The 72,089-nt window shown below is 45.8% G+C and overlaps 1 protein-coding gene across 1 annotated transcript; it reads left to right on the top strand.

Moving 5' to 3' along the window:
• The first annotated feature begins 17,818 nt into the window (after positions 1–17,818).
• On the top strand, positions 17,819–71,871 carry RBBP8NL (RBBP8 N-terminal like). The gene is made up of 14 exons (XM_066624725.1): positions 17,819–17,885; positions 19,800–19,842; positions 24,449–24,544; positions 26,199–26,311; positions 32,073–32,145; positions 34,991–35,139; positions 37,563–37,645; positions 39,314–39,477; positions 41,260–42,040; positions 45,825–45,936; positions 50,755–50,816; positions 51,841–51,967; positions 71,579–71,683; positions 71,768–71,871. The coding sequence occupies exons 1-14, from the start codon at positions 17,819–17,821 to the stop codon at positions 71,869–71,871; spliced, it is 2,079 nt and encodes a 692-aa protein (XP_066480822.1).
• Positions 71,872–72,089: the final 218 nt, after the last annotated feature.

Below are 72,089 nucleotides of genomic sequence, written 5' to 3'. Positions count from 1 at the left end.
TCAAAGGTTCATCCATGTTATAATTCTGCTTACAAGAGGAACCAATCAAAAGTTTCCAGGAAGTCCACGATCGGAGCATGAAAGCAGCTGCCCTCTCTCATGGTCTGGCCCCCAGCAACTGCTGGTAGTCAGGAGTATGCCTCTGGATGCAGAATGTCTATACCAGTGCTTGGCCTGCCTCCTTGTTTGTCTGATCTCCTTTTAAAGCTACTGAAGCTTTATCATCATATCTTGGGAGAGCAAATTCCATAGATTAATTATGCACTGTGGGAAGAAGACCTTTCCTTTGTCTGACCTGAGTCTACTGTCAATCAAGTTCAGTTAAAGCTCCTTACTTATTTGGCTTTTCTGTTGTGCCTTGCACTGCCCTGGTTCTCTCTAACTCTATCCTGAATACCTCCTGGTTGACGTCTCTGTGCCCTGCTTGTATGCCCTTTGCTTTCCTCGTCCAAAGACGTTTAATCAGATCACGGGTTTACCTAGTGATAGTCCAACAGGTTACCAAGACTAGCCAGCCAGATGCCACAAAGTAAAGCATCTGCTTTGTCCTGTCTCTCACTGTTTGTCCCACGACAACAGATGTTTGGAGTTAACACTTCCTAGGAACATGGACGTTCCATTTAGCCAGCATGGCCATCAAACTCCAGTAATTTGGAGCAAGACATGTGTGCAGCTATTGACATGAGCTTCTGTCCAAATGAAGTCTGATCTGGTTCTTTGAGTTTGGGGACTGGTGAGCTCCTAATTTAGTTTAGGCAAGTCAGTTAAGGAGAAAAACAGCCTGGAAATTTTTGGTTGTTTTTTTAATATCAGAAGTTACTACTGGATGAGAATGTTCATTCAAAAGTTATATTGAAAAATGGACAACATCTTAAAATTGGTCTGGAAGGGGCAGCAATGCGCAAGGTGCTGACAAGAACAGAGAAGCAGTGGGGTCCCTTGCCTACCTTGAGCTGCACATATGAGCTGAATAGCAGGAGTCATTAGTAAATCTGAAAAAAGCTAATGAACATGGGAGCTTGTGTGCAGGATGGGTGGTGGGCAGGCAGGAGAAAGCTGCCTGGACTGCATGACTTGAGGCCTTGTTCTAGGACCGGGGTGTCCAAGGTTTTCAGCAGGAGGGCCACATCATCTCTCTGACACTTTGTTGGGGGCCGGGGACAAAAATAATTAATTTATATTTAAAATTTGAATAAATTTACATAAGTTTACATGAATTAAAATACTAGAGGTGGAACTTATATGAATGAATGGTTGGTTGGCAACCTTCAGTCTTGAAAGACTATGGTATAAGCCTACAGTAACCGGTATTCCCAAGCGGTCTCCCATCCAAGTACTAACCAGGCCTGACCCTGCTTAGCTTCTAAGATCAGACAGAAGGTCTTGCAATAGCTCAAGGCCTATAAAAGGCCTTACACAAAGCAAGGCTGGCCTTTTCTTTGCTGCCACTACTGCATCACAGATGTGAAACAGCAAGCAGTGGAGGTAGCCCTCATCCTGGGTCAAACAGCCCTCATTCGTGAGAGGTCAAACAGTCGCCCTCACGCTGAGAGCAGTTGCGTCGGGCCAGTGTGGGCTCCAGCAAGTTTCCTGAGGGTAAGAGGCTCATTGGAAACTGGGGTGTCCCTGAGGGCCACGTTGGGAGTCCTCGAGGGCCACAAGTGGCCCCAGGACTGGGGTTTGGGTACCCCTGTTCTAAGAAATGGGCTGTTTTCTCCCACCGTCATAGTACAATTCCCAAGAGACACTCTGATGGAGAATACAAATGCACAAAACATGTGCATGTGCATCAGAAGCCAATTTAAGAAGCTCAAGAAAAGCAAACATTTTTCTCCAGCACTTGACAATGACGCTCAGATTCTGTGAGCCAATTGTGAGTTTGCAGAGTTTTGCCAGGGCTTGCTCTCAGAAGTGACTGGTCATTCCACATTGCATGCTGACATGGAATGAGGAGGTGGTGGCTTTCATTGGAACTCTTCTGCTTACTCTGGATTTAAGACTTGTCACACCACTTTTCTCTGGCTTGCTTTCCTAGGTATCACTAAGGCAAGAGATTGCCCTAACGCTATAGGCAGTGCCGAGCAATAGCAAATACAGAGGGTGGAGACCTTAGGAGCAAGGCTGCAGTCTCTGCTTTACCTGCTTGGTGACTTGGTGCAAGCTATCTCTATCAACTGCCTGTGTCATGCATGGCCAGCAAGCTGTGTGAGTGTAACTAGTCCCAAATGAGGTGCAAAATTGGAGGCCTCTAATGTGCACATCTAACTGCAAGCAGTTGGCCTTATGTGCATATCTTTTTAATAAACATGATGGGCACCAAGACCCAGTTGGTAGGCATCACTTATGCCATTGACATGCATATCCCAGTATTGTTTGCTGCAAAATGTGTGAATGGAGACTTTCCACAAACACTGGATCATGTTGGACCACAGAATGCTGGGTCCCCCGTTAGCTCTGAAAACTCACTGCATGGCCTTGAGCAAATCACTTTCTCTCCAGCCAAAATTCCATACCATTAAAAAAGGATAAGTGTGCAGCATTTCCCTCATAAGATGCTGTAAGCAAGGATGAACACAATGAGATTTAAAGCTCCTTGTCCACAACAAGATGCTGTGATGTTAGAAATCAGTTAGGGATAGCTGTTGAAACAGCAGTAGAGACAAACAAACCCAGGTTAAGTACTGAGTTCCCCAAATGTCTGCAAAGTCCTTGTATTTGTCAGGCACGGTTACTGCATGGTTCAATCCCTGGAGAGGGAGTGCATCCATTCCTTGCAGGGTAGCATCTGTGTTCTTTTCTTGCAGCTCTTTGGCTGTGGCTTCTGTTCAGATAGCCAACTGCAAGGCCTAAGGCCAAAGTCTTGGCAATTGAGAGGCTGAAAGCACAAGATACGTGACTGTTCCAGGAAATGGTAGCTTCCTGGGCACTTATCCAGGTGATGCCCAACATGACAGGAAAGTGCAGGAGAAGAGCTAGATGAAAGTGTGGTTTTTCTGTGTGCCAGTGGGAGGGCTAATACCAGGGCTGCCCCGTACAGTTCTGCACTGCATAAGGGCACCACATCTAAAGGCACTACATCATTACTCCACTGATCTCCCAGGATTTTCTCTACTCAGAAATGAGGGATGGGGGTGCCCTAATGCTATGCTGTATTATAAATCAGCATGAAACAACAAGAACCAAATACTAGTAATCGGACAATGTGTAACATATGAAATATGTTTAATTTGAAAACAGAATCATAGAGTTGGAAGGGACCCTCAAGATCATTGAGCCCAATCCACTGCCAATGCAGACTGTCCTCAACTAGAACATCCCTGATAGATGCCTATCCAGACTCTGTTTAAAGACCTCCAACAATAGTCTACCACCTTCTATGACTATGCCACTGCTGAATAGTTGTACCGCCAGGAAGTTCTTTCTAACTTTCAATCAAAATCTTCCTTGCTATAGTTTAAATCCATTTAACCCATTTGTCCTGGTCCACTCCACCTTCACATCAGATACAGCTCCTCAGATACAGTCACTTCTCATTATTCACTGGGATTAGGTTCCTGGAACCAGAGAAGATACTGACTTAACGGATACCGAATGAATGATCCTATGAGATCAATGGGGTTAAGCACATAAGAACATAAGAACAGCCCCACTGGATCAGGCCATAGGCCCATCTAGTCCAGCTTCCTGTATCTCACAGCAGTCCACCAAATGCCCCAGGGAGCACACCAGATAACAAGAGACCTGCATCCTGGTGCCCTCCCTTGCATCTGGCATTCTGACATAACCCATTTCTAAAATCACGAGGTTGCGCATACACATCATGGCTTGTAACCCGTAACGGATTTTTCTTCCAGAAACTTGAACAATCCCCTTTTAAAGGCGTCCAGGCCAGATGCCTTCACCACATCCTGTGGCAAGGCGTTCCACAGACCAACCACATGCTGAGTAAAGAAATATTTTCTTTTGTCTGTCCTAACTCTCCCAACACTCAATTTTAGTAGATGTCCCCTGATTCTGGTATTATGTGAGAGTGTAAAGAGCATCTCCCTATCCACTCTGTCCATCCCCTGCATAATTTTGTATGTCTCAATCATGTCCCCCCTCAGGCGTCTCTTTTCTAGGCTGAAGAGGCCCAAACGCCGAGGCTTTCCTCCTAAGGAAGGTGCCCCAGCCCTGCAATCATCTTAATCGTTCTCTTTTGCACCTTTCCAATTTCCACTATGTCCTTTTTGAGATGTGGCAACCAGAACTGGACATAATACTCCAGGTGTGGCCTTACCATCGATTTGTACAACAGCATTACAATATTAGCTCTTTTGTTCTCAATACCTTTTCTAATGATCCCAAGCATAGAATTGGCCTTCTTCACTGCCGCCACACATTGGGTCAACACTTTCATCGACCTGTCCACCACCACCCCAAGATCTCTCTCCTGATCTGTCACAGACAGCTCAGAACCCATCAGCCTATATGTGAAGTTTTGATTTTTTGCCCCAATGTGCATGACTTTACACTTACTGACATTGAAACACATCTGCCATTTTGCTGCCTATTCTGCCAGTTTGGAGAGATCCTTCTGGAGCTCCTCACAATCACTTCTGGTCTTCACCACTCGGAAAAGTTTGGTGTCGTCTGCAAACTTAGCCACCTCACTGCTCAACCCTGTCACAAGGTCATTTATGAAGAGGTTGAAAAGCACTGGTCCGAAGACAGATCCTTGGGGCACACCGATTTTCACCTCTTTCCATTATGAAAATTGCCCATTGACACCCACTCTCTGTTTTCTGGTCTTCAACCAGTTCTCAATCCATGAGAGGACCTGCCCTCTAATTCCCTGACTGTGGAGTTTTTTCAGCAGCCTTTGGTGAGCGACCGTGTCAAACACCTTCTGAAAGTCCAGATATATAATGTCCATGGGTTCTCTCACATCCACTTGCCTGTTGACCTTTTCAAAGAATTCTATAAAGTTCGTGAGGCAAGACTTACCCTTACAGAAGCCATGCTGATTCTCCCTCAGCAAGGCCTGTTCGTCTATGTGTTTTGAGATTCTATCTTTGATGAGGCATTCCACCATCTTACCCAGTATAGATGTTAGGCTGACCAGCCTATAGTTTCCCAGGTCCCCCCTCTTTCCCTTTTTAAAGATTGGTATGACATTTGCTATCCTCCAATCCTCTGGCACATTGGCCGTTTTGAGGGAAAAGTTGCATATTTTAGTCAAGAGATCAGCAACTTCATTCTTCAATTCCTTAATAACTCTTGGGTGGATGCCATCAGGGCCTGGTGACTTATTGATCTTTAACTTATCAATGAGGTCTGAAACATCTTCTCTTTCAACCTATATCTGACTTAATTCCTTGGTCAGGAGGGGCCGTTCGGGCAGCGGTATCTGCCCAAGGTCTTCTGCCATGAAGGCAGATGCAAAGAACTCATTTAATTTCTTTGGGGGGTTAGAGGGAGGGGTAGCTAACCTGGTCAGGAATGCTAGCAGCAGATAGCTTCAGAATGGCCACCATGGATAGCTTCAGGAGGGCTGTGGATAACTTCAGAATGGCCATATGGATGGATATATTCAAATTGGCCTCAGATAGCTTCAGAATGGCCAAGAACAGGCAACAGATGGGGCAACTTAAGTTACAATTTTGTTCCTGCTGATAAGCAAATCCTGATAAGCAAACAGAATGTGCGATTGAGGATTTACTATATTTATAGATCGTTATCGTGTCCCCTCTTAACCATCTCTTCTCCAATTAGACACGTCCAACTCCTTCAACCAGTCTTCACAGGTCATAGTCTCCAGCCCCTTCACTATCCTAGTCACCCTTCTCTGGGACCCACTCCAGTTTGCCAATATCCCTCTTAAACTGTGGCACCTGCAACTGAAGGGACAAGAGTATAGCAGCACCGTATTTTTTTTCCCCTCCGTGGTCAACTGGCAAGCTTAACTAGCCTGCACATTTAAAATGCACCCTTTATTTGTCTGGAGTAATAAGGAGATCTGACGTCAAAACTGGAATTCTCAGTTCTGGGTTCATTTGATTAAACCACACCTCAGCCTATGGCCTCCAGGCACCCTGCGGTAGAGCAAGGATAATGGTGTAGCAAGGAACCGTTTAGCTTCGCTTACCCTGAGCTGTCACTGCATGCAAGACACACCAGAGCATCTGCACCTGCATCTCTGTACATGCCTGGCAAGCAGAAACTTTCATACTGATATTTGGGGAGCATGTTTATCAGAGAAAAGAGCTCTGCATCAAGACCTAGCTCTGGGGTGTATTTGAGGTGCCAGGACTCAACCTGGTGAACATGGAAGGAGTAACTGAAGATGAGTGTGCCCTTGAGCATGTGCAGAGCTCTTTAAAAAAAGTCTTCTTATAATAGTAAAGAAAGTACAATTCATTATACAGAATAGTAGGCCAAAAAGCATATGCAGAGTGGGAACCTATTCATGTGCTTAAAATCAGACATGTCATAAGAAGAGCCCTTCTGGATCAGGCCAAAGGCCCATCTAGTCCAGCTTGAGGGATCTTTAGGGATGTCTTTAGGGATTGCCCCCTTGCAAGAAGGGAGAGATGCCAGAAGAGCTCGATTCTCAGCCTCAAAGGAATAGAGGCAATTTCCCTGTATAGAATGAGCGCATTGCTCTATTTAAACCAGTATTTCTTCCTCCAATCTGTAGCATCTCTCCAAGATTCTGGGCAGTCTGTCCCTGTCTTGCAATTCTGCCTACTACGCCAATTTGTCCCGTCCAAATATTCCAACTCCCTTCTAATGCCCACTTTTTGGCTAATTAACACCCCCTCTAGAAACAATAGCTGTGGTGTACAAAGGAATGAACACAGAACTCCTTATCTGTAACAATTAACCAAACTTATTGCTATAAACACAGACACTCTCTGCAATCCCTCTTGTCCAGGGGCTTCCCCTCCCCAAAACTCCACTTAGTGAGTAAAGGTCCAAAACCTCCAGTCCAAGTCCAGTCCAGTCCAATCTCCCAAAGCATAGTCCAGTCTTCCCAGTCCAGTCTTCTGCAGCAGAGTCCCTCCTCTCCAACAGCGTCCTCTCCAGCAGAGTGTCTCCTCCATCAGGGTCCTGGCAGTCCTCTCTTCTGTGTCCTCCAGCAAAGTCCTGGCAGTCTTCTTCTCCTGTAGGTCTGGGTCAGGTAGCTCTGTCTGGTCAGGTAGCCTCTGGGTCAGGGTAGCTTTGCTCCTTCTGAAGCTGCCTTTTATCCTGCAGCCCCTTGTTAAGTCCAAATGCAGCTCAACTGTGAGCTACCTCATTAGCTCATTCAAAGTCCCATCGAATGAAGCTCAGGTGTCCATCCAGGTCTCCATTGGCCTTGACTGATTACAGCTGTGGAGCCAGCCCTGCCCTTCCCAGAGCTGTCAAACAGCTATCAAAACATGGAATCGCTGTCAACACCACATCATCCACCTGGTGGTCTTCTGATCTTCCATAACAGTCTCCTGAAGTCAAAGACTGAAAATGGCACATCTGCCTCCTAGAGCTATGACCCCTTTTTAAGACACATTCCTCCTGCAAAAGAAGACAGGAGCTAAATAGGCAAGACCCCCCCCCTCCATATATCAGAGGATCCCACATGAATCGGGCTCAGCCCATCACCCCTCCTATTTACCCTACAGCAGAAGAGAGGACCTGCAGAGTAGAAACACCATCTTTGGGGGCAGAGGTAGGATAATAAATGTTGCGTGTGGGAACTCTTTGTGACACTCCCATAGCAATTAGCAAAATATGATGCTTAGTTCCATACCATGGAGAGCTTCACCTGCCAATTTCTGCATTACAACCTCCTGCTAAAAGTATAGCGATATACTGAAATAAAACAAATCCTGAGGGAATGGATGTTTAAACTGAGGGAATGGATGTTTAAACTGGATAATGATCAGGACTTAGATACAGTAAGTTCTTCAAATTTTTCTCAGCTGTACTGTTTCCTGAAACCAAGTCACTCAAGAGCGCAATATTTATATTCACTTATGGTACCTTTGCCTCTTTGAGAAAGGCGTTTACTGAACTGCGTTTCCAAACCATGCCAACGGCAGTTCTAGATGGCAGATATCTGTCCATTCCCAGGCATTTGAGTTTTTGTATTTGTGGAGCAGGACAGATTGAGGATATTGTACATTACCTGCTTCATTGCCAGCTTTATCAAAACCCTAGGGTAAGATTTTTGGAGCCTATTTTGGCTACCCTTCAAGGGGAGAACACACAAATGAAATTGTGCTGGTTACTTTCCGATTGTGACCCATCAGTCACTTATAGCATAGCATTGTTTGCCAAAGCTGCCAGAACTATTCGTGCCAACTACTTGGGGGAAATAGCGATAGATTGTAAAGGAGATTCCCTAATATAATGGGTACTATAGGTGCCTTTGTGCTTAATTTTGACCTAATTTTATCATTTTATCAATGTTGCATTTGATGTATACCTGGATCCATATATTTTTTCTTATCTTATCCTATTGTGATGGCTTTTAGCTAATACAATAAACAATTTTTGACATTTTGGCTAAAAGTATAGGAACAGGCCAGGTCAGTTGATGTCAGTTGACCTGTCAACACAGATGGTGATGGGGGTTGATCACATCTGGCACTACCATGTCAGACTGACCCCTGAATCCTCACTGCCAATGACTGCTCTCAGGGAGGAGCAGAGGGTCCTTTGCCCCACGGCCTTCAGCAGTCTGGAGCCAACACTACCTGTCAAAGCTGAAGCTTGGCCAGTATGGAGTCAGCTGTTTCTTAGGCAAAATCCTGGCCTAAACAGGAAGCATTTGATAGCACTCCATGCCTTGGGGGGACTACTGGTCAGCCGGGTGGGTGGGGCCAATCCAGGGCCTGAGAGTCTTTTGCCACCCATGAGAAGAACTCCACCAATTATGACTGAAGTTGGTCCTGGAGATTTTTTCCCCCCAAATGATGTAATGTGGGAAATTCTGGGAGACCCTGTGAAAATATCAACCTGGCTTTCAGTTGTCAGCTAGAGACTGATGATGACTATTGAGCTTCCGTGCCAGTCCTGGAGAGTTGACAGCCCCAGCCCAGGAAGATGTTCCAAGGTGGTTCATCAACAAGCCAGTGGCAGCCACACCTAGAGTTGGTTCTCCAGTGGTGCTTAAACAGGCGTGACCAAAGGCACTAAACATCTCCAGTGATCTCTTGTCCAAAAGACAATGAAACCCCACAGTGCTAACTCTAGAACAGCAATTTTTCAACCAGTGCACTGATGCACATTGGCATGCCATGAAAAGTCCGCAAGTGTGCTGTGGGAGTTTGGAGCACAGTGACTGAAACTCACTGAAAAAGTCTTCCAGGTTCTGCGGCTCTGTTTCTAGAGCAACTGTCTATAGTTATGAACTGTCTGTCCCTCTTCCTCCGCCAGCCGGAGGAAGGGCTGCAGAACCTGGACAAATCTCCTGGAAGCTGGAACTGACATTACAAGGGACAAAGACCATAGAGAAGACCACAGAGGTCAGTCTGACCTGAGAGAAAAAACACTGAAAATCGCTGCTCTTGAACTCTCACCATGTAGGGAGTGCATTTCAAGAGAGTGTAGGGCAGCCATTTTCAACCACTGTGCCATGGCACACTGGTGTGCCGCAAATGCTCTGCAGGTGTGCCACAGGAGTTTGGGGGAGGGCCACTTATTAGCAGGGCTATTGGGGGATGTGAGCCCCCCACCAACAGCATGGTGTGCCTTGTCAATGGTAAAAAACTGATGGTGCACCTTGACAATTTGGGTACCTTGTTAGTGTGCCATGAGACGAAAAAGATTGAAAATCTCTGGTGTAAGGGAATGAAGGCACTCTCAAATAATTGCAACATGATGTACCTTGGAGGCTTTCTCTAGAGCAACTGTTTTCAACCGCTGTGATGCAGCACACTGGTGTGCTGCGAGGCTGCCTCAGGTGTGCCGTAGGATCAGAGGACGCAGGCAGCAGCTGCGTGTGAAAGAAGTGGCTGCTTTGAGCCTCCAGTGGCAGGCAGCACAAGCAAGGGAGCAGCCAGGGAAGGGGCTGGTTGTGGCTGCTTTGCATCCCACGCAGCAGCTGAAGAGTCGCTTGGAGCTTGCTCCTGCTACTGAGCACGACTCAGGCTGCAACCTGATCCTCACTTTCCTGGGAGTAAGCCCCATTGGCTACTATGGGGCTTACTTCTGAGTAGATATGCATAAGGTTGGGCACGAAGGTGGTTGTTGCCTGCCTGTGTGCTGATTGCCCAACCAGAGAAGCCCGGAGGAGCCAGGAGGTGGGAGCTGTGGAGTGAGAGAGAAGAGGAGTCAGAAGCAGGCAAGCAGGTACACAGCGAGCAAGTCTGCTGAGACCCCCAACCTAAGGACTGGCTGGCTGAAAAGGGTCCCTGAAAGTCCCTTTTCCTTGCCAGTTTGCCTGCAACTCCCCAAAGTGACCCTCCCTGCACTTTGGGGCTTTTAGAGGAAGGGCGCTGGGCCACAGTCCTATCCACACTTTCCTGGGAGTAAGTCCCATTGACTATAATGGGGCTTACTTCTGAGCAGGCATGCATAGGAGTGGGCTCTGGGGGTGCTCTGGGGGTGCTATCCCACCCACACTCACCTGGATGTAAGCCCATCGACTATAATGGGGCTTGCTTCTGAGCAAGCACGCATAGGATTGGGCTCTGGGGGGTGCTATTCCATCCACACTTACCTGGGAGTAAGCCCCATTGACTATAATAGGGCTTACTTCTGAGCAGGCATGCATAGGATTGGGCTTTTGGTTGCACTCTTTTTTTCTCAAATACACAAGCAGGCAGTTGGCATTTCTCTCCTCTTCTCCCCCACCAAACCCCCTTCCCCAGGCATATCTTCTCCCCCCCCCCCAAATCTCACAATTACAGTTAGCAACTCTCTTACTGTCCCTCCCCTCACTTGTCCACACCTTCCAAAGATACAGAATCAACAGTAGAGAATGGCTATCGTGGAAGAAGGAATAAATTTGTTCTCAACTGCCTCTGAGAGTAGAACTAGATCCAATGAGTAAAAACGACAAGAGAAGAGATTCCGAATGGACATCAGGAAAAAATTCCTGATGGTAAGAGCAGTTCAGCAGTGGAACAGATTGCCAAGGGAGGTAGTGGAATCTCCCTCACTGGAGATGAAAGCAGAAGCTCAACAAGCTCCTGTTGGAGATACTCTAGGAGGATTTCCTGCTAGATGACCTTGTGGGTACCTGCCCAAGGCTGTGTGCTGAGCCCCTTCCTCTATTCCCTGTATACACATAATTGTACCCCATCACATACCACCAATGAAATTATAAAATTTGCAGAGGATACTACAGTAGTGGGGCTTGTTAACGGGAATGATGAGTCTGCTTATAGGAAGGAGGTACAGGAGTTGTTATTGTGGTACAAAGAAAATAATCTCTCACTTAACATCAAAAAAACTAAAGAACTTATAATTGACTTCTGGAAAAAGAGGGATGTACACACACCATTATACATAAATGGTGAGGAGGCGGAGAGGGTTGCTAGTTTCAAATTCCTAGGTATTTACATCACAGAGGACCTCTCATGGACTATTAACACCACCATGTTGATTGTAAAAAAGGCACAAAAGCGGTTATATTTTCTGAGGAAGCTTGGGAGGTTAAATTTGTCACAGCAGCTGCTTGTGTCTTACTATTGTTGCACCATTGAGAGTGTCCTAACCTATGATATCTTGGTGTGGTACAGAAATTGCTCTGCAGCTCTGCAGAGAATTATTAAGATCACGCAGCACATCATCAACCTTTATCTACCAGCTTTGGAGGACATCTATACATCTCACTGTCTGCAGAAGTCACATAGTATTCTGAGAGACCCCTTCCATCCAGCTCATAAGTTCTTTGAACTGTTGCCTTCGGGTAGACGTTACAGAACTATTGGAGCAGCACCACATGATTCCTGAACAGTTTTTATCCCACAGCCATAATTACATTGAATAAGGTGATATAGTTGTTACCATGCTCCTGGGCATTATGGTCTGTTATACTGTTTTATATTATGATGCATGTTTTATAGAATGTGTGGGTGAGTGTGTAGAGTGTGATTGTTGGAATTGTAGTATTTATTTATGCTTGTATCTCAAAGGTGCGTAAATTTCATTGTGCTGTAGCACAATGACAATAAAGTTACTACTACTACTACTACCTTCCAACTCTATGATTCTATGAAAAATACTGGAAATGGAGCTTAATTTCCATGTATGACAAAAAATGTAGTGATATATTTTCATTATTTCCTGCAGAAATGGTAGTTGGAATAAAAAGAAGCTTTACATTTTATATTCTCTACTATAGTGGTTCTCACATATTTAGCACTGTGGCCCACTTTTTAGAATGAGAATCTGTCAGGACCCACTGAAAGTGATGTCATGACCAGAAGTGACATCATCAAACAGGAACATTTTAACAGTCCTAGGCTGCAATCCTACCCATACTTACTATCATTGTTAAAAGAACGTACATAGTAGCTTGTTAAAAGTATAGGTCTGTAAGATTTCTCCATATGCAGTCACATACCAGGTAGCATCAAGCCTAACATATTAAAAATAAAATATTGAAGTGAGTGGGGACCCACCTGAAATTGGCTCATGACCCACCTAGTGGGTCCCAACCCACAGTTTGAGAAACACTTCTCTACTAGGCAAAGTCTTTCTGGGTGTCAATCTTTAGCAAACTGTTTGGCATTGTTTTTCTAAAGTAACATACCGCACCAATTTGAGGCCAGCCTGATAAATAATGCTTAAGACACAGGCCAACTCAATTAAGGACCTTGTTATTTGCTTCATGCCCAGAAGTCATAAATAAATTCTCTTTATTTGCATGATCATTATATAAAATGGAGGAGCATTGACCCATCATTTGCTCAGGTTGTAAATTTATGGTGATATCATTGCAATTGGTTTCCAGAGATAATTTGTTCCCCTTCATTATACAATCCTGTAATCTCGGTTCTTTAGAATGGATTGTGTGCTCGGCAAAACAGAAAGGACGCATAAAGGCAACTGAATTGTGGAATTCATGAACTGATATTTTGAAAGGAAAGACTCAGCCGTGAATGTGCTGACATGTATCCATGTGGACAGATATCCATCCCCATGCTTTGCAGGCTTAAGAGATGTTTGTCATCCGTTGCAAGGTGCAATTTGTGACTTATCCTCATCTGTCTTGAAAGAGAGATTTATGTCTCGTCTTATCTTTTTTATAAATATGTGTGTGCGCGCATGTGGGTTTGATAATTTTCTGGAAGCTGCTTTGAGTGTCCAGCAGGGAGAGAAATTGGGGTAAAAATTTTGCAAGTAAGTAAGTAGGTTGTTGTTGGCAACCTTCAGTCTTGAAAGACTATGGTATCGCGCTCTGAAAGGTGGTTCTGGAACAGCGTCTAGTGTGGCTGAAAAGGCCGATTCGGGAGTGACAATCCCTTCCACACTGGGAGCAAGTGCAGTCTGTCCCTGGTCTGTCTCCTTGGCTATGGGCCTTCCTTCTTTGCCTCTTTGCCTCAGACTGTTGGCCAAGTGTCTCTTCAAACTGGGAAAGGCCATGCTGCACAGCCTGCCTCCAAGCGGGCCGCTCAGAGGCCAGGGTTTCCCACTTGTTGAGACCCAATCCTAAGGCCTTCAGATCCCTCTTGCAGATGTCCTTGTATCACAGCTGTGGTCTACCTGTAGGGCGCTTTCCTTGCACGAGTTCTCCATAGAGGAGATCCTTTGGGATAAGTAAGTAAGTAACTAAATAAATAAATAAAACTGTTACTTCCTCACCCTCTTCCTCTGGTCCAGAGAGGAAAAGTGGGTGAGCCAGAGTGAGCAGGGAGCAGTGATGCTGCAGCCATGCATTCCATTCAAGATGAAAGAGAAAATGGGTCAGATTGGTCTCCTTGAGTTTGGTCAAATACTATTTTACAATATTGCACAAACATCTATCGCACATGCTGTGATCCATTTAATCCTGTTGGGTCTCATTTTTTCCTTTTGGTTTCCTTTCCCTTAGGAGGGAGGAGTGCAGGGAAGAGATATATAGCACCAGTAGCATAGTAAGTATTGCAGGTGCTGCAACACAACGTGTAAGTGGCCCCTTCCACTCGCCATCAGGGGAGGGCACCAGGACGCAGGTTGTGCCTGTTGTCTTGTGTGCTCCCTGGGGCATTTGGTGGGCCACTGTGAGATACAAGAGGCTGGACTAGATGGGCCTTTGGCCTGATCCAGCGGGGCTCTTCTTATGTTCTTATATTCATCTTCTCCCAGTCTGACCCCACCTGTCTTCTTTATACTCTCATATTATTCTACATTTAGGAGATTGCTTTCATATTCATGTGCTTGCATCTGGGGAGTTGTCTTGACTTAGGTGGAGCAGTTCAATTGAAATCCAATACGCTGGTTCAACACCCCATCTCATTTATCCTTTGCTGTCTCTGCATATTATTCAGAATGTCCATTATTTGCGGGAACTGGTGGGGTCCATGCGGCAAGAGCAGTTTGCTCACTTGAAATCCACTTTCCATTATTAGTCCCATCTATCCTAGTAGTACATTCCTTGCTTTCTCTGAAATTTTTTTCCTATTAAGTCATTTTCCTATTTTCCAGTCATAAGAACATAAGAACAGCCCCACTGGATCAGGCCATAGGCCCATCTAGTCCAGCTTCCTGTATCTCACAGCGGCTCACCAAATGCCCCAGGGAGCACACCAGATAACAAGAGACTTCATTCTGGCGACCTCCCTTGCACCTGGCATTCTGACATAGCCCATTTCTAAAATCAGGAGGTTGCACATACACATCATGGCTTGTAACCCGTAATGTATTTTTCCTCCAGAAACCTGTCCAATTCCCTTTTAAAGGCATCCAGACCAGACGCCATCATCACATCCTGTGGCAAGGAGTTCCACAGACCAACCACATGCTGAGTAAAGAAATATTTTCTTTTGTCTGTCCTAACCCTCCCAACACTCAACTTTAGTGGCTGTCCCCTGGTTCTGGTATTATGTGAGAGTGTGAAGAGCATCTCTCTATCCACTTTATCCTTCCCATGCATAATTTTGTATGTCTCAATCATGTCCCCCCTCAGGCGCCTCTTTTCTAGGCTGAAGAGGCCCAAACGCTGCAGCCTTTCCTCATAAGGAAGGTGCCCCAGCCCAGTCCAACTAAAGAAAAAAGTCCTAGTCACTGCCTTGCCAAACTCTGGTGCTGACTTTTATATTTAAGCCTGTTACCAAAATCCCCATTCAACTCTCCAACTGCCTCCCCACTGCCCGGCACAGGACTTGCCCTAGTCAATGGGCACTGCTCCAAAGAGCACTATCATCATCATCACTTCACAGCCCCTCTGATGGTGGCTGGTATTTTCTAAATATCCTTCCCAAGGACTTAGGATAGCTAGAAGTTGTTTATCATTATCATCATCATCATCAACAATATTACAACTACTAATTTTGAATCATTTTTTTAAATATAGACCAAATATTTAGAGCAATTTAAAGCCATTTAAACATATGGACACTGACACGAATTACATTTTTAGCATCATAAACAAAAGGAGAAACAAATTGTTTTTCAAGAATTATAAATGCTTGAACTTGCAGAGTTCAAGGTGTTTTGTCTCTTTTTTTTTTTTAAAGAAAGAAAAGATGTCATCATTTCAGCTCACTGAGCCCACGGATGCAGAAACCCAGTGGCATTGTGAGGCTGAACCCCAGCCAGAGGCACTCCTGCAATTTGAGCTGAACGGTTTGTCCTTGTAAAGCCTTTCCCACCAGGCACTGCCACTGGTCCTGAATGGACCTGGCAAGGCAGCTCAAACTAATGACACCTTTGGAAATACAACACCACTTGCAGAGTGGGGCAGAGTCAAGGCAGGTTCCAAAGGACCTCTGCAAATGTGATAATTCCCTGTGACAAGTGGGCAGCTGAGAATAGAATTCCTCTTTCCCCAGGAGCTGCACGCAGTTGACTTTGCCCTAGTCAATTGCCCACAGTGTGTGAAATTTGTCTCTGGGAAGAGAGCCCAACGAGCATCATTTCTCTGAGTTTGGTACAAACTTGTAACCCTGGCCCACTCCCCAACAAAAGGCCTTGTCGGTCTTGAAAAACTGGAAGATTCATTGGTGTCCTTTGGCTTGTTTCGAATCCTGTATTTAAGCTGCTTTCCTTTTTGCTTCCCTGATTGTACTGATAACTAAACATGGCACGATGGCTTATTTATATATGTAAATATATACATGATAAATGTCCTTTAGACACTGTTTGCAGACCCTGAGATCTAGTGTCAGTTTTTCTATGCACACTGGAAACCAGATGCCAAATTTACTGACTCTCGTATGGGTGGGGGAGGGGGCGGGACAAAATAAAACAAGCCATGACAAAATAAAACAAGCTATACTGTACAAAACAAATTTAGGAAGGATTGCAATCAGGCATCTTGCCCCGGCCCAGTGCCAGCTCTCAGCAGCCTTGCAATCCTAGGGTTTCAGGCCTGTAAGTTCTATGAGCAGCACTGCCTCTCACTATCCCCAGGATCAAATGGTCCCTGATGGCTATGGTTTCTCACTCCCTCCTACTATTAAGCAGATGCACACCCTGTTCTTCTCCTGCCTAGGAAATACCAAATGAACTTTAGGACTTGCAGTTCTTAAAAGAGCATATCACTTAGAATGGCGCTCTCGCTCTCTCTCTCCCCTTGTACAAGCACCCTCTTTATCTCATAGGAGTTTCCTAGATCTGGACAACCTGTATCAATACATAGTACAAGGAAATACATTTGCATAAACATCTTAACGAATGATCTACAATTTAGCTGCAATTTTTTCTTCCTGAAAAGGTCATTGAAAGGTCTAGGATAGTGTTTCCCAAACTGTGGGTCGGGACCCACCAGTGGGGTCGCAAGCTGATTTTTGGTGGGTCATGAAGAGTTTTTGAAACATTTAAAACACACACAAACACACTTTGCAAGCACCCATGCCTGATTTGCAGAAGAAAATTGTTAGCTGGGACACTAACATGGGGCATGAATTAACAACAACAGTATTTATATACCGCTTTTCAACAAAAAGTTCACAAAGCGGCTTACAGAGAAAAATCAAATAACTAAATGGCTCCCTGTCCCAAAAGGGCTCACAATCTAAAATGAAGTAATCTTCATACCCCCAAATTAAAATGTCATATTTCCTTATTCTCTCTAGTAATTAGCCTTTTGTCAGACCTGGAAGTAATTAGCCTTTTGTCTGACCTATCTGCACATCTTGCCCTCCAGTTCAGCCTTCTGGGTACCCTGGAATGACTGTAAAAGTTTGGGGGGACAGCCCTTGAACCCTATTTCTAGGGAGAGTCTAGCAAATGTCTACACCCACATAATATAAGTCTCTAGCAGCCTCAGGAGCACAGGAATCTGATTAATCAATCAATTTATTAATTACCTTTAATTAATTATGAATGATTAATAAAATATTTCTTCCTAGCTCTCTTTTCTTTTTGTCTAGTGGGTTGCGACTGCGATTTTTACAAGTGGGTCTCGGTGTGAAAAAGTTTGGGAGGCATTAGTTTGGGAAAAGGTAAATTCTAAAACGTGGCTGTAGGAATTTTAATTCATGAACGTTAATTAATTAATGTTTAGCAGTAAAAGAGGTACCACGAACACTGGGATTTCAAAGAAAAGAATTAAAGAAAAACTAACTGGATTAATGTGATTATCCTACCTCCTTTCTATTTGAGACTACAGACTAAATGATGGAATAGAATTGACCTGGGAGTATCTGATTTCATGTCTGTCTTGCCAACTTGGACACGCCTGTGCGACAACACGTAGAACATGGCTACAGAAATCTTTGCTGAATGTTTGAATAAACTCAAGGAAATACACGAAAAAGAAATCCAAGGTAAGGGAAAGGGATCCTTCTGCTGTTATTGGTTGGCAACCTTTAGTCTCAAAAGACTATGGTATAAAGCCTACAGCACCTGGTATTCCCAGGCGGACTCCCATCCAAGTACTAACCAGGCCTGACCTGCTTAGCTTCTGAGATCAGCACCATGTTTAAAAGCATTGAATGGGGCTTCATTTTTCTTCACTTTGTGATCCCAGCCAATCAGGGATCACAGTAAGACTACCATTATCATGGCACTACAGTCAGATTTGGCTGCATGGTGACATCAGTGAGAGCAAATGACATTGCATTTCCCTCATTCTGAAGTTCTAATCCAGCACTCATCATGCCAAGATGAGATTGCATTTGGATTCACATTGGAATGTATTTTGAAGCACATATCCCCTTGAAAGCAATATAGTGTGGAAAAACAACAGCCAGACTTGCTGGTGTTTCCTGTTTCAGACACTGAAATTATGTTATTGTGATGACAGAGAGCACTGGAGATTTATGATATCATTGTGACATCTGATTATTTATAAATATACCAGCTGAGCATGTGGGAATAAGCAGATAGTGTAACCTTATCGACCTCAGATCTCCAGGGAGAAGGACTTGCACCCTTTCCACTTTCATCCAAGTCCAGCCAGAATTCATAGCCCTGAAAGCCTCAGTTCAACCTGTTTCTGTCTCTCTTTTTCTCTTGACCCCAAGCATGACATTCTAAAGCCTGGAGAAAGCTTCCAAGTCAGGAAGGACCATCACTCCATTCCCCAATGACCCATTGGTTACTAGGCAGGCAAAACCCATTCATATGCCCTCCCCAAAGCATCAAGTGAAAGATGCATCATTTAAGCATCAGGTGAAAGATGTTTTATTCATCCCAGCTTTTAAGGCATAGTGACTGAAATGTATGCAGTCTTAACTGGTTCTTACCAATGATTTTTTTTCACTTTTAGTCTGCTTTATTTTGTATTTTATTTTTCTAGTGTTATTGCTTGTATTTTTATTCCATTCTTCTTCTAAAGCAAGGGTCTCCAAACTTTTCAGTGCGAGAGCCACATCCTATATTTTACACATGTTTGTAGGCCAAAAGAAATCAGTTTAATAAATGAATGAATGAAATTTAAATAATGAATACATTTTACTTGGATCCTTTTTTATAGTCAGCATATGATTCAGGAGAAATGTGACAATTACAAAGAAATAATGCCATGCTTAATCTAAGAAATAATATATAATGAGTAAAAATATTAATGCTCTGACCAAAACAAAAGTTGCTGCAGGCTGGATAAAATCTTGTGGTGAGCTGGATATAGCCCCTGGGCTGAAGACCCAGCTCTAAAGAGCTCATAGGGGTGCCTTTGGTCTCCTTCCCTTATCCTCACAACAACCCTGTGAAACAGATGATTAGGCTGAGAGATAAACTTTGGTTGCAATCCTATCATGCTTACCTGGGAGTAAGTCCCTTGAAATAAACTGGACTTTCTTCTGAGTTGACACGCCTAGGACTGTGCTGTTTGTGGGTAAAGAGATTAGAACCCAGTTCTCACCAATCAAGGTTTAAGCCCTGCACAATGAACATAGCACCATATTTGTATAGTGTGGTCCTTTGTTATCAGAAGGACATTATTTTTTTAAAGGAAGTTGTTTTTTTAAAATGAGAAAAAAATAAGAAGAGGAGATTTTCCTGAACAAGTCAGCAAAAAGGTGTTGCTATCTCTTCTCCTTCTGCAGGATAGACTGTGGCTATGAATTGACTCCTGAGAGTAGCCTTCTTTTGGGAAACTGAACTGTGCTAGTAAGTGGATTTGTGATTGCAGTTGACAAATGAGGACATCATTTAGACAAATGAGAACTCCTTTAAGAAGTGTCATATAATATACAGATAATGATGAATTCTCCTGAACATTCTCTTTTTTCTTTCAGACCTGCAAGCAAAACTGAATGAACTAACCAATGAAAAATGCCGGTAAGGGAGGCAGATATTTATTCTGTTTTGTACGTTGTGGGGTCTGAGTTAAGATGGGCTTACATCATTTTATTTTGGAAACTTCTGAGCCAATTCATATACAGGCTGCCCCTCGTTATCCTGGGCTTCCATTCCGAAACCCCTAGTGGATAAAAAAATCAGTGAATAAAAAAATAGTGGAGACAGATTTAAAGACCCACTTCCAGGTCTTTTGCTCCTCCTTTGCTCCTGATAGAATCAGGTTATGCCTCAACATCCTCAGGGGTTTGATTCTGGGACTCCCTGCTGATACCATAAAATGTGTTAAATAAAAGGAGTTTTAAAAAGTTAAAAGGTTGTCCCTTTACAACTGTGGTTTAAAACCACTTTTCTTACTGTTGTAGAGAGGCAGTCAGCAATTAGAAATGCATAGGACCCCCATGCATTTTTTACCCATGCCCAGGATCAAAAGGGGGGCCCAGGAACCAAAGAAGGAGCCCAGAAATTTCTTGGGATCTTATATTTTCCTATCTCACTTGGACTCGCTGCCCGCATGGAATGCTGGGTGCAAGGCTGCTGCTACCAAAGGCCACATCTGCTGGGCCATGGAATGCATACATGACACTCCTTAACACAGTGTCAGATCTGGGAGGAAATTGGCCTGCTACAGTAGCTCTTTGCCGTGTAGATCTGCTTGCCATGACGGAGTGTACAGGAGCTCAGGGACGCAGCTGTGGGACTACAGTTGCTGCAGAAGTATGTTTTGGTGCAAACAGGATGCTTTCCATTCTCATGAGAGCCTAAATACGATGCTGCTAATTTTCTGCAATGATTCTCTATATTTAAAAGATTTTAGAGAGACTTCGTGCATTTGGTTTTCCATATTAATACATCTAGCTGCTGATGCTGCATGGGCAGGTAGATATGGGCTTTGCAATGGGAAGTCCAGTCAACTTTTCTGGCTGTCACTATCTTCTTCCCTTCCCTGTTTTATCCCCTCTCCACTCCTGTTCTGCCCACCTTTGTCACCACTGTCCCCCACTCTGTTTCATCCCCTCGCCTTCCCCTTTGGGAAGGGCCCAAAACAAGCTTTGTATCCCCTGATAAAATTCCTCTTGGAAGTCCTGGGGAGGGAAGCAGTGGTGTGTATTGCGTGCTGGCTGATATGTTGTATACAGTGATTGATTTGGTCAGTGGGTTACACCAGTGCGACCCTAACCACTTAATTCTTGGGAAACATCCTTGCAAAAAACCAGAGTTGGGAAATACATCCTATCCAAAAGTGTGTCCTGTTAGGGGAACCCCATTTCCTTGGTTGAAAACCAGAGGTGCAGATCATAGGGATTTACTCCCCTGTGAAAGCTGGAGTGGGGGATCATATGATATGGGCACACCAGTTAATTTCCTGCCCTCCAGGGGGTAAAGACTCAGAGGAAAACTCCCACATTGTTCGCTACACGGACTCTTGGGATTTGTACAGAGTCAGGAAGTCTACCAGAAGTTGACTAGCAGTGCAGGAAAAGGAACTAGCATGACTTCCATTATGACGAAAGCCCTGGATTGCAGAGAGTGTTCTTTTCTTGTTAGCTTCCTTGCCCTTGTCAGGGGCTCCTTGTCCAGGGCTGAAAATGTGCTGTGCTAGCCACAACTGAAGAAAGGTGTGCACAGATGTGACAAGGGTCAGTGCTATCATTGGGACAACTAGGCAGCTGCCTAGGGCACAGACCTCAGGGGGCAAATACAAGCCTTTGAAATGTTTCTTTCTGATATTAAATTTGACAATGTGGTGGGTCATGACTTCCTGGTGAATCTTCTTTAGCCCAGCTCCAGGGGGTCTGGAATGGTGCCTCAGAGGTCCAGCTGCATCTTTCATTGGGGCATCAGGTGGTGGAGGTGGCGGGCTTCCTGACAGGCTAGGGATTTCATTGCCTGCCAAGGACAAAGTGCTGCTCAAAGAGCAGAGTCAGTCCAAGGATTTTTTTTTTAACAAATGAGATTGGCACTGAGTGGACACAAAGATATACAAGGCATTAGCGCTCCTACTCACAGATGAGCAGAAATGAAGCAGAGCTGAGCATTGCAGAGAGGATTCTTCCAGGTGCTTCCACACTGCCAAAGAACCCATAATCTGTGCCATGAGATATGAAATGGGGCTCAACCCTCGAGATATAGGAAGTGATGCCAGGGCTGATGTAGTCACAGAAGGGACCAAAACATGGCAGGTCCCTGTTTCTATGTTTCTATGATGTCATATCCTTCACACCTACAAGGAAAGCTGTGGGTCTAAGGTTGAGGCTATGGGGTAGTGCAGTGGCATAGCTGGAGGGGAGCCTCAGCGGGGCGGGCAAGCAGCCCCTCCCTTTGGAGCCATTCCCGGCGGGGGGAAGCAAAATGGAGCCGTACGCACCCCTCCAGCTACGCCACCGGGGTAGTGGCTCTCTGTGAGTGCAGTGAAAGTGGCAGTGACTGCCACTTACTTCCCTGTTGCAGCCTTCTTCTTCCTGCAGTATACCGCAGAACATGTTACTGTTATTTATGATGGAGTAGATCAATAATGCTGCAAAGACGAGATGAAGGACCATGTGAACTGATGTAAGAAAGCGAAGAAACCTGAGGACCTTCCACCTCCCATGAGGTCTCTGACTAAGAGAGAGGCTGCCCAGCGGTCCCTATCTCTTTCTTCATTGAGCACCTGGTTGTGGGGCCATGAGCCTATTATACAAACGGGAAAAGAATAAAACATTGAGGGTGTGGGGAGGCAGGATATCTGGTCTTCATTTTCTTTTGAATTCATATATTATTTTTCAATTACAAACCGCCACATACATTCCACTGCTGCTTGATTCTTAGGCGATTCCCCTGATTTGAGGGCTACTTTTCATTTGGGGGAGGTCTTCTCAAGGACTTCCTGCCATCTAGGCTCTCTCCCTAGGCTGTGGCATTGTGAGCTACCTTTTCACTCTCAGTTAAAAGGGTGAAGTAGGGAGATAGGTGTTAGTGATTGACTGCTAGGTGTTCCATCCACTAGGCCCTTCTCTATTCACTCACATGTGCAAACAATCCTAGGGTCTGACCCTGAGGAGTTCTGGCAACCCTCCTTCATGGTCCTCAGGTCTAGGCCAAAAAACTAGTTCTTACATTCAGAAGAAAACACTAGTGAACAGTTTCAGTTTCTCGTCCTTGGGTGAGGTATTGACAGACCCTTCAGGGAGACCCCTAAGTCAGACCAGGATTCATCTTTCCTCCCACACTGAGGCTTTTTCTGTACCCAAGAGTGGTAAACCAACCTGAAACCCCAGATGGTGAAGAAAAACAGAAACAGGAGCTGCTCCAGTCCTGCAAACAAAGTCACGATAGGGTATGTCCATCACGAGCAGAAACATGATGCTGCCTTGCAACCAAAGACCAAGAGATGCCCAACAGTTTCTGGACCAGAACTAGACTCTCCTTGGTAAAACCACAAAGAGCCTAGTCCCAAAAACCTTTGTACCCTCTGATAAAATTCCTCTAGGAGGCCCTGCCTGCCAGAATCACAGCCTTGACCAGGTCCATAGAATCATAGAGTTGGAAGGGGCCGAATAGGTCATCTTGTCCAACCCCCTTCCTGTAGCAGGATATCCTCCTAGAACATCTCCAACAGGTTCTTTCCAAGCCTCTGCTTGAAGATCTCTGGTGAGGGAGAGTCCACCACCTCTCTCGGAAATCTCTTCTACTGCCGAACCCTCCCTTCTTCTGTAAAGACTCCATTTATGAGAATCGCCATCAATCTATAGAAGAGAAAAAAATATGCCACTGTTACCACTTTGATGGTGGGGATCTTTTTCAGTGCTACTCCCTAAGCATTTTCTCCAGCACTGATAAATTAAATTGCCATAGCACTGGAGTTCTCAAAGTGTACATCGCGATGCCTTAGGGCAGCGGTTTTCAAACTCTCAGCGGTTTTCAAACTCTCCCTGAAAACCTGAGCGGTTTTCAAACTCTCAGGGAGTTTGAAAACTGCTGTAAATCATTGCAGGGGTGTGGGGGAGGCAGTGAGGGCAGGGGGAAGGCAGCAGCGTGATTCCCAGGATCGCACCACTCAGGGAACTGCAGGGGCTTGGCTGTACTAACCAGAGTCTCCTGCAGCCTCCCAGGGGTGCGGGGAGCCCTGTGCAACCATCTGCAGGGCTCCCCAAAGCTGCAAAAGTGGAGCGATCGCTTCCAAAGTGGGCCGCAATTGCTCCACTTTCAGTTCTAAAGCATTGGGGAGCCCTGCAGACACTCATGCAGGGCTCCCCGCACCCCGGGAGGCTGCAGGAGGCTCAGGTACGTGCACCCAAGCCCCTGCAGTCCCCAAGCAGCACGATCCTGGGGATCGCACCGTTGCCTCCTCCCTGCTTCCTGGCTGCCCCCACCCCTTAAGGGGGCAGAGGCCAGGGCCCACAGGCTGGGGCATCGCGACTCCCCAGTTTGAAAAGCCCTACCGTAGGGGGTCTCAGCACACTCACAGGGACTCTGCAGGATGTCCCCAGTTGCTTTTCCTACTTGTTCCCCCAGGTGCCACCATCTTTGATTTCTCACAAGATTTTCTTTGGAGGTATCAATGTCCACCAACCTTCTCCTTTTCTGTTTTTTCCCCCTAAACTAGAGGGGCCCAGAGAATAGAAGAGTTGTTTGCTAAAAACTACCAACTACGAGAACAACAAAAAGTCCTCAAAGAAAATGTGAAAGTGTTGGAAAACAGGTAAGGAGGGTGAAAGCAGACCACAGCTAAGCTAGGAAGCCTCCTCCTTTGCCCATCTTCTCCACCCAGGATTGCTATGGTTCCCTTCCCATTCTTTTCTGTACTGTCTTCACTAGTGGCTGCTCTGTACACATGCACAATGTTGCAACATGATGCTACTAAGATAGCAATACATTGGATGTGCTATGATAGACAGTGGCATACCCAGGAGAGCAAGGGGTGCAAATGCCCCGGGCACCAGGCAGTTGGGTGCTTGGAGGGGCGGCACTATGACCTATTCCCCCTGCCATCGGTTCTTAGAGCGATCAGGAACCACACGGACAGTGGCACAGTTTTCTTTAAAGGGGAGGAGAGAAGGGCAACCCTCAGATCAGTAGGGAACCATGCCTGCCTAGAGTGGTTGCACTCCTGTGTCTGAGAGCTGCCCTCCTCTCCTTCCCTTTCAAGAAAGGGGAGGAGAGGAGGGAGGCCCCCTCAGAATGGCCAGGGAGCTGGCCCAGCCAGAAGTGGCGCACGCCAATTTTAGAGGAGGCGTGTGCCACTTCAAGCTCCAATAGAGCCTTCCATGCAACTGGAAGCAGCACCTAGGAAGTGAGCACCGCTTCCAGGAGGCAGATGGTGCTCGCCTCCTAGGCGCTGCTTCCAGAAGCGCAAAACAGCTCCAATGGAGCCTTTCATACCGCTTAGCAGCAGCATGAAAGACTCCATGGAAGTCTGTGTGGCCTCCCTCCCCCTTTATCTTTGAAAGGGGGGGCAGTGGCAAGCAAGGAAATGGCACCTGGCAGGAAAACCCCCAGGACCGCCACTGATGCTAGGGATTGGAAAGTGCCATTGATTTCATCATTATTGGGATGGGAGACCTAATTACAAGACTATGCTGTGATGTCTCAACTTGCATTAAAGAAGGAAAAGGTCAATATAATTTATTCAGACTTGGTCTAACTTTGTCACATCTTTATAAAATACAGTAAATCACATTCATCATCTGACTTGGTATTGTAAATGCCTTCTAATTATTATAAAAATCAAAGGTAAAGGTATATTGGCGTATAGATTGTTTATCTGGTTGTGGAATGGATTACTGAAATAAAACATTCAGAAGTGAAAGAAATCCATTCTCCCCGCTTCCCCCCCTCCCCCCTCAGGTGTTTGTATCTTAACTTAGCAAAGTTCCATACAGTTCCCTGGTTGGTCTCTTAACACAGGCCTGTAGCAGGTTTTTCTCAGCAACTGTTACCCTGCACATGCCCGATCTTGTCTGATCTTGGAAGCTAAGTAGGGTCAGACCTGGTTAGTACTTGGATGGGAGACCATCTGGGAAATACCGGATGCTGTAGGCTTATACCATAGTCTTTCGAGACTGAAGGTTGCCAACCAACCAGGAGATGAGAGGGAGCGGAATGTGGAAGTTGCATTGTGTTTCAGGGGACAGTGCACTGTGAATTCACTGAACCTGAGTTCATCGTACCCAGGGCAAGCCTCTGCCTTGCCTGCCCTTCATTAAGTCACTCCATTTTCAGCAGTGAGCTATTTGGTGTACATAATTAAATTAGGGTAAAGTCAGATGTAATACAAAAAGAGAGCTCACAGGTATCTCTTAACTGCTCTAAAAATGGCACATCTATCGTCATCCTTTCTTCCTTCGTTGTTTAAGGCTGAGAGCTGGGCTCTGCGACAGATGCCAGGTGACCCAAGAACTCGCTAAGAAGAAGCAGCATGAGTTTGGGAAGGCTCATTTCCAGAGTCTTCAACACATCTTCATCCTCAGTAAGTAGAGGATGTCATCACTTCTATTTCAGTATATTTTCGAGGCTTCAAAAGCTGACAATGTGTATGTTCAAAAAGCTGAATTGAAAACAAGAAGGTTACGTAAAAGAACTGGTACAAAGACAAAATTGGGAGAACAGATTTTGGAGAGAGAGGGGGGGGATGTTATCTGTTGAACAGAGGCGTAGCTAGATCATTTGACACCTGGGACCCATAAATTTTTGTCACCCCATATGACATAATTAATTAATTATTATTTATTTATAATTAATAATCCATCCATGCCCTGGTTTGCCTGGAAATAGTTAATTATTAAATTATTAATTATATTGATTGATTAATTCACATTTTTATACCACCTTTCCTCTAAGCAGCTCAGGGTGGTGTACATGGTTCCTCTCCTTATTTTGTCCTCACAACAACCCTGTGAGGTAGGTGAGACAGAGATAGTAATAGTCATGACATGGAATGAATAATAATAATAATAATAATAATAATAATAATAAATTAAATAAATAAATAAATGCGGAGAATATTTCCCCACAAGCAGTGGATGAAATTCTGCATCAAATGGTATATAACATGATGGTATTATTCTTAAAAGTCACGATTTCCAGAATTTTGGTCTCTAGGGTGTCACCCCCCCGATGACTCATTGGCCTGTTTTGAGTTAAGGCAGTGGTTCTCAAACTTTTAACACTGGGACCCACTTTTTAGAATGACAGTCTGTCCAAGACCCACCAGAAGTGATGTCATGGCTGGAAGTGACATCATAAAGCAAATTAAGATAATTATAAATAATTAAATTAAAGAAAAACAGATAAATAAGGGGAAGCCAGCCCTGTTTCACCAAGTGAATTTTCTCTGTAGCCTGCCTACAGTAACACCCCACACACACACACACACACAAAATCAGTGAGATTTTCAGCTCTCCCCAGTGCCCACCTTACCAGCTCATGCCACTGTTTTATTCTTGGGGGAGGTTGCTGCCTGTAATAACACCCCCCAACAAATAAACCAGTGAGATTTTCAGCCCTCCGCATTGCCCACCTTACAAGCTCAAGCCTCTGGTTTATTCTTTGGGGGGGGGGGGTGCTGCCTTCTGGAGCATTTGTTGAACTCCACTTTCATCAGATTGGGACCATGCAGCTAGCCTTGCATTCCCCTTTGCCTGACTTGACCAGGAGCCAAGGCACATTTGCTTACTCGCAAGTAAACATGACCATGTGGCATACTTTCGCTTTCCATAGGGCTCAATACATTTATCTGCTTGGAGGGAGGGACTTCCTTCTTGGGTGTTTTTTTGTGGCTGCTTTCATTGGATAGGAACCATTCTGGTGTCATTGGATTCCTCTTAGCTTGCCCTTTCCGACGAACTATGGCTTGTTCACCTAGTCACAAGTAAACGCGCAATATGACTCAGTTTCATTTTCTATATGGTTCTATGCATTTTTTTGTTTCTGGTTTTTTGGCCATAACTTTTGATGGAAAGGAGATATTTCAATCTGGTTTTCTGCATTGCATTCCGCTGGAAATTCCACATCCAATGGTGTATGGCAAGATGGGGTTATTCTGAACCTCCACGATGTTAGCGATGTTTGGGGCATTTGTGCTGTCACCCCCTCCCGGGTGGTACCTGGGGCGGACTGCCCCTCCACCCCCCGCTAGCTATGCCACTGCTGTTGAACCTTCATTTAGGCTTCTCACAGAAGTTGGCAACAGGGTTGAACAGAATTATACACAATACTCTGGCAGGGCTCCTGATTCCAGCCTGCATCAGGATTTCCCTTAAGCCAAGGGAAGGGAGACTCTAGATTCTGGTCTGCACTGAAGGGGACAGTGCCCACGCAATTCTCTGTGCCTGAATACAGCACAATTGGCATACTGAAGCCCTCAAACTGGCTGCCTTCCACCACCTTCCTCCTTCTGTACTTCCCTCCCACCATATTTTTCCCCTGTGGCCACCACTGATGAAAAGAAGTGCTGCCGCCAGCCTGATATAGCAGCTGGACGTTTATGCATCAATAGCCATTGAATAAACTGTAATCATTACCTATTGAGGAGGGGGAGCAGGATATTCCTTAGGGTCTCCCTTTTCCCCCTCCTCACCAAATAAGTAATAGCTGCTGTGCATGTATGTTGTTAATCAGGGTACCAGTGAATGCATGCACAGAATACAATGCCATATATACACTTCGGCTTCTTTAAAATCTCATCTGTCTTTATTCCTATAATCTTCTAGCCCTCTTTGCTCAAAATATATAGCTTGAAAATGTGTAGGCAATACCTAGTACAGAAATCAGGATGAGCGTATTAAAGTGAATTTAGCCAATAAAACATTTTCCACCTGTCTGGCTAACAGAAGCAAAATAAATTGCATCAAATATTTTCTAGAGGGGTAGCCAGGTTAGCATGTTGCAGCAGAAATTGCCAAGAGTCCTGTGGCACTCTAAAGATTAACAAGTGTATCATAGCAGCAGTGGTGTAGCCAGAGGAGGTGCAAAACACTAAGTTTTGCAGGCACCTGAATATTCCATGCAAGCAGCCGCTCACCCCCCTTTGGAGCCATTCTGGGCAGTAGGAGCAAAACAGAGGCGAACGTCTGGCTCTGAAGGGGAGGGGCCACTTGCATGGTGTGTTCAGACACCTGCAAAACATAGTACTTTGTACCCCTTCTAGCTACGCCACTGCATAGCACAAGACCTTGTGAACCCCAGTAGTTGCATAATCCATGAAATGTTATCATAAATGTGTTAGTCGAGAAGACTAACTGCTAATTTTGTTAGACTTTTCAAAGGTCTCTTTGTTGTTTGTTATTTGTCAAATAATTGTACATAACAATTCTTATGGAAACTGTACAGTTCAGTGCAAAAAACCAGGGTATAATCCCTTTTGGACAAATGAATCCCCTGTCCTTAAAAGGTTTAGTCTCCAGGACACTAAAAGAACAAGGTTTTCGAACTCCAATGGAAAATGACCTTCTATTTGAAGCTGACACTTCACTCAGGGGAGCTAGAATGGTTAATGTATTTCCGTGTGAATAACATAGAAGCAAACATTGTCTGTACCAATTAAGGCTCAAAGCAGACAATTTGACTGACCAATAGTCTGGCTGCATTTCTGTCTTTTTGAATGGGGGGGGGGGAAGAAGCCACAGAACCTTGATCCAGATAGCGGTGTTGTTAGAGGGTGCAGGGGGTGTGGGTTGCATCAGGTGACACGCAAGGGGGGTGACACTACTACTGATCAAAATTTTTAAAATTTTGGTTTTTTTTTAAATAATACCATCATGTTATAATGGCTTCATATTATATATCATTTGATGCGGAATTGCATGCAGAATGTAGTGAAACAAACTGTGTTGTATTATCTCTATTCTATCAAAAGGTATAGCCAAAAAACCAGCAGGGCGGGGCAATGATACATCGCCAGTACCAAACCCCCATTACCCTGCCCACTGCAAGGGAGAAGGTCCATCATGGAAGTGATGTGCTGGCCTCACACGCCAAGGGTGCAATCCTAACCAGCTTTCCAGCACTGGCATAGCTGTGCCAGAGAGGCATGTGCTACACCCTGAAGTTGGGGGCCAGTTACGGAGGCCTCCTCAGGGTATGGCAATGTTTGTTCCTTTACCTCGAAGTTGCATTGCCCTTATGTCAGTGCAGGAAAATGGGTTAGGATTGTGGTCTGAGTGATGCAAGCCCCAGTGAAGCCGATAATCCATATCAGGACTATTGCACAGGGAAGGGGGCTAACACTTTCCCCCAGTGTCATTTTTCCAGTGAAAATTGCCTTCCCTCAAAGCAGCTGATTGCCACTTTGGAAAAACTTTTGGGCATCCTTTCTCATCTCATCCAGTCAGATCCCTGGGTTAAGTAGTCAAGAAGGGAATATTTAAGGGGATGATCCTACAATAACACAGGCCTACAAAACTGAGGGTCAGAAAACTTTCCCCAAACTTTATGGTGGTTTGATGTGAATTTGGGGTGCCGATTCCAAAAATGGCAGCTCACGAGGAAGCTGCGTGAACCATTCACTAAAGAGGGTATACTATATCTTCAAAACTAGACGTGATAGGGCAAAACAGATGCCATTTTTGGAATCAGCATCCCAAATATACCCAGGAATTGGTGTAACGTTTAAGGAAGCAAAATGTGTGTTGGCCTGTGTAATTAGTTTAGGAGAGCAAAAACAAGAGAAATGGTGGGAGAATCTGTAGGAAATAAATTTTATTTTGTTAGTCATTGTGGCTATATGCAATATGTTGTCCACGTCTCACTTTGTGGGCCTCCTGGAGGTATCTGATTGGTTGCTGTGGGGAACGGGATGCTAGACTAGGCAGACTTTTGATCAGATCTAGAGGGGATTTTCTTATGTTCTTAACTGATGTTATTGTTCTGTTTTTGTATGGCGCTGGAGACTACTATATTCAGAACATTTCAGTAATCCTCATAACAACCCTGTAAGGTAACTTACTGTTGTTATCCCCATTTTCAGATGGAGAAGTTGAGGCTGAGGGAATATTGCTCTGCTCATGACCCACCTATTATTATTATTATTATTATTATTATTATTATTATTATTATTATTATTAACAGTATTTATATACTGCTTTTCAACTAAAAGTTCACAAAGCGGTTTACAGAGAAGAATCAAATAACTAAATGGCTCCCTGTCCCAAAAGGGCTCACAATCTAAAAAGATGCAAAAGAATACCAGCAGACAGCCACTAGAACAGACAGTGCTGGGGTGAGGTGGGCCTATTGAGATCTTGGCAGAGACAGAATTTGAACTGAGGGCTTCCTGGTTTACTCCTTGGCCTTTTAGCCTTTCTGCTATACTAGTGTAAATATTTCAATAATTTACGTTTGAAAAATGGCAAAGTTATAACTGTAGAATTACATGTTAATTCATACAAATTAGTTCCAGCTACGACCTTAATGGATCATTTTCTGTGGACATTCAAAAGTAGGCAACATAGGGGAAGGGGAAGTGGCCTGCTATCCCTTGACGCCATGCCTGCTATCAGGACTGGATATCAGGTCACCAAATATTTGGTAACTGCCCAGTTAAGACACACTTCCCAACCTGAGTATTGTTAGATAGCCAGCAAGGTGCATTGCACCTCTCCCATTCCCAAACAAATAAAACATTTGTTCATATGGTGTATTGCCATGGTGTTTTTTTTTCCACGTAGGAAAATGACCACAAGAGATACCTTGTGTTCAAGTCCTACCTTCACCTTTGTGTCCCACCTTGTGTCCTCAGAGTAGCAGCGATGGGAACAACCTTATTTAATCCTGAAAACAACCCTCTTAGGTAGGTTAGACTGGATGAGGGTGATTGACTCAGCACCACCCAGTGAGCTTCATGGCCTAACAAGAAATTGGAACTCCCTTATCCAAATCCTTCATTCTCTCCCCTACACTGGATCTCCTTTCCAGCACCTTCACTTGATGACCCTGGGCTTATTGCTACCTCTCAGTTCCAGGTCTTCATGCGTAAAATGGAAGCAGTAGTGACCAACTTCACAGGAGCGTTGTGAGCACGAACATGTGAAAGGCTGTACAACGTTTTGCAATTTAAAAGATGCCAACGATCAGTAGGAATCCAGAAGGGCAACTAGACATTCTTTTGAACTGGCTTTACCTAGGGAGTGTCGGCTTCTGCTCTGAAATGCATATCACCTCCCATTAGCGCACTGCAGTGAACACATCCATTGTCACTTAGCCCAGCATTCCCTTTGTTTCCTCCATTACAGCGAATGAAATCAATAAGCTGAGAGAGGAGAACAAGAGCCTGAAAGAAGAACTGAAGCGGCTCGGCAGCCCAGAGTAAGCTCTCATCCAGCTTTGGTTTATCACCTGGTGTCTTGCATTCCAGGGGGCTAGTTCAGTGGCTGACCCCCTGAAAATAACTGGCTGGGGATTGTAGAGCTGCTCCTTCCTCAGGGTTTTGATGCAGCTTGTAAGAGGGATGGTGATTTCAGGACCAGTTCCTGGTTTGAGGGGATCCTGGGCTCCCTCCACTGGGTCCCCCATGTTATGAGATAGCAGGTGCAACAGTAACCAGGGGTGTTTGCTGTGGGGTTTCTCTCAGCAGTGGCAAAGCCCCATCAGTGGATCCATCCTAGCCAGCATACCAGACAGGGAACAGCAGCGGTCAGCGGCACTCTCTTTTGGTACCAGAGCTGAAGGGCACTATTTTTTCCCAGCATGCATTGCCTACTCCAACATTCGTGCCCCTTTATACACTCACTTTGGCTACTCTCTCTTTCCCAGTGGCATCTCTAGGGGGTATGGCAGGTGCAGTCCACACATCACCCAAGCCTCTGTTCTGTGATCTTTGGCCCTCTCTGAGCCCAGCCACCTCACACTCTCTCAGACGATCATGTTTTCATCACTCACCAGTGAGAACACAAAGCGACTGGGCCTGGAGCAGGTCAAAGATTGCCAAACGGAGGCGGTCCAGAGATGAGCCTTTCGCATTAAAAGCAATGCGATAGCACAGAATGGCAACATGATTATACAGATCATGCCTCATTATCCGGGTGACCAGTTGTCATAACCACAAATGAGGAAAAGGCATCCCAAGATGTATGACATCCAGGAAAAATGTGGGACATGACAAAATAACAGATAGGAACACTCATTTATTGATTTAATATGGTTAATTTAGACATTATATTATTATTAAATTTAAAACAATATTACATATAGTCTATTACATATAGGGCGCAACCCTAACCCACTTTCCAGCACTGACGTAAGAGCTATACCACTATAGATGCTACAGCTGTTCAGCCATAATTTCATTCCATTAGACCCCATTATTCACCCCATCCAGTGGCTGAATGTGGTATAGTGTCTATACTGATGCATTCTGGGTGACAATGGAAACCCAGAAGTGGGTCTTTAAAGCTATTTTTCCACTCATTTGGTATCCACTGATTTTTTTATCCACTGAGGGTTCCAGAACCCCAGTGGATAATGAGGCACCATCTGTATCACTACATCACCCCCAAACTTTCAGAACACCTCGCACCGACAGGTAAGCGCCGCGCCAGGTGGCACCAACCCTGAGGACACCTCTGCTCTTTCTTTCTACATTACAATGTCTGTTCAGTGTCCATTAAGGCCTTTTTAACAATCATTTTGTTTAACATTATTATTATTAGCTTACAAGCTAACTTTTGAGAGAGGGAAAGGCAGCAATAAAATTCTTGTAAATGATTGCAGTTGTCTGAACTTAGATTGGGTTTTAGTTGCAAGTGAGGATTATGGGGTTAAGTCAAAGGCACAATCACCGAGCAATCTGTTCATAAGGTGTCATTCAAGCTGCATAAGTGTTAGTTGAACAGCAGTAAAGGGTGCTGAAGTGCATTTTATGGTGAACCTTTGCCTTACAATTTTAAGTCAGCAGGTGGAGCTATTGCTTTGCTTAGATCTAGCATAAAGAATGCATTCAATCACCCTGGCAATGAGGAGGTTGGCCAGTTGCCTAGGCTTGTTCTATGATTAATCTGATCACAATACCCTCTGAGCAATATGATAATAGTGGGAAAACAGAAAGCCTCTGTTTTTCCCAGCAGATAATTAGAAAGTATGGTCACAATCCACTGGGAACTGCTGCTGTATTGGCTAATATGAAATGAATGGAAGAACTAGACAAATTGTTAGTTCAGGCTGTGCTCAGGCAGCTACTCTTCAGTTTAGTTCAGCCCCTCAGTGGGGCTGAGGCAAAGGATTCTGCACAGCCTAAGTGGCTGACACAAGCAACATTTTAAGCAAGACATCCTCAAAAGGCAAGAAAACATTAGGGACCAACTAGTCCAGCACTTTTTCTTCTTGTGGTTCACTGACATCTATGATCTTCTACTTTGTGAGGTCACTTCCAGCTTCCAGGAGACTCTTACAGTTTCTAGGGCAACTGTCTGTAGTAATGAATGGTCTGTCCCTCTTCCTCTGCTGCTCTGCCGGTGGAGGAAGACGAACAGACAATTCGTTACTACAGGCAGTAGACCTAGAAACCTCAGAACCTAGAAGAGTTTTTTCAGTAATTTTCAACTGCTGTGCTCCAAACTCCCATGGAACACCTGTCAACGTTTTGCAGCACACCAGTGTGCTGTGGCACACTGGTTGAAAATCATTGAGCTAGAGAGAGTGATGTTACCAGGGTCAGGGACCAGAAAACAGAGACTGTCCCTGGTAAATAGAGACAGCTGGAGCACACAGGATGTTTTCTGAGGTGGAAGAACAACTGTGATGCAGAGAAGGGCTGTAAAAGTCCATGTTTAGAATCAGCCCGCAAATTCGCTTTCCCTGCTGAGTGGCAGGGCGTAAGAAATGCTGTAGCCTCTGAACACATCTTGCAAGAAATGATCCACCCAAGCAACCTTTAAGATTTTGACTCCTGCCCTTCAGGGCCTCTTATTTCATATTCCACTTGAGCTTCCCACTGTTTGTTATGCGTGCCATTGCAATAGGCTCATGACAAGTGTATGGGCTCCACCAAGTAGTCCACATTAATGGGAGGGATCCAGAACATGGTGATAGAGCACATGCTTGGCATGCTAAAAGTTTTCAGATCCATCCCCTGCTTTTCTGTGTAGAAAGGTAGCAGGTGATGCCTAGTTCTACTTCTTCTTTCCATTCATTATTTTTTTGTGTGTTCCAACAGGGACAGACCTAAGCCTCTGAGAGGCCTGCCCAGAGAAGGAAGCTCCACGCCAGACTTGCCACTGCCCTTGCTTTCCTTGAGGAGCAGGAAATCAAGTGCCGAGAAAGACACTAGCCAAGAACTTGAAGATGGGTATCGAGAACTACTTGGCCATTCTCTGGAAGGAGGCATGTTCTTCTGGGGCTGGGCCCAGTTTCTTCTACATATGAAGGGATAGTTTGGGTCACCAGAACCCCTATCAGCATCATAGAGAAACTCTCCCTTGATTGGATACAGAATCCTCCTTATGCTAAGAAAAGGTTGTTTTCCAGAGGGTTGGTTTACACTTGATTATGGCAACTGTTAGGTGAGTGCCAGGTTGTGGGGTCAGTTGGCTGGATGACGTGTGGATAAGGAAGCTCTACCACATGAATGAGATGCCAGCAAACAAGATGAGGAGAACATTGCAATAGTGATTTTCAATGCTTTTCTTCTCATGGCACACTGACCTCTATGGTCTTCACCTCTTGTGATGTCACTTCCACCTTCCAGGTGACTCTTTCAGGTTCTGCAGCTCTGTTTTAGGGCAACTGTCTTCAGTAATGAATTGTCTGAGTTTCAGATCAGCTGCAGTGTTGTGGAGGAGAAGAGGACTACCAAGGTCAAAGAAGTCAAATATAAGATATTTGTGCTTTCTTCTTCACTTTTCAGTTTTAAAGTTATCTCCCTTAAACTAGGGAGGGGGGAATGCAGAGAAGCTAAGAAACCACATTTTCCAGTCTAACCTCCAAAGCTGCATGCTTCTCGCTTAGCATGCCATGGCTTGATTAGTTGTTGGCAACCTTCAGTCTCGAATGACTCTGAATGGTGGTTCTGGAACAGCGTCTAGTGTGGCTGAAAAGGCCGATTCGGGAGTGACAATCCCTTCCACACTGGGAGCAAGTGTAGTCTGTCCCTGGTCTGTCTCCCTGGCTATGGGCCTTCCTTCTTTGCCTCTTTGGGAACTGGGAAAGGCCATGCTGCACAGCCTGCCTCCAAGCGGGCCGCTCAGAGGCCAGGGTTTCCCACTTGTTGAGGTCCACTCCTAAGGCCTTCAGATCCCTCTTGCAGATGTCCTTGTATCGCAGCTGTAGGGCGCTTTCCTTGCACGAGTTCTCCATAGAGGAGATCCTCTGGGATCCGGCCATCATCCATTCTCACGACATGACCGAGCCAACGCAGGCGTCTCTGTTTCAGCAGTGCATACGTGCTAGGGATTCCAGCACGTTCCAGGACTGTGTTGTTTGGAACTTTGTCCTGCCAGGTGATGCCAAGGATGCGTCGGAGGCAGCGCATGTGGAAAGCGCTTGATTACACTCATAATATTAGGTCCAACCAGTGGTGTAGCTAGAGGGAGTGCAAAGCACTAAGTATTTCAGGGAGCCTCATCATATCCAGCAAGTGGCCCCTACAGAGCCTTTCCAGGCAGTGGGAGCAAAACAATCGCGTTCGCCTCCGTGTTTTGATCCTTCTTATGTTCTTAATCTACAAATTGTCCACACACACAAAAAAAAAAAAACACCATCTCTCTGGTATTTATGCTTTTTTCAGTCTATGAACATGGCTGGTGTGACCTACGAAGCTTGCCTTAAATGCTGCTTCCTAGAAGTGTGACAATTAAATCTTAATGATCTGCTGTCATTGCATTTTCCTTTTCCAGTCTACACAAAGAGCCTTAGGGCCAAGCTCCGCATAAGGCACGAAATGTGAACCTGTCTCCCAGCTTATTCCAACATTTAAATAAAAGCAGCTGTGGGGGGGGGGGGGATTGAATCACAGCAACAGCTGTGGGGGGGGAAGGGGTGTTTAACCTTTTCCCCTGCAAAATCCCACACTCCTACCTTGAAGCTGCTGTTAATCTTTCTGCAGGGTGGAGGAAGGCAGATACAAAAGCAGCTGACTTTTTCCCTTATGGAGCTCATGAAAGCTTCAGAAATGTAATTTCATTTGGGGAAACAGCCCAGGAAGGAAAGATGAACCACCCCATTCCCTCGTACAGCAGCCCCAATCCAATCCCTCCACCTGCAGGGCTGTTTTTGATTTTTAAAAATAACTGAACCATCTGGTTACAGGTCTCCTGCATCAAATGTCATTTGGCCCTCAAAGATATGAATTATGAGCTTCCTGTCACCATATTTTTCCAGAGGGAAACCTGACATCCAGGCTCTTTCCACCATGGAGTGTGATCTTTGCCATGCTTGACAATGAAGTTTGCCATGCTTTTTGCCTGGAAATACCAGGACTTAAATCTGAGATCTTTCATAGGCAAAGCATGCGTTCTGTCACTGAGCCATCGTCCTTCCTCTCAAGTACATGCCATCCAGTAGCATGCAGGAGGGATTGTGCTAGAAATCCTTACTTTGAACTGTGGGCCTCCTGCACCAATCCTGCTAGAGAGCAAAGGGACTGCACATCATCCCAGTGTTGGGAGTGCTCAATTCCTAGCATTCAAAGTGAAATGTGAAATGTGAAAATGTGCTTTTAGAGGATGACATTGAAACATCTGAAAGCATTGAACTTTAAGTGGCCTGGCCATTCCTCTTTCTTCTTCTAGGTCAGTCTCCAAGGCAAAGAAGATCTCCAGGTACCAGGTTCTCCCCGAACAGAATTCTCCAGGAAGAACACAGTCTGGAGGCGGTAAGAGCTTCCAGGGTTAATCTATCTTTATCCTTCCCCATCAAGTTTCCCTCTTGACCTTATACTGACAATTCTCCAAATCATGAACAAGAAATGAAAAGTATTAGCAGAAAGGATGCAAAACAAAACAAAAATAATTTATGCAGGATTGAAATGAACCTAGCCTTTCACTTGCTATGATGAAACTGGACCAGATTGAGCCTTGGACCCAAGATCAAATCACACCATTTAGAGAAAATGGAGCAGCTAGGAGCCCACAGCACATGACATAGCAGCCCTGTGTAACGTTAGCCAGATTATCCCTTCTCTATTGAAAAGAATTCTGGAGAAGTATGCAACAGAAAAAGGGCGGGAAAAGGGTTCCTTGATGCTTTCCATACCGGCCACTTTTTTATTGAACCGCCACACCTTGCAATGGGGAAGGCCTGCAGGCTACTGTCACAAGGTTGCAGTGTAAACATGAAGTGCAAATGTGCAATGAAAACATGCTTGGCACCCAAGGCCAACCCAAGATCTGCTGATGCTTAACATAGCGTCCCAGATGCTGCCCCGCCCTACCCAATGATGGGATGGCCTCTCCTCTTCCCACTCTGCAATATTCTAGCTCAGCACTCCCCTCCCCTCCACATTTCCTCTTCCTCTCTATCCCCCTCTTTTTTCCCCCGATCCATAGAGTGGAAGGAGAAGGACCAGCAGTAGTGGAGGTAAGTAACTGAACAGAGATAGGCACCCCCCACCCGCACACATGTATACCAATCTCTTGACTGACTGCTCAGTCAACAAATGTTTGCTCAGTCAGCTGACTACTTCAGTTGGCCTCATGGATGGGCTAGAGCTGTTGGCTCCCGTCTGACAAAATAAGAGAAAAAATTCAGTTGAAAGCAGTAGTGTCATAAGGGGCGCAGGGGTGCTGGCCTTACCAGGTCACACACACAGGGGTTGACACCACTACTGGCCAAAAAATTTTTAAGGCTGATATGTTCAAATAATATCATCATGTTATATATCATTCGATGTGTAATTTCATGTAGAATGCAATGGAAGAAACCTTGTTGAAATATCTCTATTCTATTAAAAGTTATAGCCAAAAAAAAAAAAAACCCCAGTGAGTCTGGGTAATGGTACATTACCATGCCCACTGCATTGCCCTAACCGCTGGATGGGAGGAGGCTGGATAGGGATGACACACTGGCTTCTTGCATTGGGTGATGCAAACCCTAGTGATGCCACTGGTTGGAAGCACTGTGCAAATTAGTCAGGACTGTATATATTTTGTGCCTGAAGTGCACAAATTTAGAAATTGGTACTCTGAGAGTTCAGTACTCTCAAGCATCTCAGTGTTCCAATTTTTAACAGGTTTCTAGCCCTCAAGATGGCAAAAGATAGGCTTGAGTTGGGGGGGGGCACTGTTGCCTGATGAACTCTGAGATGTTTAGGAGCGGAGCTGAGCAGAATTTCTCCTGCTCTAAGGGGCAGAGCTGCAGGGCCTTTCATTGTCCCTTCCCTTGACTAGCAGAAGCAACATAAGGTGTGCAGAATAAGCAAATATAGGTGAATATGTTTAATTTGCATAACGTATTTAATTTCACCTCTTCCTTGCGCTGCCCTTTTCCTCTGAACAATGCAGGCATGAAATAAATGAACTTCCTGACTCCCTTCCATTTTTAGAGTTCTCAGAGGATAGCAAACCAATTGCATGGGGCCATTGCGTTAGTGAGGCCTGGTTCAAGATCCTGCTCTCAGGAAAGGGACTGCACAGGATACACCACTCCACCCCCTCCAAGTGAAACTCCGCCATCCCCTCAGCCCGATCGAAGACCCAGCTTTGAAGCGTAAGTGAAAACTTAGGAGCAGCCCTTCTGTCCCATACAAAGGGGCTGTCTAGAATTAGAATCAAATGGACCTGAGGATCATCTAGTCCAGCAAATTTCAACATTTTTTTATCTCACAGCACGCTGACCTCTATGGTCTTCCCTATGGTCCTTTGTGTTGTCAGTTCTGGCTTGCAGGAGACTCTTCCCCTCACCCCGGGGCAACTGTCTGTAGTAAGGAATTGTTACTACCCATGGAGGAAGAGGGACAGACAATTCATTACTACGAACAGTTGCCCTAGAAACAGAACTGCAGAACCCAGAAGAGTTTTTCAGCAATTTTTAATTATTCTGCTCCAAACTCCTGTCTGCACATCTGCAGACCTTTTGCAGCCCACCAATTTGTCATGGCGCACTGGTTGAAAATCACTGATCCAGTCAGACACCAGAACCAAAGCTATAGAGGTGGGGAGGGACAGGAAGACCTTTCAGGATCTTCAGGGCCTCTTTCCTAAATGTCCAGCTTTCATTTAAAAGAAAAAAATGTTTCTAGTGCCTTTACCTATGGTGGTATAAGGGAAAAAAATAAAGCCAATGTTCTCTAGCAAAATGAGAGAACTGGGGCTACAAATACAATTTAAAAAAAAAACAGTATTAAAAAGTTGAACCAATGGAAGAGTGGGCTGAAGTTGTACCTTGTCCAGGATGCTTTTTTGGCTAACCCTAAATGCAAGGTCACTGAAATTATTGCCAGTCTTTGGGGCATTATTCCTTAAAGGTATTAAAATGTAAAATGTAATACACATACTTTAATTTAATTAAAGGTGACATTTAGACTTTTGGTGTTCCAAATTGACTTATGAAACCCATCCGAGTATACCCTTGATCACAGTAAATTTTCTGGCTACAGGCTGAAATAAACTCTGTCTGGAGTGCCCAATTTTCTGTTCCCCTGTACCACTGAGGCAGGCACCAGATGAGGCACTAACCAATGAAACTGAATTCTGTGAGCTGGCCCTGGTCCTAGCTGTGCCAGAACTCCAAGGACTAGCCTAAGGTCCAAATCCTAACCAACATTCCCGCATCCTGCAGTTGGGTGACAGTCACAGAGGCCTCGTCAAGGTAAAGGAATATTTGTTCCCTTACCTCATAGCTGCATTACCCTTACCTCAGTGCTGGAAAGTTGGTTAGGATTGCACCCCAGGTGTTTCAGTTGTGTCCTTCAAGAGATTTCTTTAGGGGAAGGGGATGAAAAGAGAGGTATCCTTGAAAATGGCTGACACTGTGGGGATAAAAGCAGGGTCTCTGACTGTGTGAGCCAGACCTTAGATGGATCTAGATCCCAGTACAGTGCTCCACCACACCTCCATGACCTTTCTTATGCATGTTGTCAATTGAACCTTGACTATTGCATTCATGCTCCACACAGGTGTTGATAACAACATATTTATTTATAATAAATATACATTTATTTATATGCACTGCTCTCAGAGAGGGTACCTAACTAGGCCTGCAGCAGTGTTTCTCAGAGACCAGAGGAAGACAGGGAGGTTGGATGCTGGGCTGTCCCTAAGGAGACTGTCCACAGTTGATTCACTGCCTGAATGCAACGCAGTATTCAGGTTCAGAATTGTACATTGTGGCTGAGCTCCCAGTCAAGAGCTTCACCACCTCAAAATTATGTCCAAAAAACATTCCCACAAGTGAAAAATAGGCACCTAAAACAGGATAAGCCCTGAGCTATTTGAAACATGTTGACTCCGTGAAATATTTGAGTAGTGGTAATAGTGATGTGTATTTCAGTTATTTAAGAGCCAACAAATCTGATTGCCAAGAAATTGCTTCGTCTTACGAAACTCTGAAGTTTGCTACTAAAAAGGAACAACTTTGCCTCCTGAACCCACATTTTGCCTTCCGCCATCTCGGACTCCGGAGTAACTCCAGCAGCAGGGATGAAGGTTTGCCTCACCACTTGTTAACAGCCAGAGAGATGAGAGGCAGAACGAGGTCACAAGATGAGTGGGAGGACCAGGCAGCAATCTTGGAACTCCCAGACGCTGTGCTATACATGAAGGACCGTCACCTGGAGAACAAACTCCAGTTTCATAATCACCAAGAGAAGCTCCAGTATTTATTGACACAAGAGCAACAGCAAGACTTTAAGGCCAGAATAGAGGGCAGCCAAGACCAATCACTCTCTCCATTGCCAAGAGCTCGGAAGGAGTGCAGAAAGGAAAGGCCCTCCTTGGATGAGGCCACCAACAAGACAATCGAAAAGTTGCTCTTGATTAATAGGGAAGACCTAGAGAAAGCAGAGAAGGCTGAGCCCATGAAAGAGTACCTCATAGAAGCACCTCTAGACCTATCAGATTATGGAAGGGGGAGAGAGACCTTGAAGCCAACGAGCTGGCAACAGTCTTCTGTGGAGCAGGAGGCTGGAAGTTCAGGTGAAGAACAAATTGAGGACCCTATTCTTCAGAAAACTTGCTTCTCCAGTCATCTCCAGGTAGCTAAATATCTCCACGAGTGCAAAGAGTCAGAACAACTCATTATGAAAGCCAAAGAAGAGAATGCTGTGTCCTTGGTAAGAAAAAAATTGCCACAGCCATGCTTTTGTTTTATGCCAGTGGTTCCCAAACCGTTTAGAACCGGGACTCACTTTTATAAACACTCTATTGGGACCCACTTAGGTTATGAGGCTTTTAAAAAAATAATTTATTCGGGGGCATTAACTAAGGGCACAATCCTAAGTGCACCCTGGGCCAGCACAAGTCCCTTGCACTGGCCCAGGAGGGTCGCAATCATGCCATAAAGCACATTTGCGCCTTCTCATATGTCAGCTGGGCCAGCGGAGGGACGCGCTCTGGCCCACAGAGGCTGCATCCAGCCTCCACGCTGATGTGGAGAGATAAGGCTGTGTCGGCTGAGCTTGACTGATGCAGGGATCTGGGGAGGGCAGGGAGGAAGTGGGAGGGAGGTGTTATGGGGCAAGAGGAGGGTGGGCAGAGGGCATTCCAGGGGGCAGGCAGGTGGGGAGCAGGGCTGGGACCCGGCAGTTATGCTGGATCACAACTCCGTTCCCTGAGCAGCACGGAGCGGCTCCAAGCCTGTCTGTTCTCCTCAGATTTGCATCACTTCTTGAGGTGGCACAGGTTCGAGGAGACCCATTGAGGTTGTGGAGGCTTACCCAGGGGTAAGGGGAAGAGTTTCCCCTTGCCTCTGGCTGAGCCGATTCTGGCTTCAATCTTGTGCTGGATACAGCACGGGCGGACATTTCTCTCTCTTTATTTACACATGCTTGCAAACTGCAGAAACTGATTTCTATGCAGGGCAATTAGCTCCTGCAGTTGCAAAATAGCTGCTGAGTTCTTTTGCAGGGCAGTTAGCAGTTATCTGATGTCTGAATAATCTCAGGATTTGAGGCAATTCATTATCTGCTCTTGCCATTACCTGTGCTTACCTTTGTTGTAGGCTCTGCTCAGTACTTTGTGACCTCCCAGAAATCAGGTTGTGAGGTTGTGACTGCCAGTGGGTCCCGACCCACAGTTTTAGGCTGTTTCTGAACCATCCTCCATAGATATACTGCTATTTCTCAGGTTTGGTTTTTAGGCCATGTTAATTATGCCAACTGCTTTGCAATATACTGGGTATCCTTGACCAGTTAAAATGATAAATAACTTTGTTTTTATCTCTTATAGAACCTATCTGTAAAAGGCATTTGAAAGATAATTTATTCCAGTTTTACCATCTTTAATCTTAGGATTGTTAAATTCCAACATATCCACAATCATTATGGATAAAAAGCATTGTGTAATTTTGAAGGTCTACATGCATGTTCTGCAGCTGTGTTTAAGTTATGGCATTAATCAGTGGCATCGCTAGGGGGTGCGGGGGGTGTAGGCCGCACCGGGTGATGTGCACAGGAGGGGTGATGCACACTGGGGGGGGTGATGTGCTAAAATTGCAGTGGTTAGGAGTAACCCCATCATATTATATACCGTTGGATGCAGAATTTCAAGCAGAATGCAATGCAAGAAACCAGAGTGAAATATCTTCTTTATATCAAAAGTTATGGCCAAAAAACTAGAGAACAAAAAATGCATGGATCCCTATGGAAAGTGAGCTGTATCGTGCATTTACTTGTGAGTAGGTGAACTTGCCTTAGTCCATTGGAAAGCGCAGACTGAGAGGAATCCAATGACACCAGAATGGTCCTGATCCAATGAATGCAGCCCCCCAAAACACCTGAGAAGGAAGTCCCTCCCTCCAAGCAGTATTGAGCCCTATGGAAAGAGAAACTAAGCCTCACAGTCACATTTACTCACGAGTAAGCAAACGTGCCTTGGTTTGTGGTCAGGCCAGGCAAAGGGGAATGTGAAGCCACCAGAATGGTCCTGATCTGATGGAACGGAGCTCAACAAATGCTCCAGAAGGCAGCCTTCCCCCCCCCACTAAAAAGGATCAAAACAGAGGCTTCAGCTGATAAGGTGAACCGTTTTGAGACTTGCAAAACCAGGTGGATCATGACAGTGATCTGGTTTAAACAAAAGTTCTTAAATTGAACTGGGCACTGGGTATGGCTGAAAACCATACTGATTTTGGAGGAGGAGGTGTTATTGCAGGCAGGGTACAGAAGAAATTCATTTGGTGGACCAGGGATGGCTTCTGCTTATTTAATTATTTGTTTTACTTTAATTATTTATACTTATTTAATTTTCCTGATGATGTCACTTCCACCATGACATCACTTCTGGTGGGTCTTGGACAGATTGTCATTCTAAAAAGTGGGTCCCAGTGCTAAAAGTTTGAGAACTGCTGCAATAAGGTATTAGTAAGTTGACACCCTGGGGGGGGGGTGACACCACTAGTGACCAAAATCACTAAAATCACAGTTTGGAGGAATAATACCATCATGTTATATATCAATCAATGCGTAATTTCATGCAGAATGTGTTCTATCAAAAGGTATAACCAAAAAACCAGTGGGGGCAGAATGATGGTACATCACCACGCCCACCATCTGGGGCCCCGCCCACTGCATGGGGGGTGATGCGCTGGCATCCCGCACTGGGTGACGTGAACCCTAGCGACGCCACTGACATTAATCACATCAGTTATCCTAGCATGAAGATTATCTAAAGAGTGAGATTTGAATGAGTATACTACAATTTAAACATGTCCCTATAGGGAAAAGTACAGTGAGGACCAATCGACAGCAAGCTGGCCAAGCCATTGGCCCACATCTTCCAATCCATCTGTCAGGGAAAACTTGGTTTAAAAACCATCCAGTGCTGCAAGAAAGTGGCAAGGTGCACCATCTTGCTGAAAAACTATATTTATAATTGCCTCAGTTCAGGGATAAAGTAATTTCCAGAGGACCACCTTACCCGAGGTAATGCACCTTCTATTGAAGTCATTCAGTGTAGTGTAAAGCAGATTACATGGAAAAATAAAAAACAAAATTGGCATAAATAAATTTCTGTGTACATAAAAAACTGGAATAAATTACCTCTCTAATACATTTCATAGATTGTTTTTATCTCATGGTTGGTTGGCAACCTTCAGTCTCGAAAGACTATGGTATAAAGCCTTCAGCACCCGGTATTCTCAGGCGGTCTCCCATCCAAGTACTAACCAGGCCTGATCTTGCTTAGCTTCTGAGATCAGACAAGATTGGGCATGTGCAGGGTAACAGTTGCTGTCATGGAACTATGATTTCACTAAGTATATGCTTTTGTCCGTCTCCTTGGCCCTCTTTCCTTAGCATCTGTCTCCACACATGCTCTACATTTGCTTCCCAAATATTTTTTGAGTGCCATATCATGAAAAAGTTGGAGCAAAAAAAACACAAAGGCTTCCACTAAAAATGAGTCATGTGAGTCAAACAAAATATGTAATTTAAAATTGTACAAAACTCTGTTCCAATAACAGAATTTTTATTTTTGTGATGGCAGAAGTTCGCGCATGTTGTTTCAGACAGCGCTCATGCCTCCGTTTACAGTTGCCAACCTGTAGATTATGCCTGTCCCCAGATGAAGCTGCTATATTGAGACTGAAATGGCATCAAGGCTTTTAGGCTGGGTCGGCAGTATAGCTAGAAGGGTTGCAAAGCACTAAGTTTTGCAGGCAGTCTCACTGTAGCTTTCAGGCAGCCCCTCTCCCTCTGGAGCCAGGTGTACACCTCTGTTTTGCTCCCACTGCCTGAAATGGCCCTGAAGGGGAGGAGCCCCTTGCACGCTGCAGTGAAGCTCCCTGCAAAACTTAGTGCTTTGCACCCCCTCTAGCTATGCCACTTGGGCTGGGTGGCATGTGACACTTCTGTCTCTAGATGACATTTCTGACAGATAATTCATAGTGCTCTTCTGCAGATCTCCCCATTACAAGACCGTCTTTTCTCCAAGTCAGCCTCAAGTGACGGGGTTGTTAGTCCGGAGACCAAGATGTCTTCTGAAGCTGAGAAAGAAGCAACAGATCAACCAGGTAAAACAAAAGCATGTGAGGTTTCAGGTACACAGTACTAGGGAATGGTGTTTAGCTTTGTGAGTTGGAGGATTGCTTTAAGAGAGCAATTCCTAGATGGGTGGATTGGGCTGCAAACCATCATGCATTTCAGCATCTTGGGCTGTAATTCTACACACACTTTTCTGGGCATAATCACACTTTGAACACAGTGGGACCTACTTCTGAGCAGACACACATAGGATTGTGCTGTTGATGCAATTACTAAAAACTTACCTTGTTGGTTTTTTCCATCCTTTTCCCAACTTAAACTTATTTGTTCACATTTTCTATAGCACTGGTTCCCAAAGTGATGGGTTGTAACTCCAGGGGAACTGGAAAAGGGTCATTCCCCCTTAAGGGAAATTGCCTAGAAATCGGTAGCAACATGATTGGGACCATCATGCTGCTGTGGGGAGGGAAGTGTTTTTTAAATTTACCTGGATATCACTATGGCTCCCCAGAGGGTCTGGGGAGCCTGTGACCCCCACTGAAACCCTCCTGGCAGCTTCAAACTCCTGTAAAAAGAGGGGGAACTTCAGGTTTTGCCACAAAAACAGGAAGTGGTTTTGTTTTTCTTTTTTACAGGAGTTTGAAGCTGCCTGGAGGGCTGCAGAGGGGGTCACAGGCTCCCCAGACCCTCCAGGAGAGCCATAGAGACTCCCAGGTAAGTGGAAAAAACCCTTCCCTGCCCAGCAGCAGCTTGATTGTAGTGACTAGGACTTGGAAACCACTGTTCTATAAGGTTGTGGAATCTGATCTCTAATATAGGCCGGGGTGGCCAACCTTTCAAATTTAGGGCTCCTGGACCTTTAACAATTGTGTAGAAGAGGGAATTTCAGCAGGTGCAGCTTGTCACGGCCCTAAAGGAGCCTGAAAGGTTGGCCACCCCAGTATAGGCAAAACAGTGCACAGGGCTTCTTTTTGCTCTTTGTGGACATGCTCAGTAGCATTAGAGTAAGAAAGTTGATGAGGTTTTATTTGTTGCACCAGTCAGTCAAGAACAAGAGGTCAGGGATGGATGAAGGTGATGAGCTGATTCTGAAGGGCTTATATAGGGAGTTCAGGAAATCAGAAGATAGTGTCCTAACTATGGGAGGAAAGATACAAGTGGCCCTTAATGAACTCTAAGACCCAACCACTGAACCCCCACCAATTTTAGCCAAATAATGCCCTCTCTTGCACTCTTCCAAGGAGAGTAGCCAAGGGACCTGTTATAGCATTTAGAGGTATCCCTATTCACTAACTCTCCTGTAATTTGAGCATGGTCAAAAGATCAGTTGCAACTAAAAGGAGCCAATTTTCATGTGGCAAGGAATTGTGCAACATGAATAAACTCCATTCTATGACCAAGAGAGACCATAAATTTCTGTAGTTCCAGTGTGTTTAGGAGAAAATCCTCTTCTGTTTTTTTCCATTTTTTTCCTCAATTTCTCCAGGAGGACTAGAAACTATCTTTTTTGTTCTTCTGAGTACCATAGCAAAAAGGCTGGCTATCCATGTCTGAGAAATATATTCACTTCCTTTCCTCCTTAAATACAAAAGCCACTTCATTACACCAGCTCTACTGGCTGAACTGGTAAGTAGAGCTGGTCTGGATGGTTTGGATTTTTTTTTTTTTAATGTGTTAGAACATTTTGGGAACACCTAGTCCAGACCAGAGAATCAGGATTTTGCATTATTGAGAAAGTGATTTAAAAAAAAAAAAAAAACTTAAAAGATACCTGCATGTTGATTTACATACATATAGGGAGATTTAATCAGGGCAGAATGATTTCTCCACTGATTGAATTCTGGGTGTGGGGAAAAAGTGCCAAAGTTTTATTTGGTTGTCATTTGAGTATTGACACAAAGCTAAGAAAGCAGCTGTGTGTTTCCTACTGCACTTTGGCACGTTTGGCAGTTTCTGACTTCCAGGAAGCATCACTCATTGAATGTAGGAGGCCTGTTTTACTCACACAGTCCAAACCCAGCTATACACACAGCCCACACTGGTCTCTGTGTCAACACGGTTATCACATCCCTTAGAAGCAAAGTGCTGATGATCTCTTATGGGGCAGTCAAGCTGGTTCTCTGTTCCAGCCTATCCTTTTCAGGAACTTTAGTGTGAAGGATTCCCCTGGGGGCTGGGGATAAAAATAGGCCCTCAGTTTGGCTGTACTTGTCGTAAGAGGCATGGGTCCTAAGGGTAGATGGGACTCCTTAGCCTGGGAAGGCAGCTCATTTGAGAGAAGGAAAACTGATCCCAAACCTCCACTGCCTTGTGGCTACATCCAGTTACAGAAAAGGCTTCAGGAGTCAACCTCGAGGCATAATCCGGAGCCGGAGTCCCTGAGGCAGTTCATGGCTGAACACAGTCACGTTCTGGCAACTCCTGCGATGCTGCTGGAACCAACCGTATTGGCCTCTGCCTTTCCATTGGACAATTTCAGTGACATGGAGAGGGGGGATTTGCTGCATGGGAAACAGTCTATCTTCCATATCTACTTTACCCAGACTTCGCGCTCTGGAGAGGACACTCTGTTCCAGAACCACCATTCAGAGTGTGATACCATAGTCTTCTGAGACTGAAGGATGCCAACAAAAAGTGTGAAAGAACTGATCTCAATCCTTAGGCTGAGTAGGCCCCTTCCTGAGAATTTCCAGGATCCATGCCATCCCTTTCATCAATCCTTTTCTCTGTTGCAGAGTCTCTTCACTTTGTCTTTTGCTTTCCATTTCCTTTGCTTTCTATAGCTTACTGTCAATGTCAGCAGCCACCACAGTCACCTAAACCAGAGAGCCAACCATTAACCCAGTGGTTCCCAAACTGTGAGCCACGGCTCCCTGGGAAGCCACAGAAGCCAGCCAGCGGAGCTGCAGAATTCTCATGAAAAACCTGCCATCCATACAATGTATAGGATTGTTGCTCTAATGGGGAGTTGCGGCCAATGCCCCAGTAAGTCAAGGGAGCAACCAGTCAAAAATGTTTGGGAACCACTGCATTAACCTCCCCCTCTTTCTGTCTCTCTCTCCCCTACATAAATGCTCAGCCTTATGTATTTTGGATGCTTCTTTTGTCTGACTCCCAGGTCTAGCCTGGATACACTAGCTTGTTTAGTTAAATTCCAGGTAATCTAGACAGTCACAAATCTGCTTTAGCTAGGAACTAGGGCCATGTAGATATCAGATAGAACAGGGGTGCTGAAACCTTCAACTTTAGGGATGCTGGACCTTTAAAATTGTGTAGGAGAGATAATTTCAGCAGGTGCAGCTTGTCATCTGTGGGATGACAAGTTGCACCTGCTGAAATTCTCTCTTCTATACACTTGTTAAAGGTCCAGCATCCCTAAAGTTGAAAGTTTGAGCACCCCTGAGATAGAAAAACCTCTATACAGGTTGAGACTAATTATTCGCGTGGGTGCCAAGCACTCAGGTAGATGGCAAAAAACAAACTATAGCAAATCAATTTAAAAAACAAAGTTTCTTTGTTCCAGTGATTTAAAAACAAACTTGCTGACCTTTGTGATGTAAGATAAGAGTCATTAAGATGACAATCCATCAATCAGTTGTCCTCCAAGAGCTCGCAAAGGCACTTCACTCAGCCCCTCCCTTCACCAATGCAAATGATCACCTTTCTTTCAGGGGGAAAGAAAGGGGTCAGGGGGAAGGCAGGGGTTTGCTGGAGAGAGAAGGATTGATGGATTGTCAGCCAGCTTCTCTCTCTCTCTCTCTCATTGAGAAGGCTATTGTTAAAGGACTGTTCAGTTTTTCAAACTGAATTTAAAGGGATGCATTTTCCCCTCCTCCAGGGATCAGCACATTCCTTCTCATTTGCAGGGGCCATTCATGTTGAGTCAAATCCGTGTATAAAAAGTCCGTGTATAAATAGGCTGGACCTGTAGTTTTGTTTAGCACCAGTTCCAACACTCTGTCTCATCTCCACACAATGGATGCTTGGCTTGACTTTGGCAGCACTGAATGATCTTGGATTGAGCCTTCACCAAAAGGAATCTCTAGGACATTGAACAACTGTGGGTGGGTGGCAGGTAGATCCACACTCTTAACCCTAAGGTTCTGAGTTGGCACTCCTAGATTCAGAGGATGCAGTTACACACCAAACCATATGATTTACAGATTTGGGACCATGAAACATCCCTGCCGCTGGCCAGGCAGATGATCCTGAGATCATTGCCCAAGGAGGCATCATCATCAGAGAAGATCAAGGGAAGCTGCCCTGTCAGACTTTTTCTAGTGGATTCCATCATTGTGAGGCCTCCTTGATGGATGATCCTAACTAGAGGTTAGGGGTAGGAGATGCAACTGTAGGGTTGGGATCCCATTTAGGGATGGGAGATGCAACTGTAGTTCAGTGGTAGAGCACATGCTTTGTATACAGAAGGTCCAAGGTTCAACTCCTGGCATGTGTAGGTCAGAATAAAAGACACCATCTCTGAAACTCTTTCCAACCCTAGGCGTTCAGGTAGACAGAGCTAAGCTAACTGGATCAATGGTTCAGTCTGCTATGAGGCAACTGCCTGAGTTCATCATCTTACCAATTCTGATCTAGCAAATTGCTCGTCCCTCCAGTGGATTGAAAAGATCTCCTTGCTGTGGGATCAAAATGGTCATTTACATCAATTTTTAGGGATCATCTTCTCCACGTGACTGTATTTCTGGAACATGAGATGGACCTTCTGACTTCACTGACATTTCATCTGCTGGTGGTCGACTGCCTGTTCAGTTCACAAGGTCAGTTGCTGCAACGCTGGCTGATGTTTCATCCATAGCTGATCATTTACCTGCCTTTGTTCCTTTCAGATGATGGAGATTCAGGCCCAGCTAAGGAGGAATTTGATGAAATGGACACATCTGATAGCGAGGTCAGTTTCCTTTGAGTGTCCTTCAGTCAACCTAAACATACGCTCCTATATAGTTCATGGGTTGTTCAGTTCAGAGAGCCTCTAGGAAGTCTTTTTCAGTACTATCCACCAGGCACACAGGCGAGGGACTACAGAGGGCTGTTTTGGACTTGTGGCTTGTGAGATTTAGCAGTGCTGAAGGAGCAGACCTATCAGTACACATGTCCAAACTGATCAGTATTTTGTACTATTAAATACAGGAGAAGAAATGTGGAGGGGGGGAGGAAATTCTCTTTCTATTGCTGAAACATTGAAAACAGGGGAGTCCGATGTTAGCCTAGTCCAAACCCAACATTCTGACTAATGCAGCAGAACAACATATAAAAGAACTTGACTTAAACCAGATGGAAAAAGGGTGACTCATGGGCTAGAGCTGAAACAAAAACAGTCCAAGACATTTGGAAACCTGAGGTGGGGCACCAAATACCACTTGTATCCCTTGCCTGCTACCAACTTACCTGCCCCTTGTCTTTGCTGCTGCTGCCACCATACCCTCCTCTGCCATTAACTGGCTTGGCAGCATTATGCAGAGAGCATCACTCCATTCTCCTCTTGATGCACTATATTTGACAAAGGGGCAGACAAAGCAGAACTCTCCTCTCCTTCAGAGTGATGGACTAGACACTAGAGGATCTTCCCAGAGACACTGTAGCCCACCGCTCTCTTCTCCTCAAACCCCCCCCCCTCCATTTCAGACAGGGCATGAGAAGGCGTGTTGGAGGTAAGAGGCAGAGAGTCCCCGCCAGTCCACCACCAGAGGCAACAGCCTCAGGTAGCTTCATGGAGAAGTCAGCCCCAGAAAGAATGAACACCAATATTTAAGAAAGAGGAGTACAGGAAAAGGAAAAGGTTTTCTGACCAGTGCAACAGCTAATCATTATTGTCATATGAGAAAAAATGAGCAGATCCCAAATATCAGAGACCTGTGACTTTGCAAGCATAAAGTACCTGCCTGAACCAGGTTTTTTTCTCCACACCTGTGTAGGTGTTCAGCACATGTGATGAGGAAAACCTTCAAGGACCTGCTGGCAAGGAGAAATGTAGCAACACAGAGGAGAACCTTACCAGATTGCCAATGAAGCGGAAAAGGGGAGAAGATTCATGGACACAAGGTACGGACCAGAGTTTTTGAATTTATGCTGCAAAACAGGCCAGGTTTTGCAACTAGAAAAAATCCAAATTGGGTGACTGAAATAAATTACATAGCATTGCACCTGTTGTTTAATCTGTACTCTCATCACTGCTAAATTATGATAAACCAAATTTGAACTAACTGAAGAGAGACAGAGAGGTTTTTCCTTAGTATTTATTTAGCAGTCTACAGCACACACTGCCTCTGAGGCTTAGGCTGTGCAACAATGATTGCTTATCTCCCTCAGGGCGCAATCTTAACCGGCAGTTATGCCAGCATAGGGGCCCCTGGAGGGTCACAAATGTGCCGTAAAGCACATTTGCACCTCCGTGGGAGGAAGCTGCATTGGCGCATCCAGATGCACCAACGCACAGAGGCAGAAGCCTCCACAGCAGCTTCCTCCCTGCTGCTTGTGCCAGCGCACCCGCGCCAACACAAGCAGCGAAGGTAGGCATGGAGGGCAGGGAGGAGGCGGGAGGGGGGCAGGTCTGGGCGGGAGGATGGGCGACCCCGGGAGCAGGCACGCAAGGAGCCAGGGGCGGGGCTGGGACCCAGCAGTTATGCCGGATCCCAACCCCTGTCCCCGGGGAGAACAGTGCAGCTTCAAACCGCTCCGCTCTCCTTGGACTTGTGCCACCTCCAGAGGTGGCGCAGGTCCGAGGAGACCCTTTGGGGCATGCAGCCGTTACCCTGAGGTAAGGGGAAGAGCTTCCCCTTGCCCCTGGCTGAGCCACTGCAGCCAACGAACCTGCGCTGGATGCAGCGCAAGCCTCCTGGCTTGCCTGCTCCAGCGCAGGTTTGGATTGTGCCCTCAACCTGACAAGGAGTGCTTGATGTTAGAAACAGGGAAGGACTAAACTGGACTTGGAATAGAGATCCAGCCTTGGGAACCGAAATCTCCCCCAAACATCTAAAAAGCACTGGCAAGACAGTGCATTGGTGAGAAAAACAGCCTCTTCCTCTTCCTCTGCACTGACCTCCCCCAGGTGCTTTCTCCCAAATGTGCTTCCTTGATATAAGATTACCATCACTGGAAAAAGAGACTAGGGAAAGGGAGTGTAGGGGGAAATGCTGAATGGGGGGAATTATGCTGTCCTCTCTGCCGCCCTTTCTCATTGGCAACCTTCAGTCTCGAGAGACTCTGGTATCGCGCTCTGAAAGGTGGTTCTGGCACAGCATCTAGTGTGGCTGAAAAGGCCAATCCAGGAGTGACAATCCTTTCCACACCGGGAGCAAGTGCAGTCTGTCCCTGGTCTGTCTCCCTGGCTACGGGCCTTCCTTCTTTGCCTCTTTGCCTCAGACTGTTGGCCAAGTGTCTCTTCAAACTGGGAAAGGCCATGTTGCACAGCCTGCCTCCAAGCGGACTGCTCAGAGGCCAGGGTTTCCCACTTGTTGAGGTCCATTCCTAAGGCCTTCAGATCCCTCTTGCAGATGTCCTTGTATCACAGCTGTGGTCTACCTGTAGGGCACTTTCCTTGCATGAGTTCTCCATAGAGGAGATCCTTTGGGATCCGGCCATCATCCATTCTCACGACATGACCGAGCCAACGCAGGCGTCTCTGTTTCAACAGTGCAAACATGCTAGGGATTCCAGCACGTTCCAGGACTGTGTTGCCGCCCTTTAAATATTCAAGAAGATATCCAGGTTCCTGGACATGGTTTCCAACAACAGCTATTTTGGCTTTATGACAAATATGGGATTTCAGTTCCTAGGCTATCAGTCTCACTGGCTACACATCCTCTTATATGTTAATAACCTATACCTATATTTTTAGTTACCTTATGCTGATCTGAGAATTGGGGTTCAGCATGTGTAGGATGGGTTTACTGTCTCCTTAAAAATGTAGGTTCTCAGTCTGGGGCTCCTCCTGGGTGCACAGTAATGTCTGTGGCAAGTGTGCCAATACTCAGCTTAGGCTGATAAATCTGGCCATGGTGACACATACTTTAGTCACTTCAAGACTGCAGTACTCTAACATGCTTGTTGTGGGACTCTCCTTAGAAACTTCAACTGGTGTGAGACCCAGAAGTAAAACTTAAAAGGAATGAAGTCCATTTGATTATATTCTACTAATTCTGTGTCAGCTGCATTGGCTGCCCCTACATTTCTGAACTCAGGTCAAGGTGCTGGTCACAACCTTTGAAGCCCTAAGGCTGTGCAATCCTAGGCACACTTTCCTGGGAACAAGCCCCATTGAACATAATGGAACACTTCTGAGTAGTCACGCATAGGATTGTGCTATAATTGGCTTGGGTCCAGACTACCTTCCCTCAACAGGAGACTGTCCTCTCTCTGATATCAGCTAGAGAGGATTACTCTGTAGTGGGACTGATGGGCACGCAGGAGAAGGCCTTGTTTGTGGCAACCCCCAGATATGGAACTCCCTACCCCAGGAGATACAGTGCATTCTTTTTCTCTCTCTGCACGGCCTCCATTGCCTTCACGGTTGTATCTTTTAGAACTAGTTTTTAATTTGGATTGGCATTTCTCGACCATTGATTTTTATTTGTTTTGTCTTTTTTGCATTGTATGATATGGTTTTTGGTTTGGTTTTTTTATCATAAGTCACTGCACTTTGGCAAAGTGGGGTATTAAAAATTTTTAAATAAATATATGCTCTTATTTTGACAGAACAGCAATTATATGTGGCCAGTAATAAGATAAAAAAGAAAAATATGTCCATTTTCATGCACCATTATATTTGTTCATTTATTTATTTAGAAAATTTAGGGCATATTCATATTCAAATTTAGGGCAAATTTCCAGCACTGGCATAGCAGTGCCAATGAGGCATGTGCTGCATCCTGCAGTTGGGTGTCACTCACAGAGGCCTCTTCAAAGTAAGGGAATGTTTGTTCCCTTACTTCAGAGCTGCATTGCCCTTATGTCAGTGCTGGAAAGCACTGACATAAGGTGTTAGGATTGCACCCTTAATATCCTACTCTTCAGTCTGAAAGAACTCCCAGGGCAGCTTAGAAGGATGTTAAAACAACAATGAAATGATACCTAAAAATCCAGTTACAATGAAATAAATTAGGGGAGCAGCAGCATGTTCAAGCATTAAAATTGAAATTAAAAGTAGTAAGTGAAATAGACTTGTAAAGCTAAGAAACAAAATGGTCTCCACTTGATGGCGCTGTGGTGAAGCACATGCATTGTGTGCAGAAGGTCCTGTGTTTAATCTCTGCCATCTCTGGATAGGACTGAGAAAAAACATCTGGAGAGTCACTGCTAGACAGAGAAGCGGTCTGACTCAGTTTAAGGCAGCTTCCTATGATGCTAAAATGGTATTCAGCTCAGCACTGGGAAAGCATTACCTAACCAGGGTGCCACTATCATAAGAACATAAGAACAGCCCCACTGGATCAGGCCATAGACCCATCTAGTCCAGCTTCCTGTATCTCACAGCGGCCCACCAAATGCCCCAGGGAGCACACCAGATAACAAGAGACCTCATCCTGGTGCCCTCCCTTGCATCTGGCATTCTGACATAACCCATTTCTAAAATCAGGAGGTTGCGCATACACATCATGGCTTGTACCCCGTAATGGATTTTTCCTCCAGAAACTTGTCCAATCCCCTTTTAAAGGCATCTAGGCTAGACACCAGCACCATATCCTGTGGCAAGGAGTTCCACAGACCGACCACACGCTGAGTAAAGAAATATTTTCTTTTGTCGGTCCTAACCCACCCAACACTCAATTTTAGTGGATGTCCCCTGGTTCTGGTATTATGTGAGAGTGTAAAGAGCATCTCCCTATCCACTCTGTCCATCCCCTGCATAATTTTGTATGTCTCAATCATGTCCCCCCTCAGGTGTCTCTTTTCTAGGCTGAAGAGGCCCAAACGCCGTAGCCTTTCCTCATAAGGAAGGTGCCCCAGCCCCGTAATCATCTTAGTCGCTCTCTTTTGCACCTTTTCCATTTCCACTATGTCTTTTTTGAGATGCGGCGACCAGAACTGGACACAATACTCCAGGTGTGGCCTTACCACAGATTTGTACAATGGCATTATAATACTAGCCGTTTTGTTCTCAATACCCTTCCTAATGATCCCAAGCATAGAATTGGCCTTCTTCACTGCCGCCACACATTGGATCGACACTTTCATCGACCTGTCCACCACCACCCCAAGATCTCTCTCCTGATCTGTCACAGACAGCTCAGAACCCATCAGCCTATATCTAAAGTTTTGATTTTTTGCCCCAATGTGCATGACTTTACACTTACTGACATTGAAGCGCATCTGCCATTTTGCTGCCCATTCTGCCAGTCTGGAGAGATCCTTCTGGAGCTCCTCACAATCACTTCTGGTCTTCACCACTCGGAAAAGTTTGGTGTCGTCTGCAGACTTAGCCACTTCACTGCTCAACCCTGTCTCCAGGTCATTTATGAAGAGGTTGGAACGAAAAGGTCCTACTTCTCCATCAATACACATCTCACCTCTGAAGGCAAGGAAGTGAGGAGAAGGATCTCCAAAGAACATCTTAATATTCAGGCATGTTCCTGTGACAGAAGATGATTCTCCAATAAAAAGTAACTACGTATTTCCTGTCCATTTCCTGCAGCCCATTGCAAATCTGTATGTCTTAGAACATCTTTTACTTTAATTTACAAATGGTACGACGTCTACATGCAGGTTGAATTCAGTTCATCCAAGCAAGCATCTCCTTCCTCACCTCTGGCCACTCTAGCTTAACTGATCAGCAAAACTGCTTTCCCCCAGAAATTTTAAAACTTGGTCCATCTCTACTGAATTTCCTGAATTGCCATTATTGGTTCATTTGAAGAAGGGGGGGAAATCATGGATAGAATTAAATCCTTGTTCCCTGTGCTGGCATACTTGCATCTAGTCACAGAATTCCATTCTGGATAAATATTTGTCGAACATGATACAGTTGGCCCGTGATAAGACACACAGCAGGGATTTGTGGGGCTTGTAGCTAGTTGGGCCTTCTGCAAATGGTTAGCCAACGCAACCCGGGTGACCAGGGAGGGAAAAGGGAGGCCTTCCCAACACTTTACGCAAATAGGTGTAGTAGGTACACAACCAAAAGTTTGCCTAGCCTTTCCTAAGAATGTTGATGGACAAAGCAGGTCAAATACTCCCTGCCAGAGTTATTGACACAGAGGGAAAGTTTTTCACGGACAGTGTTTATTCTTTAACCGGGCCCTGGAAAGGTGGCAACTTGCTAACAGAGCAGTGTGTTGCGTTGGTATTTCCTTCAAGCAGGAAATTGATAAGGCCAGGCATAAAAGCAACTTGCCTGTTAAAAGTTTAAACATTTCTCGATTACCAAAGCACCACCTCTGGCTCTGTTTGCATAGCCAAAGGGAAGAGAGAAAGACCGAGAGCGAGAACGAGAGAGAGAGGCAGGCTGTGGTTACCCTGTTCCCATCACTTTTTCTTCCTTTTTCTTCCTGACATGGACAGAAAATGGCCTTCCCCAGTTTGAAGAGACACTTGGCCAACAGACTGAGCCAAAGAAGGAAGGCCCATACCCAGGGAGACAGACCAGGGACACACTACACTTGCTCCCAGTGTGGAAGGGATTGTCACTCCCAAATCGGCCTTTTCAGCCACACTAGACGCTGTGCCAGAACCACCTTTCAGAGCGCGATACCATAGTCTTTCGAGACTGAAGGTTGCCAACAAGTGGCCCTCCTTGGAAGGGTAGGGCTTGAAGGTGTCAAAATGACAGCACAAAGAGTCAATGGCAGGCACAGTGAGACACTGAGCTTTTGGATTGGTTTATGACAATGTGCCCTTTGCCTCTCCCTGCCTGCTTTGGAAAGAGAGCCATTAACCACCAACCTGCTGACAAACAGTACCTGCTGCTCTAGCCTCACAGTTCTATCTTGAGCACCACCGGTTTTTCCCCTGGATGCAAAGTCCAGTAAAGAACTAACCCAGCACTCTTTCTCAGCACCAAAGTCCTGCTCAGGCAGCCCTGCATGATCCTTCCAACCTGGGGAAGGAGCACTGGAATTACGGCAATCAGAGAACAAGCACAAGGGTGGCAGGCTTTGCTTTTGTTCCCAGACGGTTTAAAAGGAGCGGCTTGTGCCACTTACAGTTGTACATTTGTATGGCTCATGCTGTGGGGAACGGGCAAGTTGCTTTCAACTGATAGAACCCACCAGTGCTCAGACCCCAGACCCAATGAGACCTCCTCTAAAGGGGGAAGAGGCTCAGGATCCTGTAGCGGCCTGCTGTACAGATAGGGACCCTGGAGACTCAGTAGCTCCTGGGAGCTAGTCTTTCAGATCACATCCCACCCAAGGGGGCTCGAGTAGCAGGGACCCAATGCCCCTTGTTAGAACCACCACCCCACTCCAGACCACCCCAGTACCTCCTCCTGCTCTCAGCAGCCAACTGGTGGTTTGGACCAAGAATGGAATTATGTGCTCCCTCCCACATGAGCTGGTTTTTGTACACATGTGGTCCAGGTGCTCTCCCCTAGCTGATTTCTGATTCAGCATTCAGCTATTTGCAATTGGGAGGAATCATCATCTGCAGCTGCCTTGGAAAACACATTCTTCCCTGAGCCCCACCACTTTCTATATCATAGGTCTGCAGCTGACCATTTTGCAGCCATTTTGTTTAGCAGTGTATTTTTAAGTGTGTGTGAGTGTGAGTGAGGGGGGGGGCTGACAAATACTTAAAAAAAAACTCCACTGGGTTTCCCCTTGATCCAGCAGGGTTCTTATGTTCTTAGGTCAGTGTGCCTTAGAAGAAAAACATTGAAAGTCTCTGCCATGTTGTTTTCTAAGAGTCATGTGAGTAATCTGGACAGTGCTTTATCTATTCAGTTGTGACAAACATAGGTTCCAAAAATGACAGTGCCTCAAGTACCCAGAGCAAGCATACTTGCACACCAATCATCATTCCAGCATGCACTACTATCTGGCTAATGTCCATGTTTATTTTCCTCTTCACAGCTCATAAGAAGTCAGTAAGAGGCAGAAGGAATGACAAAGCAATCCAAGAGCCCGTCAATACAGAAGGAACTACAGAAGAAATGAAAAACCACAGCCCTGCTATCAGCAACAGTGACACCACTGGGGAGAAATAACTTGAAGATGTTTCTTGGTTAGGACGGATTCTACAGCTAGCACTGTTGTCAAGCATTTCTGGTTTTGATAAAGAAGTCCTTATGTACTAACATGATGAATCTATCGGCATCAGCAAGGATAAACACTTTTCTACATCTAATGGCTTGTGTGTGCAGCTTTCAGGCACTGTTGGTTCAAACCTTGGCCTACAAGTGCATTCATGAGGATTAGTAACTCATTGGTAATCAAGGCGCCCTGGAGAGCTGAATACGTTCTTCTACAAGTTCTCTCAAGCTAGTGGCAGTTCGATTCGAATGTTTCACTGCTCTGTATGTCCTACACATTCACTGCCATTTTAATCCCGATATGACATCACGTTTTATCTTGTTCATACGCTAGAACTAGAGGCACAGAGCCCTCTTGTCTCTGAATGTTCATCACAACCTGACCTGTGTTTTGTGTAAAGAGAGAGGCAACTCTGTGTTCCAGGATGTGGACAAGGACTCATTGTTGGCAACCTTCAGTCTCAAAAGACTATGGTATCGCACTCTGAATGGTGGTTCTGGAACAGCATCTAGTGTGGCTGAAAAGGCAGATTCGGGAGTGACAATCCCTTCCACACTGGGAGCAAGTACGGTCTGTCCCTGGTCTGTCTCCCTGGCTATGGGCCTTCCTTCTTTGCCTCTTTGCCTCAGACTGTTGGCCAAGTGTCTCTTCAAACTGGGAAAGGCCATGCTGCACAGCCTGCCTCCAAGCGGGCCGCTCAGGGGCCAGGGTTTCCCACCTGTTGAGGTCCACTCCTAAGGCCTTCAGATCCCTCTTGCAGATGTCCTTGTATTGCAGCTGTGGTCTACCTGTAGGGCGCTTTTCTTGCACGAGTTCTCCATAGAGGAGATCCTTTGGGATCCGGCCATCATCCATTCTCACGACATGACCGAGCCAATGCAGGCGTCTGTTTCAGCAGTGCATACATGCTAGGGATTCCAGCACGTTCCAGGACTGTGTTGTTTGGAACTTTGTCCTGCCAGGTGACACTGAGGATGCGTCAGAGGCACTGCATGTGGAAAGCGTACAGTTTCCTCTCCTGTTGTGAGCGAAGAGTCCATGACTCGCTGCAGTACAGAAGGACAAGGACTGGCAAACTATATGTCACTGGCTCTGTGACCAAGTCAGCACATTCTAGGAACCAAAGATCTTTCCAAAACAGAACAACAACAATACTGGAGCACCTGTCTGAATGCATACAGTGCCCTTTAGCTTGTGTACTCAACTGACAGTCACTGTTGGATTTGAACCCTGCCCTGCAGATGAATAATTCAGCAAGCTCAGTGAGCTGTAGAACCAGGGGCGAGCTGATAAACTGTGGCCCAGCATCGTAGCTGCACAAGGCCGCACATACAGAAGGAAACTAGCCTAATCTGTCAAGTTTCTTTTGCAAAATGATCATGCAGGTGGTGAAAGGGTGGACTGAGAGGTGTGAGATGTTCCTGGGAAGCTCAAAGTTTTGTCTGCTGCACTTGTGGTTATTTCACAGATGGTGGCACCCATGTATAGCAGATTCCCATGTTGCTCCCATGAGCTGGACTTTTCGCCTGGCACAGGGCCCTAAACATGCTACGTGGCTGATGGGTCACATGGAGGACCAGCATGCAAACCAGTGGCACTCAGCTGCATTCTTGCTGATACTTCTTTCAGCCTGAAGGAGTCCTAGGGCCAGAAATTGCCCTGATAGTTGCCAACTTGCTTGAGAAAGGAGCTTCTTCAGCTGCAGTGAGTAGGGGCAGGCTATTAGTATGCTCTATGGACATGAAGGCAGCAAAGGAAGCAGCGCTTTCCAAGAGCATCCCAAGATATCTCCCCCCCCCCCGAACCTCAAGGGTAATAAAGGAAAGGAGCATAAAAGGAGCCTTGCTGAATCCCGTCTAGTCCAGCATCCTGTTTCCCACGGTAGCCAACAGGATGCTTCTGGGAAGGCCACAAGCAGAAGAGGAAGGCATATCCCTCTCCCACCGTTGCTCCCCTGCAATTCAGAGACCCACTGCCTGTAAATTTGGAGGTAGCATACAGCCATCTCGACTAATAGCCATTGATAAACATGCCCTCCATGAATTTTAAAGCCTGTATTCCTTTTTAAAGCCATCTAAACACACATTACCTTGAATGTGTGTGTTGGCATGATATTTTTGTTTAAATTGCACATGGTACAAATTTCAGTGAAAATGTTGCATGGGGCTAGGGGGTCTTAACTCTTCACCCATGCTTTGGTTCCAGTCTGGATTGCACACATGCTCACACTCATTCCTGAAAGCACACGCACATGAACACACACACAAAGTTTCCATCGTGTAAATAATGACAGAGGGGTGGATGATCTGAATTGCAACAATGGCAGGGATGAAGTATTAACACCTTGCTACCTCCACCACATTTTAGCCTCAATTCGCACCCACAGCCTGGCTTGCCATTTCTGAAAAAATTAAGGAAAAAATACTGCAGCAACACACACATGAAAAGGAACACATTTTGACTTTAAGCTAGTGACCGCCACATTTCCCCATATTGTGGCACTAAGTTCCATCAGTTAATGAATTATGTGAAAGACACTATGCATTAAAAATAAATCCCTGGTTTTGGGTGTACTAAATGCCATGCTTCAGGAACCCTTGTGCCAAGTACTCCGTTTTATTGTACATAAATTCTGCATTGATTAAATCTTTGCACAGTTCATTCTGAATGGTTAAATGATCATTTTTCATATACCTCTTAAGAATGCAGCGCCTAAGAAGGAAAGTGAGGATTGCTTGATATATGTCTTCAGTGTAGGAATGTGTGGAACCTACAGCTAGATTTAACACATAACAAGTTTGTAGCTCCATTGACTTGTACTGCAGATCAGTGATTGGCCTCAGCTTCCTGGTATATATACAGTGAATGCAAGATTCACATGTGTAATCATCACAAAGGAAAATCTAGCTCTGAATGACACATGCAGGAATTTTGTAATGCATGAAGCAGTTTTTAAATGACCAGAGAGGAAGCGGAACAAAGAGACACTGTACAAAGAAGTGGCTATTGTTTAAAAAGCCTGAGCCTGTTTGCTGAGCAGATCAACACTGGTACTGGTTGGCAACCTTCAGTCTTGAAAGACTATGGTATAAGCCTACAGCACCCGGTATTCCCAGGTGGTCTCCCATCCAAGTACTAACCAGGCCTGACCCTGTTTAGCTTCCAAGAGCAGACAAGATTGGGCATGTGCAGGCACTGGTACTACTGTACATAGTAATTCACACTGACCTTAGAAATGATGTTGACATAGCCAAACAGCTCCTGAACCAAGTTTCCAAAATGATTGGCACAAACACGCTGTCCTTAAGGATCAAGCAGTGGCATACCTAAGGGGGGGTCACAGCAGTGAGTTTCACAGGCGCCTGAACACGCCATGCAAGTGGACTCTCCTCCTCGGAGCCATTGCAGGTGGCTAGAGCAAAACAGGTGTCTCCTTAAAAGTGCTTTTGAACATTTACACGAAACCGCTCAGGAGATCATACAGGGGTTTGGAGTGGGTTGTCACCAATGTGCAGATGACACCCAACTCTTATCTCTCCTTACCATCTCATTCCAGGGAAGCTGTGAAAGTCCTGGACTGCTCTCTGGAGGCAGTTAGGGTCTGGATGAGGGCCAATAAGTTGAGACTGAATCCAGAGAAGGTCCTCCGGTCAGGAAATCCTTGATGCGAGTACTAAGTCATTAGCCCACTCTGAATGGGGTCACACTCCCCCTGAAGTACAAGTGCGCAATTTGTGAGCAGTCCTGGATTCACAGCTCTCCTTGGAGAACCAGGTGGCAGCAGTGGCCAGGAGTGCATTTACCCAACTTCGTCTGGTGTGCCAGCTGAGGCCATATTTTAGTTGATTGGACCTGACCACAGTGTTCCATTCCTTAGTGACTTCAAGACTGTATTGTGCTCTCGATGGGGCTACCCTTGAAGGTGATTTGGAAGCTGCAGTTAGTGCAGAATGTGATGGCCCAGGGGGTTACTGGAGCTAGGCTGTTTAACTCTGTTGGACCATTGCTTCAGCAACTGCACTGGTTGCCCATTCATTTCTGCATCCAGTTCAAGGTGCTGGTATTGACCTTTAAGGCCCTTCACAGGTCCGCTTTCTCCCATACATTCTGGCCTGTGCTCTTAGGTCATCTGAGAGGGCTCTCCTTCAAGTGCTGCCTTTATTCCAAGTTAGAGAGATGGTGGCACAGGGCAACTATAGAATTCCCTACGAGAGGAACTAAGAACTTCCCCCTCTCTCATGGTCTTTCTGGAAGGAATCAAAATGTTTTGGTTCCGTCTTACGTTTGGGTGATATGTCATTGTCGCCTCTACAGCAGTGCTTTGGTTTAAATAGTTGACCCTCCTCCAAGTTGCTATTGCCCTTTTGATTTGATTTTAAATTGTTTTATATATTGTACATTTTTAACCTTGAATTGTGTGCTACCAGAGCAAATGCCTTTGGGAGCACACAAGATGACACAATATCTGTTTCCTGTTGCCACTCCCTTGCACCTGGCATTCAGTGACTGCCTACTTCTAAAGCCAGAAAGTTGAATATACCTATCATGGGTTGACAGTTCCTCCAGAAATCGGTCCAATCCTCTTTTAAAGGCCTCTAGGATAGACGCCATCACCACATCCTGTGGCAAGGAGTGCCATAGTTTAATTACATGCTGGGTAAAGAAATATTTTTGTTTGTCTGTTCTAACCATGGAACAAAGTGGGGCTTACTTCCAAATGAGCATGCCTAGAATCAGGCCACACTCTTGTCCATGATTTGGATCATCACATGCAACATGGAGGAACAAAAGGAAAATGAGAGGAACAGGGGTTATCCTCAGGGGTCAGGCCAGGTCAGGCTGACTCCTGAACCCTCAGTACCAGCACCCAATGTGCCATCAGGGAGGGGACAGGAGGCAACATGGGAGGAAGAGCCTTGCAGAGTCAAAACTCAGAGCCTCTAGGACCTGAGTGCTGTCAAGGAAAAAGCCTTTAAAAGTGCTGAAAGTTTGGTGCCTTTCAGCACAACCCCATGCACATCTACTAGAAAGTAAGTCCTCAGTGAGATTTACTCCCACACATGTGTACACAGGATTGCAGGATTGGGGAATGGTTTGGTATGTGTCATTCTCACCTGCCTGGATGTTGTTGTTGGCAACCTTCAGTCTTGAGAGACTATGGTATCGCACTCTGAAAGGTGGTTTTGGAACATCGTCTAGTGTGGCTGAAAAGGCCAATCTGGGAGTGACAATCCCTTCCACAATGGGAGCAAGTGCAGTCTGACCCTGGTCTGTCTCCCTGGCTATGGGCCTTCCTTCTTTGCCTCTTTGCCTCAGACTGTTGGCCAAGTGTCTCTTCAAACTGGGAAAGGCCATGCTGCACAGCCTGCCTCTAAGCGGGCCGCTCAGAGGCCAGGGTTTCCCACTTGTTGAGGTCCATCCCTAAGGCCTTCAGATCCCTCTTGCAGATGTCCTTGTATTGCAGCTGTGGTCTACCTGTAGGGCACTTTCCTTGCACGAGTTCTCCATAGAGGAGATCCTTTGGGATCCGGCCATCATCCATTCTCACGACATGATGAGACTGCCAGGATAATGCTTTATTATTGGTCCCATTTGCCCATACATAAGATTACACCCTGGTAGTTCCCGTTAATTAAGCCAGAGCTCAAATCGCCCTTCACTCCACAGTTAAGTGATTGCAGCTAGGATAAATCCACTGAAAGCATTAGATCTTGATAAGAAGGCAAGACATGCTTGTCTTTTGATCTGTGGCTGCCACCTAGTGGACAAAAAGCAGTACAGCAGCAACTCTTTATCTGAAACAAAGTGCTACCTTTACAAAATCAGGATTCTAAATCAGAGCGCCCAAACTCTAGCCCAGGGGCCACTTGCAGCCCATGGGGGCTCCCAATCAGGCCCTCAAGGAGCCTCCAGTCTCTGATGAGTCTCTGGCCATCTGGAGACTTGCTGGAGCCCATGCTGGCCCAATGCAACTGCTCTTAGCATGAGGAAGACTGTTCAACCTCTCACCTGAGCTGTGCAACAAGGGCTCCCTCCACTACTTGCTGTGTCACGTCTGTGATGCAGCAGTGGCAGTGAAGGAAAGGCTGGCCTTGCTTTGTGCAAAGCCTTGTATAGGCTTTGAGCTATTGCAAGACCTTCATTCATTCATATAAGTTCCATCTCTAATAAATTCATTTATGCAAATTTATTCAAATTTTAAATGTAAATTAATTCTTTTTTCCCAGCCCCCAACACAGTGTCAGAGTGGAGAGATGATGTGGCCCTCCTGCCAAAATATTTGGACACCCCTGTTCTAAATGCAGATTCATGTTTGACAGAGATTCCTGAATGGCTTGATTTTGCCAAACCTGCAGCACTCTGCAATGCCTGAAGAAACTGATGCCCACAGGCTGTACTTTAGATTTGTTCTGCCTCCCTTCAGTGTTCCTTAATTTTATGTGCCCTCAGATACAACCAGTCAAAAGATAAATGTAGTACTGGGACCCATTCAAAGAAAGAAAGGTTTCTAACTGCACTCTGCAGCATGCACGTCTGGAATAGGTTCTCTTGAAAAGCAACAGGGGCAAAAACTTGCTGTTGGATGGGTTTAAGGAAGGTACAGTAAAAATAAAGATGCTTAGAGTCGAGAAAGACTCTTTTGCCTTTCAGATTCAGGAAGGAACTTTGAAGCATCAGAGATGTGAAGTAGTGGAGATGGCATGCCCAGTGGTATGGATCAATGGCAAGGAATCAGGGATAGGAACTTGAGTCAGGTCCAAAAACTTGAGTCAAGCCCAAGTTGCAAAAACGCAATTTTTTTGCTGACTTGTGTACACTCAAGTCAGGTGTGTCAATGACTCCAGCACTGACTCGAGTCTGAGGCCACTGGCTTGGAAATCTTCCTATCTCAGGGTCTAGAAGAGGGAGGTAAAGGGGGTGATTTGCACCTGGGCTCAGGGTCAGAAAGGGGCCCCAGGAGTCAAAGGAGGGGGCCCTGAAAGTTCATGGGATCTTACATTTTCCTATCTCATCTGAATTTGCTGCCTGTGCATGATGCTGAACACACAGCTGTGGGCATGCAGTAGCAACTGCAGCTGCAAGCCATGCACACTGGGCCCAGGAATGCATCTATGACCCTCCTTAACACAGTGTCAAATCTGGGAAGGAACAGGTCTGCTCCTGTAGCTCTTTGGCTTGTGGATCTATGAAGGAGTGTACAGGAACTCGGACCCAGCTGTGGGGCTACAGCTGCTGCAGAAGTTCATTTGCACACAGCACACTGTCCATTCTAGTGGGAACCCAAATATGAAGATGCTAATTTTCTGCAGTGGCTTTTCTATATTTCAAAGAGACTTAGGAGTGTGTTTGGTTTTCTAGCTGCAGTTTGGTTTTCTAACTTTGTCTAGCTGCAGGTGCAGCATAGTCAGGTAGACCAGGGCTTCGCATTAAGAAGCCTGGTAGACCTGGGCTACAAATACTATTCTGGCTTTCAGCACCTTCACCCTGCCCTAAGAGCTCCCACCTTCTGGAGAGGGAGGACAGATCAACACAACTAGAATCTGACATTTTGTTCTGGCTGGTACAGGGTCCTTGTCTATGTCCCTGGGGCTCTCCCCAGCTGCCTTCCACTGATCCCCAGAGGATGGCTCTCCCTGTCTTGCCCTGTCAGAAGCACACAGAGGTGAGAGAGAAGATCCCCTCAGGCCTGGTGATCTTTTTCCACCTCTCCAGCTCTCTAATGGGCTATCTCCCCATGGAACCTGAAGCCCCTCAGAATTGGAAGGAAAATGGAGCCCCTCAGAAATGGAGGGGAATTGAAGCACCTCAGAACTGGAGGGAAATTGCAACCCCTCAGAACTGGAGGGAAAATGGAGCCCCTCAGAAACATAAGAAACATAAGAACAGCCCCACTGGATCAGACCAAAGGCCAATCTAGTACAGCTTCTTATATCACAGTGGCCCACCAAATGCCCCAGGGAGCACACCAGATAACAAGAGACCTGCATCCTGGTGCCCTCCCTTGCACCTGGTATTCTGACATAACCCATTTCTATAATCAGGAGGTTGCACATTCACATCATGGCTTGTAACCCGTAATGAATTTTTCCTGCAGAAACTTGTCCAATCCCCTTTTAAAGGCATCCAGGCCAGATGCCTTCACCACATCCTGTGGCAAGGAGTTCCACAGACTGACCACACGCTGAGTAAAGAAATATTTTCTTTTGTCTGTCCTAACCCTCCCAACACTCAATTTTAGTGGATGTCCCCTGGTTCTGGTGTTATGTGAGAGTGTAAAGAGCATCTCTCTATCCACTTTATCCTTCCCACTTCCAAATGAGCATGCCTAGAATCAGGCCACTTGACCTCCACTTCTTCTGGAATCCCCTCGCTGCTTGCCCATCTGTCTGCCATCTTCCTTCCTCCTCCTTTGTTAAGCCTCCAAAGGAGAAGGAAAGGAGAGAGGCCAGTTTTCAGGGCCCCTACCACCTCCCTCTAGTCTTTCTCTGCCTTTCTCCTTTGGAGGCCTTCAAGAGAGAAGGGCAGCTGGATTGCAGGTGAGTGCTCAGCAGTGAGGAGACACACTCCTATTTCTAGAGGACTTCCCCTATTTCTGACTGCCCTTCTCCTTTGGAGACCTCCAAGGGAGGGTGAGCTTGAAATGGGGAAGCTGAGAAGCCGCTGAGTACATCTTCCTCAGAGTATTGGCTATGTGAAATTGGGAGATGCTTGCAGGTAACTTACACACCCCAGCAAGAGACCGCACAAGAGGAATCTGGGCTCAGAAGCCCTCTATTTGGGGGGGGGGGTGTCTCAAGGAGTGTTTGTGTGTGTCTGTCTCTCTCTCTATCTCTAGGGTCCTTCTTCAGACCCATGTACTGCTCTTCTCTTTTCCCTCCCCTTTCCCACCCCATCCCAGTTTCCTTTTCTTCATTCTCAAACTCTGCTTCCCTGAGCCCAGAAAAAATGCCTGCTCATGAAACAAGGAGAGGGCACTGTGTTACATGAAAATCTCCTTTTTCCTTAGTTGTGGTTTTATATCTGGTTATGTTTCAAAAACATCATGCAGGCCACATTTCCCCCAGCACATGTTTCCAAAGGCCCTGGTCAAGCCATAAGCACATGAATTACACAACCCCCACTTCCCTGTGGGGAAGAGAGTCTGGTCCAACAAGAAGCTGAGGGAACATACCAAGATCCAGGTCTACAGAGCTTTCGTCCTGAGTACACTTCTGTACTGCAGCGAGTCATGGACTCTTCGCTCACAACAGGAGAGGAAACTGAGCGCTTTCCACATGCACTGCCTCCAACGCATCCTCGGCATCACCTGGCAGGACAAAGTTCCAAACAACACAGTCCTGGAACGTGCTGGAATCCCTAGCATATATGCACTGCTGAAACAGAGACACCTGCGTTGGCTCGGTCATGTCGTGAGAATGGATGATGGCCAGATCCCAAAGGATCTCCTTTATGGAGAACTCATGCAAGGAAAGCACCCTACAGGTAGACCACAGCTGCGATACAAGGACAACTGCAAGAGGGATCTGAAGGCCTTAGGAGTGGACCTCAACAGGTGGGAAACCCTGGCCTCTGAGTGGCCCGCTTGGAGGCAGGCTGTGCAACATGGCCTTTCCCAGTTTGAAGAGACACTTGGCCAACAGTCTGAGGCTAAGAGGCAAAGAAGGAAGGCCTATAGCCAGGGAGACAGACCAGGCACAGACTGCACTTGCTCCCAGTGTGGAAGGGACTGTCACTCCCGAATCGGCCTTTTCAGCCACGCTAGACGCTGTTCCAGAACCACCATTCAGAGCGCGATACCATAGTCCAGGGTGCTCAATACGTCGATCACGATCGACTGGTCAATCGCGAGGCAAAATGAGTCAATCGAAGGCTTCTCTCCCGTCCACGCATTCCTGGGAGTGAGCCCCTTTGACTCTACTGGGGCTGACTCATGAGTAGACCTGGACAGGAGCCACTCACAGGCTTCTCTCCCATCCATGCATCCCTGGGAGTGAGCCCCTGGCAGGCTTGTGAGCCCAGGGAGTGAGTCCAGGGAGTGAGCCCCTGGCAGGCTCCTCCCTGGGAGAGGAGCCGCTGGCAGGCTTCTCTCCTGTCCACACATCCCTGGGAGTGAGCCCCGTTGACTCTACTGGGGCTGACTTACCTTTCTCCTGTTTTTGCACTGGTATGTATGGAGATCTGCCCCCCCCCCCCAACTTCCATCTGTTGGTTCTGTGTGCAAGGGGTTTTGCACTGGTCTTGCTGTGATGTCTATATAGAGATCTTCCCTCCCCCACACCTTTCCCCTGTTTTTGCACTGGTGTGTATGGAGATCTGCCCCCCCCCCCAACTTCCATCTGTTGGTTCTGTGTGCAAGGGGTTTTGCACTGGTCTTCCTGTGATGTCTATATAGAGATCTTCCCTCCCCCACACCTTTCCCCTGTTTTTGCACTGGTCTGTATAGAGATCTGCTCCCCTCCCCACTTGTATTGGAATCAAGGAAGATCTGGTGAGGAGGTAGATGTGGTGTCAGCAGTGGCCCCTTTAAGGGTAAGGCCTGGGCAGCTGCAGCCACTTGAAGGCAATAGGGCCCTCAGGGATATAATAGCACCTGAGGCAGGAAGGGCTCCACTTATTTATGTGAGTCAGCCTTTTCCTACATGAAGATCATTAAGTTCCACCATGACTGATGAACATTTGGAAGTGTGCTTGAGGCTGGCTGTCAGCAGCTACTGTCCGGACTATGCATCCTTGGCTGATTCACTTCAGTGCAAGTCATCAAAGTAAACTCAAGTAATTACAAAAATATTTATAGTTAATTATGTTGTGTTGTGTTGGCTCATGCGGTTATGCAAGGTACACCAACATACATTGTACACATAAATGTTATATGCTATGATGGCGTGAACATTGTAAAAAACTCTGGTAGATTTCCGGGCCTTGCTGGGTTTCAAAGTAGCTCTCGAGCCAAAAAAGTGTGAGCACCCCTGCCATAGTCTTTCAAGACTGAAGGTTGCCAACAACAGAACTTCCCTGTAGGTCAAGATATGCATTATAGCTATATGCAAAAGTATCTCCTATTGTTTAACCCAGGGGTGCCCAAACCCCGGCCCTGGGGCCACATGTGGCCCTCGAGGCCTCTCAATGCGGTCCTCAGGGAGCCCCCAGTCTCCCATGAGCCTCTGGCCCCCTGGAGATTTGTTGGAGAGCGCACCGGCCTGACGCAACTGCTCTCAGCCTGAGGGCGACTGTCTGACCTCTCGCGTGAGCTGTGGGATGAGGGCTTCCTCCACTGTTTGCTGTTTCAGGTCTGTGATGCAGTAGCAGCAGCAAAGGAAAGGCCAGCCTTGCATTGTGCAAGACCTTTATAGACCTTGAGCTATTTCAAGACATTCATTCATATAAGTTCATCTTTAATATATTCATTTATGTAAACTTATGTAAATTTATTCAAATTTTCAATGTAAATTCTTTTTTGCCTTGGCCCCCAACACAGTGTCAGAGAGATGATGTGGCCCTCCTGCCAAAAACTTTGGACACCCCTGGTTTAACCTAATCACTGTGTTTTTCTAATCCAATCACTGGGTATGCAAACACATTACACTTCTCACAGGCAAAACTTCCAAGAGACCCTGGTAAAGTTACAACACAACTTCCACCTTTCTAGGCAATGTATTGTTTTAACTAAATCATCTTATGCAGATTTGAACAGCCAGCTAACCCCTCCCCCAGGAGGCCAGCCTTTGCTGATAGCTGATTTCCTGATCCTTCCATTGTTTTAAATACTCCACATGCCCCACTGTGTTAATGAGCAAACACATCCAGCTTCCAGGTCAGCAAAAAGCCTTTTAAGAGAGAACTTCGCCACATGTTCTCTCTCTCTCTGGGCTCCCCCCAGGACACAACACATCTATGTTGTGAGGGTCCTCCATAGGACTCTCCACCCCCACCCCCCAAGCTATCTGCTCCTCAGGTCAGGTAACTATATCTGCATCTGGAACCTTTTCCCTTCTTCCCCCCCCCTTCTCTCCCCATCTTTAGTCAGCAACAGGGTTGGCAGATCAGTCTACACTTGCTCCCAGTGTGGAAGGGAGCCCATTTAAGACTGATTAGTTTCCCTTGTTTAACTCACAAGTGCAGCAAGCAAGAGTCAGGTCCCAGTCCACAGATTCCAAGTAAGTCAGTCCAATCAATGAGAGCTGCCAAATCAGAGTCCAGAGTCAATATGCCAAGTCACAGTCCAAGGTCAGATTCCAGGTAAGCCACTCAAATCAGTCAGAGTATCCAAGTCAATAAGCCCAGTCAGTCCCATCCCTCCAACCCACACTCCTTCTACAACACACAAACCCTTCCTGCCTCAGGTGCTTCTTATATCCCTGAGGGCCCTATTGCCTTCAAGTGGCTGCAGCTGTGCAGCACACGCTGCTGGATGCCCAGGCCTAACCCTTAAAGGGACCACTACTAACACCACACCCTACCTCCTTGCCAGATCTACCGATATTCCAATACAGGGAGAAACCATACAAATACTTGGAGTGTGGAAAGAGCTTCCATGAGAGTCAACACCTCACCCAACATCAAAGAACTTACACAGGTGAGAGATAATATACATGCCTGGAGTGTGGAAAGAGATTCAGTGTGAGTGGAAACCTCACTGAACATCAAAGAACTCACACAGGGGAGAGAACATATACATGCTTGCAGTGTGGAAAGTGCTTCAGTGTGAGTAGAAGCCTCACCAAACATCAAAGAACTCACACAGGGGAGAGACTGTTTCAGTGATTGGACTGTGGAAAGAGTTTCCAAACATCAAAGAACTAACTCAGGGGAGAGAACATATAAATGCTTGGCGTGTGGAAAGAGTTTCAGTTTGAATCAGGGGGGGGAGGGTCTACAGAAGTTGCTTATGATTAAAACATAATTCATAATTGATTCTGATATGAAGACTAAGGAAAAGGAACAAGAAATGAAACCTTCTATACTAAATACAACAGCAACAA

This window comes from Tiliqua scincoides, chromosome 4, assembly GCF_035046505.1.
Source record: "Tiliqua scincoides isolate rTilSci1 chromosome 4, rTilSci1.hap2, whole genome shotgun sequence".
Lineage (NCBI taxonomy): Eukaryota > Metazoa > Chordata > Lepidosauria > Squamata > Scincidae > Tiliqua > Tiliqua scincoides.
Note: the sequence above shows the minus strand (reverse complement) of the source record. Positions and strands in the feature narration are given on the sequence as shown.

Bases quoted from the DNA above. Each gene is read 5' to 3' on its own strand.
- RBBP8NL (XM_066624725.1), top strand. From the start codon at position 17,819: ATGGCTACAGAAATCTTTGCTGAATGTTTGAATAAACTCAAGGAAATA. The intron at 39,478-41,259 runs GTAAGTGAAAAC...TGTGTATTTCAG, and splicing joins CGAAGACCCAGCTTTGAAGC to TTATTTAAGAGCCAACAAAT. The intron at 50,817-51,840 runs GTCAGTTTCCTT...ACACCTGTGTAG, and splicing joins TGGACACATCTGATAGCGAG to GTGTTCAGCACATGTGATGA.